General features: G+C 43.9%; 2 protein-coding genes across 2 annotated transcripts in view; both read right to left on the reverse strand.

Moving 5' to 3' along the window:
• Positions 1-6846: 6846 nt before the first annotated feature.
• On the reverse strand, positions 6847-44640 carry LOC143295077 (protein-tyrosine kinase 2-beta-like). Its single transcript, XM_076606636.1, has 10 exons — positions 44558-44640; positions 43531-43645; positions 31205-31802; positions 28199-28294; positions 27265-27374; positions 20533-20599; positions 16016-16293; positions 12851-12988; positions 10837-10952; positions 6847-8363 (listed from the first exon to the last, which is right to left on the reverse strand). The coding sequence occupies exons 1-10, from the start codon at positions 44638-44640 to the stop codon at positions 8297-8299; spliced, it is 1668 nt and encodes a 555-aa protein (XP_076462751.1). The 3' UTR covers positions 6847-8296.
• A 16582-nt stretch (positions 44641-61222) lies between these two features.
• The window catches only part of LOC143294861 (tyrosine-protein kinase SYK-like), a 45423-nt gene continuing 34556 nt past the window's right edge, over positions 61223-72089 (reverse strand). The window contains exons 13-15 of the mRNA XM_076606380.1: positions 69194-69334; positions 67390-67502; positions 61223-62591 (exon numbers count right to left, since the gene is read on the reverse strand). Coding sequence (XP_076462495.1) covers positions 62510-62591; positions 67390-67502; positions 69194-69334 — 336 coding nt within the window. The 3' untranslated portion in view covers positions 61223-62509. The remainder of the gene's footprint in view (positions 62592-67389; positions 67503-69193; positions 69335-72089) is intronic.

The following is a 72089-nucleotide window of genomic DNA, read 5'->3' on the forward strand; positions in this document are numbered from 1 at the left end:
ATTTGTAGAGCCAAAATAAGCATGATGAACCACAAGAATCATGCAAGTCAGTTGTCAGAAGTAGAATAATGGGAAAGAAAATTAACACAAAAAAAAATACGTTCTTCCCTGTTTACCAGTTGTACAACGAAAACGTAATGTTCCATTGATATAATATACCGTTTTGTAGACATCAAAAGAGGAACTTTAAGTACTCACTTTGATGTACCACTTAACATTGATGATATCGAAATGTTTCATTCTTTTTCATAAAGTTCGGGTAAAATAAAAATGTATTAATTAATCTATCGTTACAATGGTTATGGACTTTGTTATTGCTTCGTTAGCAATAGAAAAGAAAAAAATAATTTGCAGATTAACCTTTCGATAAGGTTTACACAAACGTGGCCAATGAGTTCAAAATGTAAATACTGTTTTTAAGGCCAGTTTGGGGCGAAACATGCTTTGGAGATAAGACTCCTCAAAGAGATTCGAGCTTGAGCTTCATTACGTACGCCTCATTTAGTACCGCGATGTTGGTATTCCATCTAAAAGTTGGCAAACTCCATTATTTGTACATGTTCGAGGGTCCATCTGGGTGTACTTGAGTGTGTGTGTTGTGTCGATTCCTGGTGCCAACGCGTTAATGTATGCGTGTGGTGTGTGCAAATGTATCTGTGGTGTGTAGTGGGTGTGTGTGTGGTGTTCTTTGTGTTTGTGTGTATGTGTGTGCTTGGTGTGTATGTGTGTGTGTATGTGTGTATGTGTGTGTGTGTGCTTATAGTGTATGTGTGTGTGTGTGTGCGTGTGCGTGCGTGTGTGTGTGTGTGCGCATGTGTGTGTGCATGTGTGTGTGTGCGCGCGCATGTGTGTGCGCGCGCGCGTGCGCATGTGTGTGTGTGTGTGCGCGCGCGCATGTGTGTGTGAGAGAGAGAGAGAGAGAGATAGTGTGTGTACGTGTGCCCACGCATGTGTGTACGCCGTGCTTACAAGAGCCCCGTGCATTACATCGTTAAAACACAGACAGTAAAAGACATCCCTGTTGTAACAGACTGGACAGGATACAGAAGGGATGAAGAGATACCATGACCGTTAAAAAACACACAGGATGATGACTAACATCATCACTATGTCTGCGTGGTGAAGCATAAAGAGACACGGGCGCAACAGCCGAGTGGTTAAAGCGTTGGACTTTCAATCTGAGGGTCGGGTTCGAATCACGGTAACGGCGCCTGGTGGGTAAAGGGTGGAGATTTTTCCCATCTCCCAGGTCAACATATTATGTGCAGACCTGCTAGTGCCCGAACACCCCTTCGTGTGTATACGCACGCAGAAGATCAAACACGCACGTTAAAGATATCTGTAACCCATGTCAGTGTTCGTTGGGTTATGTAGACACGAAAATACCCAGCATGCATGAACCACGACAGAATCATCGGCAAGTCGATGTTGGTCGTGTAACGGAAAGAAGAAGAAGAGAGAGAGAAAAAAAAACAACAACAAAAACACGTTCATCGCATCTGTTACAAAAACAGTCCGATGCTGACCACATCGGAACAACGTAATTGTCATTCAGATATATATCCGTGAATGTAGACAGCAAAAAAAAAACAAAAAAAAAGAAAAAAGAGGCAAGGCCTTCAAGACTCACTTGTGATACACTTAACAATATATATAATCGTTAAAATGTGTTCTGTATTTGTTATTATAAAGCTTCGGGTAAAAAGAAAAAGAATTAAAATAAATCTAATCGTTAAAATGTGTTATGCATTTGTTATTATAAAGCTTCGGGTTAAAAGAAAAAGAAAAAAGAAAAAAAAAGTCTTCACGGCAGATTCGAACCCCGCGTGTTCGGATGAGAAGAAACTGTCTTATCCATTACACTATCGTGGCTCCTTAACTGACGTTCAAAAATATAACATATAAACATGCTTTTTTAAAGGGCCAGTGCCAAGGCACCTTCGGCCAGTCAAGCACACTGGACCAAAGTTGGAGATAAGACTCGCTCAAAGAGCGGGAGCTCTGCAGCTGAGTGCCATTCATCCGGCACCACCTCCCCTGTAGTATACCTGGACGATGATGATGTACCCACCCCTTGCCGCATCTGCACGAAAATAATTGGCAAAAATGCCAGATCTATTAAATGTGACAGGTGTAGTGGATGGGTCCATCTCGGGTGTACTGAGGTGTCTCCCTCAGAGTACGACTTCCTGGAAACTGCCAAACCGACAAGTTTCAAATGGTTCTGCAGCCTCTGTGAGGTAGAGTGCAAAAATGTCACTCCTGGAGACAGAATAGCAGAGCAGGGGGCAAAGCTGGAGGCACTCTTTGAAATTGTCAAAACCCTCCAACAGCAAAACCAGGCAATCCTGAAGCTGCTGCAAAAGGAGGACAGAGTAGAAAATCAGATGTGGGTGCAGGTCAAAGAGTACCTCGATGAGCAGCACGAAAAGGAGGAGAGGAAGAACAACATTGTGTTGTTCAATGTAAAAGAGTGTGAGAGCAAGGCACAGGGAGACACAGCTGTGCATGATGCAAAGCAGATCGCAGAGATCCTTACACATGTAAGTCCAGAGTTTGACAGTAGCAAAGTGGCTACGAATGGCATCATCCGACTCGGCAGAAAAAGGGAACAAACTCAAAGTGATCCCAACCCCAGACCCAGACCCATCAAGGTCATTCTGACTAATACTGCATGCAAAACACACATCCTGAGAAATGCCAGGAAACTGAGAGAGCATGACTCCCACAAGTCTGTTGGCATTGCTGCTGACAAGACACAGAAAGACAAGAAGATAAAGTTAAGAGAGATGAGTTTAGACAGCGGAAAGACAATGGAGAGGATGTGGTCTGGCATAAAGGTGATGTGATGTCTCGTGCTGAAAGAGATGCTTTAATCAAGAGCGGAAGGGACGGGAACTTAGCGGGGAGGGAAGAAGCGGGAGGAGCAGTGGCAAGTAGCCCTGCCCAAATATGACTTCCCAGTGCCGAGGGAACAAACAATGTAAATACGTGTTTTGTACATAGACCTGCAAACAATTCTTCTTTTTCTCATAAGTTTTCTTCTCTGAAATGTTATTATGCAAACGCTGACATGCTGACAAACAAACTAAATGAACTGGGACTACTGTGTAACATACACAACTTTGATATTATTGCTTTAACTGAAGTATTACCAAAAAACTCCAAGGTTAAAATTGAAAATTTTGTACTTCCTGGTTATACAGGTTTTACAAACAACAATGGAAGAGGTGTCAGTCTGTTCGTGCGGGAAGGGTGGGAGGTGTCCAGGATTGCAGAAATTGAAAGGATCTTTTCTCCTTCGATTTTTTGTAAAATATCATTACCTAGTAGTAACGAGCACATCATTTTTGGAGTAGTGTACAGATCCCCCAACTCGGATTATGAGGATCATGCTAGTGTAATTAATCAAATAAACTATGTATTTAACAGTTTTAAAAACAAGGTTATTGTCTCTGGAGATTTTAATTACCCAGAAATTGACTGGCAAAATGTGGTAAGTTGTAATAATGAGGACCATCCAGCTACGAAATTTTTGGATTGTGTTCAACAAAATTACATTGTACAAATGGCTTCCGAGCCCACTCATTATAGAGGTTTACAAAAACCTAATGTGCTAGATCTGTTGTTTACTAACTCTTATGAAAACGTCTACACTTTGGATTACTGGCCCCCTCTAGGGAAGAGCCACCATTCTGCCCTCTACTTTGATGTTCAGATCAAGTGGGAACATCCATCTGGTCACTCTGTGAAATATCAACTAGATAAAGGAAATTACGAAGGCATGAAGCATTACGTAGGTGAGATAAACTGGGATGACCTTTTGACAAATGAGACATCTGTGGATGAAACCTGGGAACTTATTCATGATGTAATAATAAAGTCCATGAACAAATTTATTCCAAAAAAATCATTCAAACAAGAACCCTCCAATAAACAAAGACGTGACCCCATTCCCCAGTCACTTTTAGATAAAATTCATCAAAAGCGTAGAGCCTTTAAAAAATATAAGAAATATCCCACTAGTGAGAACTATAAAATGTATGCACGTGCTAGAAACCAGGTAAAATGGGAGTCAAGAAAAAACGTGAAAGCTAAGGAAATTAAATTAGCTAAAGAATCTAAGCATAATCCAAAAGGATTCTTCCGTTATGTTGCAAGTAAAACTCTGCCAAGAGAACAAACTGCTAATCTATTAAAGGAAGATGGTACCTTAACACAAAATGACTCAGAAAAAGCAGCTGTGCTAAACAGCTTTTTTGCTAGTGTTTTTACCGAGGAGAGTAACGTAAATGTTCCAGAGTTTTCATGCAAGAGAGAGGTTACTGAAATTTCCAACGTGGAGGTCACAGTTGAACAGATGGAAAAAGCTCTAAAGAGCCTAAACCCATCGAAGTCCCCAGGACCTGATGAGATACACCCACGAGCATTAATAGAGCTTGCTGAAGTTATTGCTCACCCACTTAAGATCTTGTTTGATAGAACACAAGATAAGGGTGAAATACCAAAAGCTTGGAAAGAAGCAGAAGTACGACCTATCTTTAAGAAAGGTAACAAGAATTCTGCGGGTAAGTATCGTCCAGTCAGTCTAACATCAGTTGTGTGTAAAGTTTTTGAGGGTTTTATTCGAGACGCTCTCTGCCAACATTTAACCAAACATGATCTGTTATCTAGAGAACAGTTTGGATTTACCAGAGGGCGCTTGTGTGTTACTCAACTACTTGTTACATTACAAGATTGGTTAGTAATGCTAGATGAGAAGGTACCAGTCGATGCAGTCTACCTTGATCTAAGGAAAGCTTTCGATACAGTTCCCCATCACAGACTCATGAATAAACTAGGAGGCTATGGGATAAAAGGCAAGCAACTGTTGTGGATCAGAGACTTTCTAAATGGAAGATCACAGTTTGTAAGTGTAAATAGTAGTAAATCATCAAAGGTTAAGGTAACTAGTGGTGTACCACAAGGTAGTGTTCTTGGCCCAACCTTGTTCATATACTTTATAAATGATATGCCTGGTGAGGTAGATTGTAAAGTAAAAATTTTTGCAGACGACACTAAGGCTTACTCTGCCATCCGAAATATAGAAGATAGAGATCACTTGCAAATGTGTATACATAATCTGGTTAAATGGACAAATACTTGGCTGTTGCAATTTAACAGCGAGAAATGCAAAGTTCTGCACCTTGGAAAGAATAATCCACAGTATCAGTACACGATACAGGAAAAGGGGGTAACTCGAACAATGGAAAGTACAACAGCGGAAAGAGATTTAGGGATCACGATGGATCCAGAACTAAGCTTTGAGGCACATATAAATAATATAGTGAAAAAGGGAAATCAAATTTCTGGTCTTCTTGTGAGAACTATAACTAATAAATCTCCCGAAATTATGATTCCATTGTTCAAAGCTCTGGTTAGACCCATTATTGAATATGGAAACTCAGTATGGTGCCCTTACCTTAAAAAGCACATAAATATGATTGAAGGAGTTCAACGCAGATTTACCAAGTATATAACTAGTAATACTAATAGTACTCGTGATCTTAGTTATGAGGAGCGCCTGGCTCTTTTTAATATGCCTAGCCTAGAGTTTAGAAGATTAAGAGGTGATTTCATTGAAGTATATAAGATCATGCACAATATTTATGATCCTTGCACCACCTCTTCCTTGTTTACTATGGCTAACTATGATAAAACTCGAGGGCACAACTTCAAAATAAACAAAACTAATTTCGTAACTAACCAGTTCCTCAAGTTCTTTACTAACCGTATCATAAATCTGTGGAATAACCTTTCCTATGACACCATCAATGCACCATCGGTAAACGCCTTCAAAAATCACATTGACAAAAAGTTTAAGGACCATGTATTTTCCACAGAGTTAAATCTTTATTGAGCTGTAGAGAAATATAGTATACACTATGCCAGATTTAAACAAGGGTCTGTTCACAACAAGTGATCCAAAAGCACATAAATGGACACTGATTATGAGGGCAAAAGGCTTTTAGCCTATAGCCAAACATTTCTGTGATTCTGTGAAATCGATTGCAGTATTCACAGTGAGAACGCTGTTTAAATCGTATTATTCTGGTGTATATTCGGCATTCAAAATATCTTTAAGGGCAATTAAAAATTCTTTTTAAGTCCGCGGTAAAGGAGACGTGGCTGTTGCTGCAATCACACTGCAACATTTAGCCGTTTTCTGTAGATCTAGACAGATGTACAACTTAGTTACACAAGGTTGACACGGTCGATTCATTTTTGACTCACTTGTGTAAACAAAGTGAGTCTATGTTTTAACCCGGTGTTCGGTTGTCTGTGTGTGTGTGTGTGTGTGTGTGTTTGTGTGTCTGTGTGTCCGTGGTAAACTTTAACACTGCCATTTTCTCTGCAACTACTTTGTCAGTTGACACCAAATTTGGCATAAAAATAGGAAAAATTCAGTTCTTTCAAGTCATCTTGTTTAAAACAATATTGCGCCTCTGGGATGGGCACACAAAAATAAAGAATGAAGCCTAATTATATGCAAACTGCATTTACTGTTATATTTATATTTTTTGTATTCTCTAAACTTGGCACTTTGATCTGATATTCGATCCAACAGCTAGAGCAGTCATTATTATCATTTTTTGTTCAAACAGGAACTTCTTTTGCTAAGCATGGAAGTTTTATTTATTTTGCAAACGTTTTGGTGCAGTTAGTAAAAAAGGGAAATTACTCTGTAATGCTAGGGGAGTTAATTTGCTTTAAACTGATCTTTCTCATCTTAAACATTACATTTTGAAACAAGAGAGGCAAGGCCTTCAAGACTCACTTGTGATGCTTTTTTTTTTTTAATCCAAGCTTTTTATGTATTGAGTATAATTTTAAAATGTAATGTTTAAGATGAGAAAGATCAGTTTAAAGCAAACTAAGTTACCCAGCAGAGTAATTTCCCTTGTTTTACTCTCAACACCAAAATGTTTGCAATAAATAAAACTTCCATGCTTAGCAAAAGAAGTTCCTGTTTGAACAAAAAATGATTTTAATGATAGATCTTTTGTTGGGTCGAATATCAGATCAAATTGCCAAAATTAGAAAATACAAAAAATATAAATATAACAGTAAATGCATTATACTCAATACATAAAAAGCTTGGATTTTTTTAAAAGTGTATCACAAGTGAGTTTTGAAGGCTTTGCCTTTCTTATCTCTTTTATGTTCATTCTAGTTTTATAGTTTTAAAATTGATACGAAAATTGAGTATTTTGTTAAACTAATAACATGTAGAGCCAAGAACAAGTACGTCTAAACATCATATGAAGTGAAAAGGACTATTTTGAGAAAAGTCAAGACTGGAAATTTTTGCGTTTCATCAGTTCAAGGGTATTAACTCTCATGGTTTATTATTTTTAACTGAATTCCGACTGATTCTATGGATATTTTTATGGCAGTTTGGGGCATAATCCAGTAAGTGATGAGGCGTTCACAAATCTTTCTCTGAATAAATATTTAACGGTCTCCTTCTCCAACTTTCCATCACATGTTATCGTGTATTGTCGACTGAATATAGGATTGAACGGGCAGGTCAACAACTTGAAACAAAATGGCGTCGTTCGAATATGAGCACGCGCTTTGAATATGTATAAATATGTGTACGCAATTGATTTTTGCCCATGACCTTCAGGGCTCAGCCAATAGATCTATAAAGTCCACTCGTGGTATTGATTTTAGTATTTTCCGAAAAAGACCACTTGGGCGAATGAACATAGTGAAAGCCCTGTACACTGAGAGTAAAACACACAAGCCTTTTATGTATTGAGTATAATTTCAAAATGTAATGTTTAAGATGAGAAAGATCAGTTTAAAGCAAATTAAGCCCCCTAGCATTAATTACAGATTAATTTCTCTTTTTTTACTATCTACACCAAAGACATGCAAAATAAATATAACTTCCATGCTTTGCAAAAGAAGTTCCTGTTTGAACAAATAATGATAAAAATGACTGCTCTTGTTATTGTGTCAGAATATCGGATCAAAGTGCCAAGTTTAGAGAATACAAAAATATAAATATAACAGTAAATTCAGTTTGCATATAATTTGGCTTCTTTTTAAATTTTCTTGTGCCCATCCCAGAGGTGAAATATTGTTTTAAACAAGATGACTGGAAAGAACTGAATTTTTCCAATTTTTATGCCAAATTTGGTGTCAACTGACACAAGTGAGTCAACAAAATTAGATGGTATCAGTGACCTGTCCATTGAACATGAATCTCATGGGTACACAAGCACTTTTGCTGCCCGTCAGCTGACCTTCAGTAACCTTGGCACAGTCCTTCCATTGTCCGCACCAGCTCTTTGAAAGTGGGGCGATCTTCGGGGCTGAAAAAACAAACACACACACACACACACACACACACACACACACAGAACAACAGTCAGGAAAGAGATTTGTCTTCTAACATAATATACCAGAAGAAACACACACACACACACACACACACACACACACACACACACACACACACACATTAACACACAGCATGTTAAGTCTGGTTCATTTTTCACGACACACCATAGGCAGTGAAAGAAAGAACTGTCAGGGAAGGGTTGTCAGTGGCAACCTGTGCTTGCATCCACACACACTTCAACCCTCCTCATGCTAGCTGACCCTGATATCAAACTAAACAACATGATTGCTGTGTTAATGTGTTGATGAAATGACCACCACCTGATAAACAACATGATTGCTGTGTTAATGTGTTGATGAATGACCACCACCTGATAAACAACATGATTGCTGTGTTAATGTGTTGATGAATGACCACCACCTGATAAACAACATGATTGCTCTGTTAATGTGTTGATGAATGACCACCACCTGATAAACATGATTGCTGTGTTAATGTGTTGATGAATGACCACCACCTGATAAACATGATTGCTCTGTTAATGTGTTGATGAATGACCACCACCTGATAAACATGATTGCTCTGTTAATGTGTTGATGAATGACCACCACCTGATAAACATGATTGCTGTGTTAATGTGTTGATGAATGACCACCACCTGATAAACATGACTGCTGTGTTAATGTGTTGATGAATGACCACCACCTGATAAACAACATGATTGCTCTGTTAATGTGTTGATGAATGACCACCACCTGATAAACAACATGATTGCTGTGTTAATGTGTTGATGAATGACCATCACCTGATAAACATGATTGCTGTGTTAATGTGTTGATGAATGACCACCACCTGATAAACAACATGATTGCTGTGTTAATGTGTTGATGAATGACCACCACCTGATAAACAACATGATTGCTGTGTTAATGTGTTGATGAATGACCACCACCTGATAAACATGATTGCTGTGTTAATGTGTTGATGAATGACCACCACCTGATAAACAACATGATTGCTGTGTTAATGTGTTGATGAATGACCACCACCTGATAAACAACATGATTGCTGTGTTAATGTGTTGATGAATGACCACCACCTGATAAACATGATTGCTGTGTTAATGTGTTGATGAATGACCACCACCTGATAAACAACATGATTGCTCTGTTAATGTGTTGATGAAATGACCACCACCTGATAAACAACATGATTGCTGTGTTAATGTGTTCATGAATGACCACCACCTGATAAACAACATGATTGCTGTGTTAATGTGTTGATGAATGACCATCACCTGATAAACATGATTGCTGTGTTAATGTGTTGATGAATGACCACCACCTGATAACAACATGATTGCTGTGTTAATGTGTTGATGAATGACCATCACCTGATAAACAACATGATTGCTCTGTTAATGTGTTGATGAATGACCACCACCTGATAAACAACATGATTGCTGTGTTAATGTGTTGATGAATGACCACCACCTGATAAACATGATTGCTGTGTTAATGTGTTGATGAATGACCACCACCTGATAAACATGATTGCTGTGTTAATGTGTTGATGAATGACCACCACCTGATAAACATGATTGCTGTGTTAATGTGTTGATGAATGACCACCACCTGATAAACATGATTGCTGTGTTAATGTGTTGATGAATGACCACCACCTGATAAACAACATGATTGCTGTGTTAATGTGTTGATGAATGACCACCACCTGATAAACAACATGTTTGCTGTGTTAATGTGTTGATGAATGACCACCACCTGATAAACATGATTGCTGTGTTAATGTGTTGATGAATGACCACCACCTGATAAACAACATGATTGCTCTGTTAATGTGTTGATGAAATGACCACCACCTGATAAACATGATTGCTGTGTTAATGTGTTGATGAATGACCACCACCTGATAAACATGATTGCTGTGTTAATGTGTTGATGAATGACCACCACCTGATAAACATGATTGCTCTGTTAATGTGTTGATGAATGACCACCACCTGATAAACAACATGATTGCTGTGTTAATGTGTTGATGAATGACCACCACCTGATAAACAACATGATTGCTGTGTTAATGTGTTGATGAATGACCACCACCTGATAAACATGATTGCTCTGTTAATGTGTTGATGAATGACGACCACCTGATAAACATGATTGCTGTGTTAATGTGTTGATGAATGACCACCACCTGATAAACTACTGTCCACATTTTGTACTTAAACACATACTAATACACATGCACTTAACACCCCCAACCCCTCCGTACTCCCTCCTCACACACACACACACACACACACACACACACACACACACACACACGAACACACACACACACACACACACACACACACACACACACACACACACACACACACACACACACACACACCTGACAAACCTGAATTGTGCACACTGTACCTTTTCTGCCAACACTGCAGCATAACGTCGTAGGTTCTGTCTGTGCAGCAGACAGGTTTGGCCAGGCGATGGCCTTTGTCCAAAGAGTCCACCATCTTGTCCGCTGTCAACTTGGTCTGTTCAAAGACCATCCGAATGTTGTATTTCTTACTAAAATATTCTCATGTTAAATTCACACACACACACACACACACACACACACACACACTGGTTTATGCGTTGTGAAGATGCTGGGCAGATTTATCAGCACTGTTATTATTACATGTATTGTGTCATAAATATAATATATAAAAAATTTATGCAGGCAAATATACCCCACCGGTAAATACTGGCTACAGTTTGTGGGAGGGGTAGGGTTGATCTGATGGAAAAACAAACTGTTCAGAAATCTGTATCAAAACCAGTCACACAAGGAAACGTTTGTCAGACCAAAAGACAGTTGCACTAATGTCAGTGAGATGTGTGTGTGTGTGTGTGTGTGTGTGTGTGTGTGTGTGTGTGTGTGTGTGTGTGTGTGTGTGACAATAATTCTTTATACAGTTTATTCAATCTGAGGGTCCCGGGTTCGAATCTCGGTAACGGCGCCTGGTGGGTAAAGCGTGGAGAATTTTCCGATCTCCCAGGTCAATATGTGTGCATACCTGCCTGTAATCCATGTCAGCGTTCGGTGAGTTATGAAATCAAGAACATACCTAGCATGCACCCCCCACCCCACCGAAAACGTAGTATGGCTGCCTACATGGCGGGGTAAAAACGGTCATGCACGTAAAAGCCCACTCGTGTAAATACGGAGTTGCAGCCGATGAACAGAGAAGAAGAAGAAGAAGTTTATTCAGTTTTTGCAGGTTTTCTGGCATATTATGAACAGGGGAAATGCTTGAAGTTAGCAAAAATGTAGGTGAATGAAAATTTGTTTCCTGAAAAAATCATGTGCACTTACAAAAAACTCACACAGACCCATGTGACAACGCTAAAGTATATTTCACAGTAGTTGTAATGTTTAGCTTCACTTTCCAAGTTTCAAAATTTCATCCATGTGATCACCTGTCGATAAAATGACTGTGTACCAAACAACCTCCAGTCAAACTGTCACTCCCACACCCACCTCTCACAACTTCCACCGAAATCTTCTACCCCAACAGTCCACCCACACACACCTTCCACAACATCCACTCACACCATAACCCCCACCCCCACCCCATACTCCACACCCACACCCCCACCCCATACCCACACCACCACCCCCACCCCATACCCCACACCCCATCCCCCCACCAACCCACACCCCACACCAACCCACACCCCACACCAACCCACATCCTACACCAACCCACACCCTACACCAACCCACACCCCACACGAACCCACACCCTACACCAACCCACACCCTACACCAACCCACACCCCACACCCCCCACCAACCCACACCCACACCCCCCACCAACCCACACCCTACACCAACCCACACCCCACACCAAACCACACCCTACACCAACCCACACCCCACACCAACCCACACCCCACACCAACCCACCAACCCACACCCCACACCAACCCACACCCCACACCCTACACCAACCCCCACCCCACACCAACCCACACCCACACCCCACACCAACCCACACCCCACCCCCCCACCCCACACCAACCCACACCCCACACCAACCCACACCCCCACCCCACACCAACCCACACCCTACACCAACCCACACCCCACACCAACCCACACCCCACACCAACCCACACCCCACACCAACCAACACCCCACACCCCACAGCAACCAACACCCCACACCCCACACCAACCCACACCCCACACCAACCAACGCCCCACACCCCACACCCCACACCAACCCACACCCTACACCAACCCACACCCCACACCCCACAGCAACCAACACCCCACACCCCACACCAACCCACACCCCTCCCCCACCCACCCCCACACACAGCCTCCACGCACACCCCCCACCCACACACCCCACCCACAACGTCCACACACACGCTCCACTCACCCAGGGAACGGCCCCATATGTCAGAGCTTCCCACAGGGTGACACCAAAACTCCACACGTCAGACTTGGAGTTGAACCTCCGGCCCTTGATGCTCTCTGGGGCAAGCCACTTGGCTGTTATCAACTGCTCTTCCCACACCTGTCACCCCCAACACACAGGTCAAATTGCACTGTCTTCATCCTTGTCAAAATATCACACACACACCCCTCCCTACCACACCTGTCACCCCCAACACACAGGTCAGATTGCACTGTCTTCATCCTTGTCAAAATATCACCCCCCCCCTCCCTACCACACCTGTCACCCCCAACACACAGGTCAGATTGCACTGTCTTCATCCTTGTCAAAATATCACACACACACCCCTCCCTACCACACCTGTCACCCCCCAACTGATAGAGATTGGCTACATCTAGGGGTGACCCAACTGATGGAGATTCTTACATCTAGGGGTGACCCAACTGATGGAGATTGGCTACATCTAGGGGTGACCCAACTGATGGAGATTGGCTACATCTAGGGGTGACCCAACTGACGGAGATTGGCTACATCTAGGGATGACCCAACTGACGGAGATTGGCTACATCTAGGGGTGACCCAACTGATGGAGATTGGCTACATCTAGGGATGACCCAACTGATAGAGATTGGCTACATCTAGGGGTGACCCAACTGATAGAGATTGGCTACATCTAGGGGTGACCCAACTGATAGAGATTGGCTACATCTAGGGGTGACCCAACTGATAGAGATTGGCTACATCTAGGGGTGACCCAACTGATGGAGATTGGCTACATCTAGGGGTGACCCAACTGATGGAGATTGGCTACATCTAGGGATGACCCAACTGATGGAGATTGGCTACATCTAGGGGTGACCCAACTGATGGAGATTGGCTACATCTAGGGGTGACCCAACTGATGGAGATTCTTACATCTAGGGGTGACCCAACTGATGGAGATTCTTACATCTAGGGGTGACCCAACTGATGGAGATTCTTACATCTAGGGGTGACCCAACTGATGGAGATTGGCTACATCTAGGGGTGACCCAACTGATGGAGATTAGACCCTACATCTAGACGTGACCCAACTAATGGAGAGGAGATGGCTACATCTAGGGATGACCCAACTGATGGAGATGGCTACATCTAGGGGTGACCCAACTGATGGAGATGGCTACATCTAGGGGTGACCCGAGTAAGGTTGGTAATAAAGACACAAAACGTATGGTCATTCAGGTATGTATTGTTTGTAATACACCATTCAGGCATTTGCAGTACATTGTACACCACTCAGGTATTCATAGTATATCCTACACAATTGTGGGTATCTGTATGTAGCTAAGTAAGCGCCTTGGTGCCACAAGACTGACAGCTGAGCACCACAGCCTGCACAGCAACTGGCCGCCACATTCTGCACAGGCGACACGTGTGCGCATACATGTGGTAAAGGGACAATGTCGGCACACCTCTTCAAAATTCAAACCAGGCCCATAAAGCTGGCACTAGGTGTTCCGTTCCATACAAACACATTACAGTCGTACAGAGCTGCAGGAATACTACGTCTTAATGAATTAAGAAAGCTAGCATCGGCAAAATATGTAATTAGAGCAAATGCTACAGAAAAGTCTGTCAAAACTGAGATTAATATACGGTCTGACAAACTTTTTTTTCGAAACGAGCGAAACAGAATAGAAATCTAGAAAGTATTTCTACATACGTGTCACAGATACTATTAATCAATCAAATGTTGATCCACAAAATGTTGCTCCGATTATGAGCACTTCACCAGTTCCATTATGGGAATTAACGGAAGCAGCTTTTGATATTCAATATTGTGACATTAAGAAAGATGAAAATCCCAATATACTAGATTCTTGAGTCAAATCACACTTGTCTGAAACATACCCCCACCACTTAAAAATATATACAGACGGTTCTGTTCTAGAAAATCAGTTTGCTGGTTCTGGATATGCAATTCCTGCTTTGAAAATTGAAAAGTCATATCATATTGGAAAGGGTTTCTCAATTTTTACAGCTGAATTAATTGCCGTCCTTATGGCATTAACATATCTAATTGATCTGCCCCTAAACTTGATTAATGTTTCATTTTGTGTCGATTCAAAATCAGTTCTGTAGTCTATCAAATCAGGTTGTACGAACATTAATTATAACATCATTTTTTTGATTCACTGTATTCAAATGAGAGGAACTAATATTGAAATGTGCTGGATTCCCTCACACTGTGGGCTTTTCTCTAATGAACGTGCAGATCATCTTGCAAAGCTTGGAGCTAAAAACGCTTTAAAAGCAATTGAACTTCCTCATCGTTTATTATCATCTGAAATGTGTAATATTGTTGAAAGAAATATGCAAAATTCCTTTATGTCTTTAGAAGTTAACACTTCTGCCATATTAAATGCTAAAAGAACTTGCAGGGCTGTTAAGAGCATGGCATTTAGGTTATTACTAAATGCCCCATACACAAAATATTGTGAAAATATTGAATGCATTTGCAAGGGACGTTTAATGGTAGAGCACGTTTTAACCCGCTGTTTAGTAATGAAACCTTTTTTGCCTCCAGAAATTGCGGAACACGTTTTACCAGATTCAAATGTTAACATTTTTTGGAAAAAAGTATATGCTTCGAACTGTTCTTTATTAAAGTTAGCTAGCTATGTGTTAAATAGTCCATTTGGTTGTTTATTGTAGGTCCCCACACGAACCTCATTTCAAATAATAATCTACAGAAGTAGTGCATACAATATTTGATTATTGATAATTTTTTTGTCCTAATCCCGCTTCCCCCGTCCCGCCTCTCACACACACCCTTCCAATATTATGTTTTTTTCATTCTCCAATCACTGACACTCACCCTCTCCATTTTAGATTTTATCTTTTCCACATTCTGTTCTCTCTCTCTCTCTCTCTCTCTCTCTCTCTCTCTCTCTCTTCCTTTCTTATTCCCCCCCTCCTCCCCCCCCCTCACCCAGGCGGGGAGGTTGACATTATACTTCGTGGCAAGCCTGCAGGCTTATTTCTGTCCCCTCTGCCTTTGGTGACAACACAAGCAGCACAAGATTCAGCGCTATATAAATACCATTATTATTATTATTATTATTATCATAACAAGGGATGGAGTGAGTGAGGAAGACGTGGACTCACAGGGTCGGTGACAGTGTCTCTCCCTGACAGGGAGTGAGCCAGAGTGAAGCTGGACAGTTTGGCCAGGTGTTCCCCGAACAGCAGCACGTTCCGGCAGCGCACAAAGCAATGCACCACCTGCTGTGCCTCCAGGTATTCAAGAGCCTGGCACACCTGGTACAGCAGTTCCATTATGGTCCTCACGGGGAACTGGCTGTGATTTCTCAGGAACATGTCCAGTGGACCCAGCTTAGCCAGTTCCATCACCACCATCAGGGGTCCTTTCTCTTCACATACCCCTGGCGACACGAAGACGGCGCAATAGCCAAATGGTTAAAGCGTTGGACTTGAAATCTGAGGGCCTTCTGCCTACATGGTGGAGTAAATAAACAAAACGGTCATACACATAAAATATTACCTGTCTGTCCGAGTGTGTATGTGTGTGTGCCTGAAATCTGATTGAATGACACAGAAAACGAAAGACGGAGCGCCCTGTGGCAGCCGTCAGTCAGCTCTACCCAGGTAGGCAGCCTGTTGTGTAAATGACTCCGTGTTTGTAAAGCGCTTAGAGCTTGGTCTCCGACCGAGGATTGGCGATATATAAGTATCCATGTCAATCAATCAATCAGTCAATTATGGGATACTGTTACATCATGGAGATACAGTGACATCATGAAATGTTCCCTTTCAGCTTTCACTGTGGATACCATGACGTGACGTGCTCCCCTTCAAATATCCTTGGGAATACAATGACATCATGGAGGACTACCCTTTCACATATCCCTGGGGAAATACCACATTATGGGCTACAGTGACATGATAAGTGTTCCCCGGGGATACAATGATATCACGAAGTGTTCTCCCTTCATCCTTGGGGATACAATGACTTCATGAAGTGCTCCACTTCGTATTTCCATGGGGATACGATGACATCATGAAGTATTTCCCCATCACTTATCCCTTGGGATATAGTGACATTAAGAAGTGTTCCCCTTCACATATCCCTGGGGATGCAATGATATCATGGAGTATTTCCCCACCAGATATCCATGGGGATATTCAATGACATCATTAAGTGTTTCATCTTCACATACCGCTGGGGATACAATGGCATTACGAAGTGCCCCCTTTCACATATCCCTGGGGATACAATGGCATCACGAAGTGCCCCTTTTCACATATCCCTGGGGATACAATGGCATCACGAAGTGCCCCTTTTCACATATCCCTGGGGATACAATGGCATCACGAAGTGCCCCTTTTCACATAACCCTGGGGATACAATGGCATCACGAAGTGCCCCTTTTCACATATCCCTGGGGATACAATGGCATCACGAAGTGCCCCTTTTCACATATCCCTGGGGATACAATGGCATCACGAAGTGCCCCTTTTCACATATCCCTGGGGATACAATGGCATCACGAAGTGCCCCTTTTCACATATCCCTGGGGATACAATGGCATCACGAAGTGCCCCTTTTCACGTAACCCTGGGGATACAATGGCATCACGAAGTGCCCCTTTTCACATATCCCTGGGGATACAATGGCATCACGAAGTGCCCCTTTTCACATATCCCTGGGGATACAATGGCATCACGAAGTGCCCCTTTTCACATATCCCTGGGGATACAATGGCATCACGAAGTGCCCCCTTTCACATATCCCTGGGGATATGACATTAACTCCTCCCCTCCAGAACCCTGGGGATACAGTTTATAATGAAGTCTCTCCCCCCTCTGACTCTCTCTCTCTCTCTCTCTCTCTCTCTCTCTCACACACACAATGCGCACATACACAGAAACTCAATATATTCAACCACAAACATGATGGGTTTTTTGACTCACTTGTGTAAACAAAGTGAGTCTATGTTTTAACCCGGTGTTCGGTTGTCTCTGTGTGTGTGTGTGTGTGTGTGTCTGTGGTAAACTTTAACATTGACATTTTCTCTGCAGCTACTTTGTCAGTTGACACCAAATTCGGCATAAAAATAGGAACAAGAAAGGCAAGGCCTTCAAGACTCACTTGTGATACACTTTTTAAAAAATCCAAGCTTTTTATGTATTGAGTATAATGCATTTACTGTTATATTTATATTTTTTGTATTCTCTAAACTTGCCACTTTGATCTGGTATTCTGACCCAACAGCTAGAGTAGTCATTATTATCATTTTTTGTTCAAACAGGAACTTCTTTTGCTGAGCATGGAAGTTTTATTTATTGCAAACGTTTTGGTGTAGTCATTTTGAAATTATAGTTAATACATAAAAAGCTTGGATTTTTTTTTAAAAAAGTGCATCACAAGTGAGTCTTGAAGGCCTTGCCTCTCTTGTTTCAAAATGTAATGTTTAAGATGAGAAAGATCAGTTTAAAGCAAATTAACTCCACTACCATTACAGAGTAATTTCCCTTTTTTACTAACTGCACCAAAACGTTTACAAAATAAATAAAACTTCCATGCTTAGCAAAAGAAGTTCCTGTTTGAACATAAAATGATAATAATGACTGCTGTAGCTGTTGGGTCAGAATATCAGATCAAAGTGCCAAGTTCAGAGAATACAAAAAATATAAATATAACAGTAAATGCAGTTTGCATATAATTAGGCTTCATTCTTTTTTTTTTTGTGTGCCCATCCCAGAAGCGCAATATTGTTTTAATCAAGATGACTTGAAAGAACTGAATTTTTCCTATGTTTATGCCAAATTTGGTGTCAACTGACAAAGTAGTTGCAGAGAAAATGTCAATGTTAAAGTTTACCACGGACACACAGACACACAGACACACACACACACACACACAGACAACTGAACACCGGGTTAAAACATAGACTCACTTTGTTTACACAAGTGAGTCAAAAATTCAGTTCTTTCCAGTCATTTTGTTTAAAACAATATTGCGCCTCTGGGATGGGCACGAAAAAATAAAGAATGAAGCCTAATTATATGCAAACTGCATTTACTGTTATATTTATATTTTTTTGTATCTCTAAACTTGGCACTTTGATCTGGTATTCTGACCCAACAGCTAGAGTAGTCATTATTATCATTTTTTGTTCAAACGGGAACTTCTTTTGCTAAGCATGGAAGTTTTATTTATTTTGCAAACGTTTTGGTGCAGATAGTAAAAAAGGGAAATTACTCTGTAATGCTAGTGGAGTTAAGTTGCTTTAAACTGATCTTTCTCATCTTAAACATTACATTTTGAAACAAGAGAGGCAAGGCTTTCAAGACTCACTTGTGATGCACTTTTTTTTTTAAAATCCAAGCTTTTTATGTATTGACTATAATTTCAAAATGTGATGTTTAAGATGAGAAAGATCAGTTTAAAGCAAACTAAGTTCCCTAGCAGAGTAATTTCCCTTGTTTTACTGTCCACACCAAAACGTTTGCAATAAATAAAACTTCCATGCTCAGCAAAAGAAGTTCCTGTTTGAACAAAAAATGATAATAATGACAGATCTTTTGTTGGGTCGAATATCAGATCAAAGTGCCAAGTTTAGAGAATACAAAAAATATAAATATAACAGTAAATGCATTATACTCAATACATAAAAAGCTTGGATTTTTTTAAAAAGTGTATCACAAGTGAGTCTTGAAGGCCTTGCCTTTCTTGTTCCTATTTTTATGCCAAATTTGGTGTCAACTGACAAAGTAGTTGCAGACAAAATGGCAATGTTAAAGTTTACCACAGACACACACACAGACAACCGAACACCGGGTTAAAACATAGACTCACTTTGTTTACACAAATGAGTCAAAAATTCAGTTCTTTCCAGTCATTTTGTTTAAAACAATATTGCGCCACTGGGATGGGCACAAAACAAAAAAAAGAATGAAGCCTAATTATATGCAAACTGCATTTACTGTTATATTTATATTTTTTGTATTCTCTAAACTTGGCACTTTGATCTGGTATTCTGACCCAACAGCTAGAGTAGTCATTGTTATCATTTTTTGTTCAAACGGGAACTTCTTTTGCTAAGCATGGAAGTTTTATTTATTTTGCAAACGTTTTGGTGCAGATAGTAAAAAAGGGAAATTACTCTGTAATGCTAGTGGAGTTAATTTGCTTTAAACTGATCTTTCTCATCTTAAACATTACATTTTGAAACAAGAGAGGCAAGGCCTTCAAGACTCACTTGTGATGCACTTTTTTTTTTTTTAATAAATCCAAGCTTTTTATGTATTGACTATAATTTCAAAATGTGATGTTTAAGATGAGAAAGATCAGTTTAAAGCAAACTAAGTTCCCTAGCAGAGTAATTTCCCTTGTTTTACTCTACACCAAAACGTTTGCAATAAATAAAACTTCCATGCTTAGCAAAGGAAGTTCCTGTTTGAACAAAAAAATGATAATAATGACAGATCTTTTGTTGGGTCGAATATCAGATCAAAGTGCCAAGTTTAGAGAATACAAAAAATATAAATATAACAGTAAATGCATTACACTCAATACATAAAAAGCTTGGATTTTAAAAAAAAAGTGTATCACAAGTGAGTCTTGAAGGCCTTGCCTTTCTTGTTTTATGTTAACTTACCAATTAAACGAACTATGTACGTGTGATCCAGTTTCGCCATCATTTTTGCCTCATGTATCAGCCTTTGCTGCACAGCAGAAAACAGATCCACTCAGGACTCCCTGGTCTTGCTCTGAATTCCAGGAGAAACATGAAATTCATTCATATAGTATGATGGAAATCCTTCCCAACTGATGAAGATGACATGATGGAAATCCTTATCAAATGATGAAAATGTCAGTGACTCCGGAGATGAGAACGCAGGCCAAAAGCAGACACAAGTGCGGCTGTACAATAGCAGATGACAAGCCTCTTCTTCTCTCTTTGTGGGGTTGACACTTCCTCATCAAATGCCCAAACTCCATAACAGACATCCAGTTGCCAGGCACTGCAGTAAGTGGCAAGGGTTTCCCACCCTGGCTAGGGATTGCTGCAGGCCCCAAGGTAAGCTTTCAGGCAGTCCGTGATGCCTGTCAGTGGTCTTCCAATGCTCTGTGTGCAGTCAACCAGCTTGGAAAAGATTACTATCTTTGGAAATCACGTGTCGTCTATTTGGATTACATGTCCAACCCATATGAGCCAGACAGTCATGACGAGTGCTTCAGTCCTAGTCATCTTTGTTCTGTGAAGTACTTGTGTTGGAAACTTCGTCCTCCCACAATATGCCCATGATCTTACTCAAGCATGGGAGGTGAAACTGATCCAGTGCTCTGATTTATTTCCTGTACAGCGTCTATCTCACAGCAGGAAGTTGATGACAGTGTCCCTGTAGACTTGATGCCTCGTTCACCCCACACTCCTATCCACAGCCCACCAAAGAGGGCATCTGCCATTGCTTGTCTGTTTGAGGCCTCTTCGTCCATGCTGCATGTTGAGGAAATTCTCCACTTTGTCAAGAGGTTTGCCCTCTACTTCGATTCCAGGCTCTGACAGGGCAAGGCCCGGTGCAGGCTGGAGCATTTGTTTTCTGCAGGCTGGTGGTCAGTCCAAAGGCCTTTGCTGGTGCTGAGAGGCAACTGGTAAGTTCATGCAGACCTGAGAGTACAGCCATCTGCAAACAAGAGGTCCCTCACTAGGTCCTCCGAGACGTTGGTTTCTGCCTGCAGACGTCTAAAGTGAAAGAAACGGCCACATCTGTAACAGACAATGACCCCGGCACTGGTCTGAAAGAGGGCAATTAACAACATAGTAACAGATATGAGGCACACATCCCAGTTTGATGCCACTGGAGACTGGGAATGAATCTGTCACATCACCATTTTCCACAATGCTAGCAAGCCATCATGCCATCATGGAATGCTCCAAACAATCTTCAGTTAGCAGTGAAGCTTGGACAGAATGTCCCACAGACACTCCCGCTGACCGTGTCAAATGCCTTTGTCAAGTCAACGAACAGGATGTAGTTCTGATTCTGCTCACCACTATTATAGTTATCAAACTGCAAAGATCATGTGAACTGTCCCCTTGTTGCACCTGAAGCAACACTGGCTCTCAGGAACCACACATCCCAACAGATGGTGTGTGATACGGTTCAGGATGATGACCATGATCTTTCCTGTGATGCACATCAGTGAAATGCCTCTGTGGTTGTCACACGATACACTGTCTCCTTTGCTCTTGCATAGCTGGATGATGTTGGGGTCCTTGAAGTCCTGTGCCACTGATGCTTCCTTCTCGGAAGATCTCTTTTTGTATTCCATCAGGACCTGCCACTTTCCCCACCTGGAGCTGCTTGGTGGCCTTCTGGGTTTCCTCCAGTGTTGATGGGTCATCAAGTGAAGCCAGGACTGGGTACTGTGGTATGTCCCGGATGGCGTGTTGGACGATCTGAATTCTGATGAGCAGCTGACTGAAGTCTCCATACTGGCATGTGGAAGCCTTATCACAGCACATATAATGATATTTATTTGTGTATCAAGGCATACAAAGTGGTGATATATGGTGCTGTAAGTTGGCTTTATTCATCCATGCCCGGACTCTGGGTGCCTGGAATGTTCGCACCCTCTTAGACAGAGACGACAGACCAGAAAGACGCACAGCGCTCATTGCTAGAATGCTTGATCACTACCAAGTGGACATAGTAGCCCTGAGCGAAACCAGGTTTGCTGGTGAAACTCAGCTGGAGGAAGCTGGAGGGGGCTACACCTTCTACTGCATTGGGAAGCCAGATGGCACCCCAAGAACCTCAGGCGTGGGCTTTGCCATACGAACCAAACTTGCACGACAGCTTGACAGCCTTCCACGTGGGATAAACGACAGGCTGATGACCCTGCGTCTGAAGCTTTCCAAGGATCGCTTCGCCACAGTCATCAGCTGCTATGCCCTGACGATGACCAACCCTGATGACATCAAAGAAGCTTTCTACGAGGAGCTCAGCCGCACCATTTCAGCGGTAGACAGAAAGGACAGGCTGATCATCCTTGGGGATTTCAATGCCCGCGTCGGCGTGGACTTCTCCTCGTGGCCAAAAGTCCTAGGACAGCACAGCACTGGCAAGTGCAACTCCAAAGGACTGCTTTTGTTCTCGCTCTGTGCGCAGCATGGACTGACCATAACCAACACCCTCTTCCAACAAGCGAACAAGTACAAGAACACATGGATGCACCCCCGCTCCAAACAATGGCACATGCTGGACTATGTAATTGTCCGGCAGAGGGACAGAGGTGATGTTTCCATTACACACTAAATGAGAGGAGCAGTCTGTTGGTCGGACCATCGCCTGGTACGCAGCAAGATGAACATCAGACTTGCACGCAAGCTCCAACCAGTCAGGCAGAAACCCCCTAGGAAGCTGAACATCTACCGCCTCCCTATCACCAAGGACGTGCTGCAGCAGCAAATCCTAGTAGCTCTCCAAGAAATTCCTGCATCGACTGATGTAGAAGAGGTATGGAGCACCTTTAGAGATGCTGTGTACACAGCAGCAGCTGACACACTCGGCTTTGTACAGAGCAGCCACAAAGACTGGTTTGACGAGAATGACTCTGGAATCTCCAAGCTCCTGAACACACTGCATATACGGCATCAGGATCACATTTCCGATAAAGACTGCCAGAGGAAGGACAACCAGTTCTTGCAAACCAAGCAGCTCGTACAGAAGAGGCTGCGTGAGATGAAGAACACCTGGTGGGATAGAAAGTCCGAAGAGCTTCAGTCCGCTGCTGATGCTCACGACATGAAGACCTTCCATGATGGTCTCCGAGCTGTGTATGGGCCGAGAGTCACAGGATCAACCCCTGTCCGAGCCTCGGACCAGACCACCCTCCTGACAGACAAGAAAGACATCCTTGCCCGCTGGGCAGAGCACTTCAAAACCCTCCTCAAGAGGGACTCGTCCATATCTGACGAGGCAATTGCAGCCCTCCCACAGCTACCAGTCAATGACTCGCTAGCTGCCCCTCCCACCAAGGTCGAGACCCAGAAGGCCCTGAAGCTGACAACGTCAGGAAAAGCACCAGGAGCGGATGGAATCCAGGCTGACATCTACAAGTATGGAGGCGAGGTGCTGACAGACAAGCTGACCGCCCTGTTCCAGTCTATCTGGGAGAGATGGGAGGTCCCCCAGGATTTCAAGGATGCTTCTATTGTCCACATTTACAAACGGAAGGGAGACAAAACATCCTACGATAACCACCGTGGAATCTCTCTCCTCTGCATCGCCGGCAAGATCTTCGTCCGCATCATACTGAACAGACTGGTTGACCATGTCTCCAACACAGTCATCCCTGAAGCACAGTGCGGCTTCCGCTCAGGCAGGGGAACATGTGACATGGTGTTTGCCGTACGCCAGATGCAAGAGAAGTGCCGTGAGCAGAACAAGGAGCTCCACATGGTCTTTGTAGACCTGACTAAGGCCTTTGACACGGTTGAACCGCCATGGTCTGTGGAAGATCCTCCTAAAGTTCGGCTGCCCAGAGAGCCTATTCCAGCTGATTGCATCTTTCCACGATGGCATGCAGGCGAGAGTACAGGAAAATACTGACATGTCGGATCCGTTCCCTGTGGTAAATGGAGTGAAGCAGGGTTGCGTCTTGGCACCCACACTGTTCTCCATTCTCTTCTCTGCCATGCTGATTGACGCCTTCCAAGACTGTGACCGGGGCATCTACATTCAGTTTCGCACAGATGGCAAACTTTTCAACTTGCGGCGACTCCATACAAGGTCCAGTGTGTCTGAGGCACTGATGAGAGAGTTCCTCTTCGCTGATGACTGCGTGCTTGCTGCACACATCCATGAGGACATGCAGTTCATTATGGACAGGTTCTCAACCTCCTGCAGGCGCTTTGGACTCACCATCAGCCTCAGCAAAACCGAGTCCATGTACCAACCAGCTAGCTCACAGAACGCCAGTGCCTCCCCTCCACCTGCAATCAAGATCAGTGACACAGAGATCAACTCAGTCGACAAGTTTTGCTACCTGAGCAACACCCTATGCAGCAACGGAGTCCTTGATGCAGAAGTGATGCTGCGCATCGCCAAGGCCAGCTCAGCCTTTGGCAGACTCAACAACAGGCTGTGGAACAACAAAGGCATCAGGCTCAGCACCAAGATGAAAACCTACACAGCTGTTGTGCTGACCACCTTGTTGTACTGCTGTGAAACATGGACGACGCATCGCCGTCACATTCAACAACTTGAGCAATTTCACCAGAGATGCCTATGAAAGATCCTTGGCATAAAGTGGCAAGACAGGGTTTCCAACCTCCAGGTCCAAGAGAGGAGCGGCCTTCCCAGCATCGAAAGCCTGCTGATCCAGTGCCAGCTACGCTGGACAGGACACGTTGTCCGCCTGACAGACAGCAGGATCCCGAAGATGCTTTTGTATGGCCAGCCGAAGGAAGGCCACCGTGAACTTGGAAGACCCTGCAAGTGTTTCAAGGACACCTTGAAGACAAACCTCAAAGCCTGTGACATAGACATCGCTTCCTGGGAAACTGATGCCCTTGACCGCTGTCGCTGGAGGATGCTGTGCTCTAGTGGCATAAAGACATTTGAAAACAAGAGAACGCTGGCCATTAAGGAGAAGCGTGAGCGAAGGAAGCAGGGTTCAACTTCTGGAGACGTTTTCCCTTGCAACACCTGTGGGAAGTGCTGCGCATCCAGAATCGGCCTCTTCTCCCATATGAGGACACACATCGACAGATAAGCCTGCCTGCCTATTCATCCGTCGGACCGACGGGAGACTCCATCACTTCCTTCACCACATACAAAACCGTTCTTGCCCGACTTGTCATCCGAAAGAAAAGACCTTAGCACATTACTCCCCTTGTGCAATTTCTCCATTAGCTCCCTGTCTCACACAGAATAAAGTACAAGTTCAACACTCTATGTTATATTAATGTATTCACAAATCTGCCTCTTTCAATCTCTGTGGCTGCCTTCACCTCCACACTCCATCTCGCTCTCTACAATCAGCTTCAGATCCACTCTGTTTCTGCATACCCAGATTCAAACACTCCACAGTTGGCCGCCGTTCTTTCTCTGTCTCTGGACCTTGCATTTGGAATAAGCCCCCCACTCGTGTACACAGGACTGAACGTGGGAGTTGCAGCCCACAAACGCAGAAGAAGTAGTGGTGTATAGAGGCGTGATAAGAACACATGTAATGATGGTACGATATTGGTGCACGGCGGCCTTCATACAACACACCTATATAATGACGATACATGTTTGTGTATGGAGGCCCTATTACAACACATATCATAATGATATACAGTGATGTTTGAAGACCTTATATCACAACACATAATATTGATGATATATAGTGGTGTATGGAGGTCTTATTACATCACATATAGTGATGATATGCAATTTGTGTAAGGAAGATTTATGTATGAAGGCTTTATCACAACACATAATCATAATGATATCAATTGGTGTTTGGAGGCCTTTTTACAATGCATATAATGATGATGTATAATATAGTGCTGTATGGAGACTTCATCAAAACTCTTCTAATCGTGATATCCAATCAAAAGGCGCCGTGATAAAGTAGGTATGGTGCTAGACTTCTGATTCTCTGATCAGCTTCTTCTGCGTTCATGGGCTGCAACTCCCACGTTCACTCGTATGTACACGAGTGGGCTTTTACGTGTAAGACCGTTTTTACCCCGCAATGCAGGCAGCCATGCCCCGTATTGGAGGGTGTGCATGCTGGGTATGTTATTGTTTCCATAACCCACTGAACACTAACATGGATTACAGGATCTTTAACGTGCGTATTTGATCTTCTGCTTGCGTATGCACATGAAGGGGGTTCATGCACAAGCAGGTCTGCACTTATGTTGACCTGGGAGATCGGAAAAATTCTCCACCCTTTACCCACCAGGCGACGTTATCGAGATTCAAACCCGGGACCCTCAGACTGAAAGTCCAACGCTTTAACCACTTGGCCATTGCGCCCGTCTCTGTGATCAGCAATGATCAGTGTTTAAGGCCTAGCGTTTCAGCACCGTGGATCCTTGGGGAAGGTACTTTACTCTGATTTTCATCGCTCCGCCCAGGTGTGAATGGATACCTGACTTCAGCTGGGGAAGGTCAAAATAGCGGAAGGAGAGGATTGGGCCCAGCCTTCCTATGCTGAACTCTAGACACAGTGGATATGAATTCATCCCCCCCCCCCCCCCCCCCCCCGCCCCCCCGGATGGCAGTATGAGGCTATGGGACCTATAACCTTTAAAATCATTATAAATACAGTATAAAAAACAACAACAAAAACACAATAATGAACTATAACGAAACCATGAGGTCACCTGGCTTCCGAGATCATGTTTACCAACATTCGGCATCTTGACCATCACAGGTATCACCTGGTCCTGCTCACGACAGGTACCCTGCACCCCAATCGCAAATATGCCAGAACCTGCCCAAAACACATGACCCAAAGTGACAAGGATGTACCCGACCCAACTTGCTAAAACGTGTACAAAGTACACGACCCAACTTACCTGTGCAACACAGGCAAAAGGACATGATCCCTGTTTACCAACGCATGTAAAAAAAAAAAGAAAAAGAGTAAATAAATAGTTTACCAACGCCTGTACATTAAAGTGCATGACCCAATTTACAAACACAAACTCAAGTAAATGACTCAACTTGCCAACGACTGTAAAAAAGAACATTACTCAATTTGACAACACCTATACAAAGTATATAGCCCAACTTACCGTCATGTGAACACCTGTACAAAGTACATTACCCAACTTGCCAACACTTGTACAAAACACATGTGAACACCTGTACAAAGTACATTACCCAACTTGCCAACACTTGTACAAAACACATGATCAAACTTGACAACACCTGTACAAAGTACATGGCCCAGCTTGACAACACCTGTACAAAGTACATGGCCCAGCTTGACAACACCTGTACAAAGTACATGGTCCAGCTTGACAACACCTGTACAAAGTACATGGTCCAGCTTGACAACACCTGTACAAAGTACATGGTCCAGCTTGACAACACCTGTACAAAGTACATGGTCCAGCTTGACAACACCTGTATAAAGTACATGGCCCAGCTTGACAACACCTACACAAGGTACAAAAAGGGCCACAAAGGCAAAAACAAATCTCTTCAATGACTGAATGCTGTACAGATGTCACTCTGCAATGGAACATCTTCTAATGACCAATAAGGGGACACCTGCTAATGTTGTTTGTTTCTGTTTTCTCTCGATCTTACCAAGTGATTTTTCCATTCTGATCTGGTCATGGTGTAATGTTCTGATGGTGGTGTCTTCTTTCCCAGCACTGGCGTCACTCTTTGGCTGGTCCCCCCCTGAAAACATGAATCATTTTGAACTGTCTGCAGCTCTGACCCTCTCTGTCATAGTGCTGAGCCCTGACAAAGCTTTATCATGTGACACAGCTTTAATATTTGTAATGTTTTATCCACTGGAATGCAGTTACCGCTACATTTTAATCTAGTGCACAACTTCCCTCCCTTTGGGCTTCCCTCAAAGACTGACAACAAGGAAAAAAAGTAAATAATATATATATATATATATATATATATATATATATATATATAGAGAGAGAGAGAGAGAGAGAGAGAGAGAGAGAGATACCACAGAGAGAGAGGAAGATGCATCAAATATATGTATCTTTAGACTGAGAAAAACAGACAGACAGACAGAGAGACAGACAGAGAGACAGACAGACAGAGATCTCTACAGTACAGTTTGTCTCATAAGTGGATAATTATCTTCTCTATTGCGAAACAAGGTCTCAACTGCTGTGTGAGTCCAGCTTCTGCATTCATCAGTCATCACATTCATTGGTGATCTTCTTCTTCTTCTGAGTTCACTCGTATGCACACGAGTGGGCTTTTACGTGTATGACCGTTTTTACCCCGCCATGTAGGCAGCCATACTCCGTTTTCGGGGGTGTGCATGCTGGGTATGTTCTTGTTTCCATAACCCACCGAACGCTGACATGGATTACAGGATCTTTAACGTGCGTATTTGATCTTCTGCTTGCATATACACACGAAGGGGGTTCAGGCACTAGCAGGTCTGCACATATGTTGACCTGGGAGATCGTAAAAATCTCCACCCTTTACCCACCAGGCGCCGTCACCGTGATTCGAACCCGGGACCCTCAGATTGACAGTCCAACGATTTAACCACTCGGCTATTGCGCCCGTCATTCATTGGTGATGATTATAACTAACTCCACCCCCACATTCCACCCACACCCCCACCAGTTCCCCCCCTTTTTTGACTCACTTGTGTAAACAAAGTGAGTCTATGTTTTAACCCGATGTTCGGTTGTCTGTGTGTGCGTGTGTGTGTCTGTGTGTGTGTCTGTGTGTCTGTGTGTCCGTGGTAAACTTTAACATTGACATTTTCTCTGCAAATACTTTGTCAGTTGACACCAAATTTGGCATAAAAATAGGAAAAATTCAGTTCTTTCCAGTCATCTTGTTTAAAACAATATTGCACCTCTGGGATGGGCACAAAAAAATTAAAAAAAGAAGCCAAATTATATGCAAACTGAATTTACTGTAACATTTATATTTTTCTGTATTCTCTAAACTTGGCACTTTGATCTGATATTCTGACACAATAACAAGAGCAGTCATTTTTATCATTTTTTGTTCAAACAGGAGCTTCTTTTGCTAAGCATGGAAGTTTTATTTATTTTGCAAACGTTTTGGTGCAGGTAGTAAAAAAGGGAAATTACTCTGTAATTAATGCTGGGGGACTTCATTTGCTTTAAACTGATCTTTCTCATCTTAAACATTACATTTTGAAATTATACTCAATACATAAAAAGCTTGTGTGTTTTACTCTCAGTGTACAGGGCTTTCACTATGTTCATTCGCCCAAGAAGTCTTTTTCGGAAAATACTAAAATCAATACCACGAGTGGACTTTATAGATCTACTGGCTGAGCCCTGAAGGTCATGGGCAAAAATCAATTGCGTACACATATTTATACACATTCAAAGCGCGTGCTCATATTCTTCGCGAACGCGAACGACGCCATTTTGTTTCAAGTTGTTGACCTGCCCGTTCAATCCTATATTCAATCAACAATACATGATAACATGATGGAAAGTTGGAGAAGGAGACCGTTAAATATTTATTCAAAGAAAGATTTGTGAACTCCTCATTACATACTGGATTATGCCCCACACTGCCATAAAAATATTCACAGAATCAGTCGGAATTCACAGTTAAAAATTGTAAACCATGCATTTCCAGTCTTGACTTTTCTCAAAATGAAGTCCTTTTCACTTCTTACGACGTTTAGAAGTACTTGTACTTGGCTCTACACGTTATTAGTTTAACAAAATACTAAATTTTCATATCATCTTCAAAAATATAAAACTAGAATGAACATAAAAGAGAAATTGAATCGACTGTGTCGTACTACATTCCCGGCGGGTGTAACTAAACTTGTACATCTATCTAGATCTAGTGAAAACGGCTAAATGTTGCAGTGTAATTGCGGCGATAGCCATTAAAAAGAATTTTTAATTGCCCTTAAAGATTTTTTGAATGCCCTAGATACACCAGAATAATATGATTTAAACAGCGTTCTCACTGCGAATACCGCAATTGATTTATCGCCCTTTCAAAAAGTATGTTCAAATGTTAAATTTTAGAACGTTAGTTAAGAAGCCACGATAGTTTAATGGATAAGGCAGTTTCTTCTCACCCGAACACGCGGGGTTCGAATCTGGTTAGGACTTTTTTTTCTTTTTTTTTTAAAAAGAAGCTTCATAATAACAAATACAGAACACATTTTAACGATTAGATTTTTTAAAAAGTGTATCACAAGTGAGTCTTGAAGGCCTTGCCTCTCTTGTTTTTTCTAAAATCACCCCCCCCCCCCCTCCCCACAACCCATACACCCTCTGTGTGGGGGGAGGGGCCGGGGGTAGGGGTGAAGGGTCGGTGGGGGTGCGTGAGTGGGTGCGTGCTCGCTCGCGTGTGTTTGTATATGTGTGCGTGTGTGTGCGTGCGTGTGTGTGTGTGTGTGTGTGTGTGTGTGTGTGTGTGTGTGTGTGAAAATGAGTGAATGTGTGTCTACAAAAAATAATGAGTGTAAATTTGTCTTACATGCCGTGTGACATCACTGTCTCATCTCTGTGCTTTGCGTGTACTGTCTTGAGGTTGAATCTCTTCATGTGCACATGCTGAGACGTACAACCACAACAAATCAAGTCAGCTGTTACTTACCCAGTCTGGTCTCCAGTTCAGCAATAGCCGAGCTGGTTTTGCTCAGTGACTCTTCCAGCGCCACCTTGATGTGATCCACGTTGATCTGTAGGGTGTTGACCTGTGACGTCAGGGAGTGGTGGTTGTGGCGGAGTTCAGCCAGCACAGGGCCCACGTGTTCTTCCTGTAGCTTGACCAGCTCAGCCTGCACGCTCTGCTGCTGTCTCCTGACCTCGTCCGTGTCACTGTGCAGCTGCCTCACAGTCACCTCAAGTCTGTGGATCTCAGTCTGCGTCGTGCTCTGGTCCGCTGCCAGTGTCCTGTGATCTTCCAGATACTGTGCCACTTGGTTCTTAACTTCACTGCAGTCCCTGTGGAGGTCAGCCACGTCAGACTGAAGGCGATGGAGGTCGGCGCCAACTTGTGCTGACCTGGTCTGCTCCGCTGTGGTTAGATCCTGTAACTGTGATGTCACTTCCTCTCTGATGGCCCACACTTGTTTCTCCGTGTCACGCTGCTGCCTCCCATTGTGAGTTCTGATGTTTTCCAAGTTGGCCTTCAGTGTGTCAACATTCTTGTTCAGGGTGTTTTGGTCTGTCACAAGTTTACTGTGATCGGCCTGAAAAGCATCAAGGTATAGCTTTAATTCTCTCAATGTCTGTTGAGAGTTACAACAGTTTCTTTTAAGTTTGTTGTGCTCTTCAAGAAGCTGGGTGTGATCCTGTTGAAGTTGTGAATGACATGTTTGAAGTTTGCTGTGATCCTTTCGGAGGACTGCCAAGTCAGAATGAAGACCCAAAATTTCAGCAGACAGCTCGCTGTTTTTCTCATGCAAAGTCACATGATCCTTGTTCTGCAGTGATGTTCTTTCTTCCAGTTGAGTCAATTTGAGAGTGAGGCCTTCCAGCTTTGTAGTCAGCTCAGTGACGGTTGAATTCGGTTTGGGTGGAAGGTCTGGTTTGGGGCGACTGGATCCTCTACTGTGAGGTATGTCCTCCATCTCTGTCACACTCCTTTGGGTCACAGCAGTTCTAAATACTTGTGACTGCTGTTCTGACTGAAGACTACTGATGTCCCAGCAGTTCTAAACACTTATGACTGCTGTTCTGACTGAAGACTACTGATGTCCCAGCAATTCTAAACACTTGTGACTGCTGTTCTGACTGAAGACTACTGGTGTCCCAGCAGTTCTAAACACTTGTGACTGCTGTTCTGACTGAAGACTACTGATGTCCCAGCAATTCTAAACACTTATGACTGCTGTTCTGACTGAAGACTACTGATGTCCCAGCAATTCTAAACACTTGTGACTGCTGTTATGACTGAAGGCTACTGATGTCCCAGCAATTCTAAACACTTGTGACTGCTGTTATGACTGAAGGCTACTGTGTCCCAGCAGGTTCTAAACACTTGTGACTGCTGTTATGACTGAAGGCTACTGATGTCCCAGCAATTCTAAACACTTGTGACTGCTGTTATGACTGAAGGCTACTGGTGTCCCAGCAATTCTAAACACTTATGACTGCTGTTCTGACTGAAGGCTACTGGTGTCCCAGCAGTTTTGGATGTGTGGACAGTAAGCTTGTGCCATTATGGACGTGTACGCAGTAATCCTGTGGACATGAGCAGTAATCCTGTGGACGTGTGGGCAGTAATCCTGTGGACCTATGGGCAGTAATCCTGTGGACCTATGGGCAGTAATCATGTGGACCTATGGGCAGTAATCATGTGGACGTGTGGGCAGTAATCCTGTGGACCTGTCGGCAGTAATCCTGAGAGAAACACTGAGAGAGAACTCGAACTCAAACTCGACCTTGAAAACTTTAATGACTCGGCCATTTTGCCTGTGTCAAGGGGTGGATCGGGGGGCGGGAGGTCGGGAGTACAGGGATAACTACATAGACACAGTGACACACGATCATCGCCGTGAAACAGGCATGTTTGATAACTACATAGACACAGTGACACACAATCATCGCCGTGAAACAGGCATGTTTGATAACTACATAGACACAGTGACACACAATCATCGCCGTGAAACAGGCATGTTTGATAACTACATAGACACAGTGACACACAATCATCGCCGTGAAACAGGCATGTTTGCTTGAACCCAAAAGTGGGATTAAACGATTCATCGTAGGTATACTTACTAAATCAGACAGACAGAGGCCGGGATGCACGAACATTGTACTTTTTAAAGTCGACTCTTGGATAAGTCCAACTTTTTTCTTTTTTTCTTTCTTTTTTTCTTTTTCTTTTTTTTCTTCTTTTTTTTTTTTTTTTTTTTTTTTTTGTGGTCGCCATGGGGTCGACTTACCCGGAGACAAATGTGTGTGAAAAGACATTAGTAAAAGAATAAATACACACACGCCTGTGTGCAAACACACACACAGACACACACACACACACACACACACACACAGACACAGACACAGACACAGACACACACACAGACACACACACACACACACACACACACACACACACACACACACACTGACACACACACACACACACACACACACACACACACACACACACACACACGCACACACACTGACACACACACACACACACACACACACACACACACACACACACACACACACACACACACACACACACACACACAACATTACTAATCTGGAAGTCAGTGAACGGAAACATGCCGGCAAGGGACGGAAATCAACGCTGCGGTCTGTTGCCTCTTCTGGGATGTCAAATGTATTCGCATGTACCTGCCCCCTCTTGGCAGTGCGAGAAAGGTCTCGCTGTGAGTTTTACTCTAATTCCAAGCAACTGGCCCTCAGTGACGTTTAATTCAAAATCGTCAAGTCCATGCTTATAGGGGAAGCAACCACCCCTATACAATGCTGTCGACAATGGCCTAGAGTGACTTCTCTTTCCAATTTTCCACGGTGGCTGAACATAATTTAATTAACCGCCGTTACACAATAATATGTCATTTGTCTTCATTTACTCGCCTCTAAAACGCTATTCTGAAACAACTACAACAACAACGGCAACAAATTATGATGCAGGATTTAAAATGAAAGGCACGAAAAAAGTTCATCAAGTTCGCGGCGAATTCAGTTCCAATACTTCCGTCTCTCTCTCTCTCTCTTTCTCGTGTGTGTGTGTGTGTGCACGCGTTCCAACGTTTGAATTGTGTCGTTGATTCATGGGAATGAATTGATCTGTAAGTATACCTACGATGAATCGTTTAATCCCACTTTTGGGTTCAAGCAAACATGCCTGTTTCACGGCGATGATTGTGTGTCACTGATTAAAAAACTCACATGGTCATACTGCCCGGGACATGCAGGTGTTAAGGGAAATGAGCGAGCTGACAGACTTGCTGGTAACGCAACACCAACGAGCAGCCTACATCTAGGAAAATCGGAAATCCTCAGAAAAGTCAAAGAATACCAAAAAGAACAGGTACAAGGCCATCACACCATCGATCGCCTCAAAGAAATAGAAGCAGAGAGAGGGAGCGGCCGCAAATCTAACATGAAAGGTAGAGCACGATGCTTTGCAAATCAAACAAATATCGGCATCATTTCCAAACCAACATTGCGCAAATTTCTTCAAAACGGAACAGAGTCTCTGTGGGCCTTTCCAAATACAATAGACCGAGCAACACACTAGACGCCACGTTCTTGGCATCAGAGATTTTTTCCCATCCCTCTTGCGGCCAGTCAGTGGCGGCTGTGTGTGTTTGTGTGTATGTGTGGGTCTGTGCTTTTGAGTGCGTTTGTGAATGCGCGAGAGTGAAATTGTACACAAGTGTCAGGAGAGATATGTGTACGTGTGTGTGTGTGTGTGTGTGTGTGTGTGTGAGGGGAGGTGGGAGTGCGGGGGGAGGTGGGGTAGAGGATGAGGTATGTGAGTGTATGCATACCTACACTGTGGGAGCAACAGGATATTGGAACGTGTATATATATGTATATATATATATATATATATATCTTTGTATGTACGTGTGTGGGGTTGGGGGTGGGAGATATGGGCGTATGTGTGTGTGCTTGTACAAGTAAGTGTTCATCTCTGTGAGTGTGTGTTTGTGTGTGTGTGTGTGTGTGCCGTGGAAGCTGCGATACGTAGACTAGAAATGAGTGTGTGGAGGAGGGGGTAGAGGAGGTGCAAGGTAATGTGTGTGTGTGTGTGTGTGTGTGTGTGTGTGTGTGTGTGTGTGTGTTGGAGCTCATGTACGTTTATATGTATTTGACTGTGCTTTCATATGTGCTTGTACAAGTAAGTGTTCATCTCTGTGAGTGTGTGTGTGTGTGTGTGTGTGTGTGTGTGTGTGTGTGTGTGTGTGCCGTGGAAGCTGCGATACTTAGATAGACTAGAAATGAGTGTGTGGAGGAGGGGGATAGAGGAGGTGCACGGTAATGCGTGTGTGTGTGTGTGTGTGTGTGTGTTGGAGCTCATGTACGTTTATATGTATTTGACTCTGCTTTCATATATGTGAAACTGCATGTCTGGTGCATTTCTGTTATGCATGTGTGTGTGTATGTGTGAATGTGTGTCTTCATATTTTACATTTATTTGCTTATTTATCACCATTGTTGTCTTATTTATTTATTTATTTATGTTTTATTATTATCATTTTATTAGTATTACTAATATTATTACTACTACCTTTTTCTATATTATAATTATTATTTATTTATTTATTTATGCAAGCTTATCTATTATTTATTCCCCCGTTTTTTTTTGTTTTTTTTTTTGTTTTTGTTTTTTTGTTTGTTTGTTTTTTTTGTTGTTGTTTTTTTTGTGTTCTCAAGGCCTGACTAAGCGCGTTGGGTTACGCTGCTGGTCAGGCATCTGCTTGGCAGATGTGGTGTAGCGTATATGGTTTTGTCCGAACGCAGTGACGCCTCCTTGGGCTACTGAAACTGAAAACTGAAACTGTGTCTATGTAGTAATCAAACATGCCTGTTTCACGGCGATGATTGTGTGTCACTGTGTCTATGTAGTTATCAAACATGCCTGTTTCACGGCGATGATTGTGTGTCACTGTGTCTATGTAGTTATCAAACATGCCTGTTTCACGGCGATGATCGTGTGTCACTGTGTCTATGTAGTTATCAAACATGCCTGTTTCACGGCGATGATTGTGTGTCACTGTGTCTATGTAGTTATCAAACATGCCTGTTTCACGGCGATGATCGTGTGTCACTGTGTCTATGTAGTTATCAAACATGCCTGTTTCACGGCGATGATCGTGTGTCACTGTGTCTATGTAGTTATCCCTGTACTCCCGACCTCCCGCCCCCCGATCCACCCCTTGACACAGGCAAAATGGCCGAGTCTAATAAGTTTTCGAGGTCGAGTTTGAGTTCGCTGAGTTCTCTCTCAGTGTCTGTGTCTCTCTGTCTGTGTCTCTCAGTCTGTCTGTCTGTCTGTCTGTCTGTCTCTCTCTCTCTCTCTCTCTCTCTCTCGAAAAAAAAAAAAAGACAGTTTGGACAGTTTTTCACCCGCAAGACATCTCTCTCTCTCTCTCTCTCTCTGAGCTGTTCTCATGGACTGAGCGGACGCCATTCTATGACGCTCCGCCAAATTAATTTATTCAATGTGCTAATTCAGCTTATTTCACCCTATCGAGTGTTCAATATCCTTTTTTTGTATCAATTGAAATATTCTGTGCACAGTGATATAAAAATTGTATGGTTGAATAGATAATCAAGGGATTTCGCGACATGATGTGAAGTGCACCTGTACCGGACACAGACAAAACATGGACAGCCGCTGTTGTGTGTGCCACGGGTCATGTTCTGTGGATATCCTTCCTTGACCTGTGAACAGTGCTGTGTTTGTTGTGTGTGTGTGTGTGTGTGTAGTGTATCTTTATTTCATCGCAATGGATTTTATTTTAGTGTGAAATTATGAACAACTCCGGCACAGTGAGTACTATGTATTGTCTTTGTCCCTGTGTCGTGTAATCATGTCTGCTTCTACTTCTCCTTGCAAAGACAAGAGTCTCAAAAAATTACAACCTACACTCGACATAATCCAAAAACGGTTTTCGTGCAGCAAAGATGAACTTACAGTGTGGAGAAACTGTCTTTTTTATCGTTATTCTGGATTACACGAGTCCGATATTTCAGTTCAGCTCAGTGACTATGATCACAATGACTCAGTATTGTCGTTTCCCTCGTTGCTTGTATCCGTGCCGTCTCCCTCCACTCTTACCAAGTCAGTGATTCGTATTTTTTATCAGTCATGTAAATCTGTGACTATTACCCTGTATTTTTCATCACAATCCGAAGGAACTTTACTGTGTCAAGGTTTAGACTGCCCACTCTGGGATTCAGATGAATGTGAAATTATAAAAAAAAGTGGTGTCAAATTTCATGCGAGATAAAAATATTGAAAAACTATCAAAACTCTTGATCCAAACTCCTGTGACATTCATCAGTGCGTTCCCTGGTTCACCTACTATACACCCACCCACCATTGACTTGTCTCCATGGACACCGACATCTCCTTGTGGTGATTCCTTCACCCCACCACCATCACATCTACTGACAGACCCTGAACCAGCTGAGCCGACCCAAGATGGTATCGTCGTCCTCCCGCCCACTCCACCTGTGGCGCACAGCAACCCTCACATGGGAAAAGAAACCAGAAGCCAAAAAAAGACATTAACGCCAGTGGGAAAAAGGACTAGATTACAAAAAAAGCGAACATTGTTTCATACAGTACATACACAGGCTGGCGGTTCACTTCCAGAACTGAAACAGAAGGTTTTCGATTTAGACCAGCAGCTTGATTCTTTATCTAGTGCACTATCTACATTACAAAATAACTTTTTCACAGCTGTTGAAGACATCAAGGTTATCACTAAAAACGAATTACGTATCAATATTTCTGAAAAATTCAACATGCTCATTTCCAAACTGGATGACATGCAGTCTCAGCTCTCAAAACTGGAAGCATCAAACAAACAGCTAACAAAAGACAACCAGTCCATCAAAACACAGCTAGGGTCAATAAACTCTGAAATTAAAAAATCTAAACCAGAAGAGAAGAAAAGTGTGACATCATCCACACAAACACCCTCTGAGATTCAGGACAAACCTACAAGTGTAGATGTAAGCACAGAAACAGACACAATTCCCTACCATCAAACCGCCCCAAGTCATGATACTGTAGCTAAGCCCTCTGTTTTACCAGGGAGCTGTCCACGGGCGGAATTCCAGACAGTGACACCATCCCCTAAACACTGTCCTCCTCATGAAAACAAACCGGACAGTACATCAGCTCCCTCTTCTGATTGCAATGATGAACCTGGAAACTCTTTCCATTACTCAGTTCCCACATCTAACCCTTTCTCTGTGCTCTCGAGTGCAGAGAATAGCATCCCAGCTGACGCGGTCCCTCCCGTTGATAGAATTACCATGGTAAATAGTAAACCAACAATTAAAGCTCTGTCAACAACTCCCCAAGAAACACTGAACAGCATGTCGATTCCAGACAAAGCATCTATACTTCTAATTGGTGACTGTCATTCGTTTCATCAACGCCAGACGGTTAGCGCCCCATCAGTCCTATTTATTCAAAATATGTGTTCCAGGAATGTGTGTTGAAGACCTCTGCAATTGGCTTAATGCATTACCTGTTGCTCCAAATCTGAAAGACGTGCTCATTCATGCTGGCATAAATTCCTGTTCATCAGGTCCTGTGTCAACCGACACATGGACTAAACTAATCCTGTTATGTCAAAATAAATTCCCAGAGGCACGCTTGAGCCTGAGTTCAATCCTTCCTGCCAGAGGCAAACATCACTTGAACAACATCATCCTTCCCTCCAACCGTAACCTTCAAATCACATGTGACCAACAAAAAGTCCTTTACATCAATAATTTTCCAACGTTCGCACCAAACACCAACCTTTACAGCAGCGTAAAACACCCTAATGCCAGAGGAACTGCTCTTCTGGCTGTAACTTTTAAAAATCTGTGGCGGACAGGTCTCCGTCAAGAAGGCCGTTTTCCTGAAAACATTCACAGGACTAACAAAGAGTGGAACGACAGTAATGTTCCACTGCGTAATGATCATTCCTCTGCTTATCATTCACAGGCAGAATTGAAGCGAACACATCAACCTGACGTAACTGGTGATACACATGATCAGGTTTCAGAGCAACCATTTCCACCCATACAATCCAGTTATCATTTCCCTCCTCTTGCTCCCAGCTTAAATAGTAGGCGAACACCAATCTTACATTCCATTCAGTACCCCCCCTACCCAGCCTCACCGTACAATTCTGTCCCTGTCGCACGTCAACCACACTACACAGATCAAAATGGCGTCTCATATAATAACTTTCCTAGGCAAAATACAGACAGACTAACAAACACACAGTCTCCAAACCAAATCCATCCATATGCAGAACAATTGTTACACATGGCATCCCGCTTGTTGTCACAACAGCGCACATTTCCATCATATCATGCTTCTTGACTTCTTGTTACGTGAACCCCTCGTCCCCCTCCTGCCGACTCCTTCCCCCAAGTGTCCCCATACCATTCTAAATAGATATGACTATGTTTAATCTTTCGCCAGTTACAGAGTCAATCATGGATGATGTTTTCCTTTCAGTATTTGTCGCTTTCTTTAATTTTGTTGTTGTTGGTGGTGGTGATGGTTTATTTGTTGTTGTTGCAAGTATCGAAATATCGGGGAGGGTGGGGGAGGGTTGGGGTTAACTTGCACATGCGCATGAAGTATGAGTTGTTTGTTTTTCTTTGTAATTATAAACCCCTGTGGTTGCTCACACATGTGCCGGATCAACTGATAAGTTGCCTTGCCCATTGATATTAGTGCCACTGATACGATTGAGGAGTCCTGATTTTTCTCTCTATATATAATAGCTTTCATTTGTCATTATATATTATTAGCCTGTTATCATAAGGTGAAATTGTTATCTACCCCATAATTTGCTCATTTAATTGGTTCCGCTTGATTGATTGTTTCATTTCTTATAGTGTTTGATCTTCAGAATTTACTCTTTTTTTTTCTTTTTTCTTTTTTTTTTTTTTTTTCTTTTTTTTTTCTCAATTTGATTGCTATCTACTTGACATTATTATTTTTGTTACTTTTCCCATATAATCTAGATTGTCCTGTGTCTTGTTTACTGAATTTTTCATTACTTATATTGTCAGCTTAAGATAATCATGAATGCTAACACACCCCAGACGTGCGATGCATGGCCATTGGGAGAAGGTTTGAGAGTAGGCTTTCTTAATATCAATCATATAATTAATAAGTTATCTGATGTTTCTGATATATTGAATAATTTTGGAAAAAACTTTCACATTTTTGGATTTGGTGAATCAAGATTATCAGAACATATGTCAGACTCTGACCTAACCATGCCTGGATATAATGTCGTTCGTAAGGATTCTTTCAATCCAAAGGAAACAGGTTTACTTATTTATGTACATGAACATATTAGATTCAAAAGAATTCAATCACTCGAAAACCACCATGTTGAATCAGTATGGATCCAGGTACACTTTAAAAAATCGGAACCGTTCCTTATAGGCTTTATCTATAGGAATCCTGCAGAGCACGCTGACTGGATGGATAAGTTCACGCTAATGATGGAAGACGCTTCTCTGCTCTCAAATGAAATTATTTTATTGGGTGACTTTAATATAGATTTACTGAAATGTAATTTGAACTGGAAACAAACATACGAATCCTTTCATCTCAATCAGTTAATCGACAAACCAACACGAATCACTCGCACTTCACAAACACTCATCGACCACATATACACAACTTCCACAAAGACTATTTCTGAAATATGCTCTCCAACCTTTGGCTGTAGCGACCACTTTCCAGTTTGTATCACATGGTCTAAAAAAGGTATCAAGATACCAAAAAACTGTCATAAAGTTATCACATACAGAAGTTATTCAAAATTTGACCCTGATTCATTCTTGATGGACCTGATGAACTCTCCTATGTCTCTCGTTTATCAGTTTACTGATCCAGATGAAGCGTTTGAAATATGGTATCATAATTTCCTCAACATTTACAACAAACACGCCCCATTCAAAACTAAACGTGTAAAAACCAGTCTGAAAAAGCCTTGGATAACGGGAGACATAGAAGACGCCATCGATTTCAGAGATTTTCTTTTATCAACTGGAACCCGAGAAGATTTTCAAAAGCAAAGAAATGCGTACAAGAGGTCTTGATGGCATAGACGGAAAAATATTAAACCTCTCAGCTCCTATAATAGCAGAATCCCTCACATACATATATAATTTAAGTATTACAAAAAATAAGATTCCCAAAACGCTCAAAACTGCTAAAGTTATTCCTATATATAAGAATGGTGATCGATCTGAACCATCAAACTACAGACCAATTTCTATTTTGCCAATATTATCAAAACCCCTGGAAAATCATATAAATAAACATATTCTTAAGCATTTTAATAATTTTGACTTGTTCCATCCAAACCAGTCTGGATTTAGAGCTAATCACTCATGTCATTCTGCACTAACAAATTTAGTAGATCAATGGCTTACTAACATTAATAATAACGAAATTACTGGAGCCCTTGTTGTCGACTTTATGAAGGCTTTTGATGTGATTGATCATTCTCTCCTCCTGAAAAAACTAAAGATTTATGGTTTGTCTTTGAATACATTAGAACTTATCTCATCTTTTCTCTCTGAAAGAAAACAACTTGTGTCCACAAATGGTTCAAAATCAATGTTATTACCAATTAACTATGGTGTACCTCAAGGTTCTGTTTTGGGACCTATCTTATTTTCTGCATATATTAACGACCTACCCTTATCTATCAAGACACCATGTGAAATGTTTGCTGATGACACCACCATTCATACTAGTCATACTAACCTATGTATCGTATCTCTTTCTCTTCAGGAAAGTATTGACCGATTGATTGAATGGTCCGAACTAAACCACATGTGTCTCCATCCTAAAAAAACAAAATTCCTAATAATCACAACAAGACAAAAACGTCAAAATATATCCATAAACTGTTCGCCTATTTTCATCAAAGGTGACAAGATTGAAGAAGTTGACCACCATAAAATCCTTGGCATCACTATCGATAATAATTTGTCATGGTCACATCATATTTCTCTGTTATGCAAACAGGTATCAAAAAATATCTATCAACTGTCTAGAATCAAACACTTTTTGGATCTTCACTGCCGAAAACTATTTGTCAGTACTTATATAGAATCACACATTAACTATGCTTCGACAGTGTGGGATTCGGCGAGTGACAGTATTATAAAACCTCTATTGAGTCTGCATAGAAGAGCTGTAAAATTGATTCTTTTAAAATCTTCATCATTGACTGTATCTGATTATAAAGCTCTCGATATCCTCCCACTGAAAACAAAACTTCTATTTAACAAAGGTCTATTTATGTTCAAAATCATGTCTGGATTTGCTCCCCCCTCGCTGAAGAATAAATTTGTAATCAACACTCATCGTCATCTTCATAAAGTTATGGTACCACTTCCAAGGATCGATCTTTTTAAATCTAGTCTGTCTTATTCAGGGGGCTGTTTATGGAATGAATTATTATCCTGCCTCAATGTAAACACTGTAAAAAGCATCCCTAACTTTAAAAACATATATCGTGCACATTTATTGAAAAACATGTGATTATGTGACACATATCAATTATAAACAAAAAATCATGCATAGATTGTCAATATATATACGCCTCTCTCCTCCCCTGTCAGTCTCTATGTCTCTCCACTGTCACTGTCACTATATCTGTCTGTTGTCAGCCTCCCCTGCCTTCTTTACTCTTCCTCTTGTCCATTCTTCCTTCCGCTCTCCACCACGCCCCTACCCTATTGTCCTCGTTGTTATTCATCTATCGCGATATTGTATTGTACATACGTTCTATGTTATGTTTGCACATGCTTATGCAATTTTGACGTTGATGTTGTGAATTGACTCTCGCTTTTTTTTTTTTTTTTTTTTTTTTTTTTTTTACTTTGTTGCTTTTTTTCCAATTATTATTCATGCCCAGAGGGCTGGATGTAAAAAAGTACTTTGTGCTTACTCCTTTACCCTCGTAAAATAAAATTTCGTTCGTTCGTTCGTTCGTTCGTTCTCCATTGATCTAAAAGTACATTTTTTAGATCAGTGCTCTGTGTGTATGTGTCAGTGTGGATAGACTGGAAAATATATAATCAGTAGCCTGGGGGTCGCGTCGAGTGCAGTTTGATAAATCCAGTGATATTTCTTACATCATCACAAACCACAACTATGACAAACGAATTAATTAACACAACTGATGAAAACATTGACCTAAAACTCACCTCGACTACTGTTTCATCATCGGACAGCAACAGGTCTAGCCATAGAAACAACCCAGATATATTTCTGTTAATGGCCCAGTCCGTGTTCTCGCAAATGGCGACAAGGAAGTGATAACTGTGATCACTGAGAACTTGACAGCAGAGTAGTGTATGTGGTTTGGTGGAAACGACGAAACTCCGTCGATGGTTGGCACATGATGTGCGGGCTGGGACAGGACGTGCGGCCAAGTTGGGACAGGGTAGGCGTGTTGGGACAATACTGATGTGCGGGTTGGGACAGGATAGGCGTGTTGGGACAATATGTGCGGGTTGGGACAGGATAGGCGTGTTGGGACAATATGTGCGGGTTGGGACAGGACAGGCGTGTTGGGACTATATGTGCGGGTTGGGGCAGGATAGGCGGGTTTGGACAGGATGTGCGGCCAAGTCGGGACAGGATAGGCATGTTGGGACAATACTGATGTGCGGGTTAGGACACGATAGGCGTGTTGGGACAGTACGTGCGGGTTGGGACGGGATAGGCGTGTTGGGACAATATGTGCGGGTTGGGACAGGACAGGCGTGTTGGGACAGGATAGCTGCGTTGGGACAGGATAGTTGCGTTGGGACAGTACGTGCGTGTTGGGACAGGATAAGCGGGTTGGGACAGGATGGGCGTGTTGGAACAATATGTGCGGGTTGGGACAGGATAGCTGCGTTGGGACAGGATGGGCGTGTTGGGACAGGATGGGCGTGTTGGGACAGGATAGCTGGGTTGGGACAGGATGGGCGTGTTGGGACAGGATGGGCGTGTTGGGACAGGATAGGTGGGTTGGGACAGGATGGGCGTGTTGGGACAGGATGGGCGTGTTGGGACAGGATAGGTGGGTTAGGAGAGGATAGGCGGGTTGGGACAGGATGGGCAAATAATATGAATCAACTTTAGTAATTTCGTCTTCAATTGTGTGTGTGCACTTTTTTTTTTCTTTTCTTTTTTTCTCTCGTCTTTTCTATTCATTTAATGTCGATATTAAATGGATTGCAGTACGTGGCTGGGGGTCGACATGGATCACAGTACAATTTCTGATCAGTGTTGACCAGCGACCGGGGTTCGGGGCTCCGTTTCCACATGGTGTTTGTGTCCTTCGGAAAGCAGAGTTTACTTCGCGGCAAGGTAATACGTTAAACTTCGTCTGTAGGTGGCAGCGTCTTGTGCCCACACACAGAGAGAGAGAGAGAGAGAGAGAGAGAGAGAGAGAGAGAGTGTGTGTGTGTGTGTGTGCGTGCGTGTGTGTGAGCGCGTGTGTGTGCGTGTGTGTATGCGTGCGCGCATGTGTGTGTGTGTGTGTGTGTGTGTGTGTGTATGGAGTGGAGTGATGACCTAGAGGTAACGCGTCCGCCTAGGAAGCCAGAGAATCTGAGCGCGCTGGTTCGAATCACGGCTCAGCTGCCGATATTTTCTTCCCTCCACTAGACCTTGAGTGGTGGTCTGGACGCTAGTCATTCGGATGAGACGATAAACCGAGGTCCCGTGTGCAGCATGCACTTAGCGCACGTAAAAGAACCCACGGCAGCAAAAGGGTTGTTCCTGGCAAAATTCTGTAGAAAAATCCACTTCGATAGGAAAAACAAATAAACTGCACTCAGGAAAAAAGAAAAATGTGGCGCTGTAGTGTAGCGACGCGCTCTCCCTGGGGAGAGCAGCCCGAATTTCACACAGAGAAACCTGTTGTGATAAAAGGAAATACAAATATAAATACAAATGTGTGTGTGTGTGTGTGTGTGTGTGTGTGTGTGTGTGTGTGTGTGCGTGCGTGCGTGCGTGTGTGTGTGTGTGTGTGTGTGTGTGTGTTCATGTGTGTGTGTGTGTGTGTGTGTGTGTGTGTGTGTGTTCATGTGTGTGTGTGTGTGTGTGTGTTCGTGTGTGTTCATGTGTGTGTGTGTGTGTGTGTGTGTGTGTGTGTGTGTTCGTGTATGTGTGTGTGTGTTCATGTGTGTGTGTGTGTGTGTGTGTGTGTGTGTGTGTGTTCATGTGTGTGTGTGTGTGTGTGTGTGCATGTCAGTGGCGTAGTCAGGGTCCGATGACCCCGACTATACTACTTGTGTCAATGTCTGTTTTCCCTGTCAGCATGAGGTTAAGTGTAAAAAGCATGGCGTACACACACACACACACACACACACACACACACACACACACACACATTCTCTTGTGTGTCCTGAACACAAACTGTCCAGGGACGTTTTGGTTTTTCCCTGGTTCTCAGCCTTGCCTTGACCTGCGCGTTTCAAAGCTAAATAGAACGTTCATTTCAATCTCTGACCTTAGAGTTCCAGTTCATGTTTAGTCCGTCACAGGTGTGTTGATCTGTTTTTGTTTCTGTGGGTTTTTTGTTTTTTAATCCGTAACTAGATAAGCAAAAGGTAGGTTATACTATTCATCATGTGTGTGTGTGTGTGTGTGTGTGTGTGTACACCATGCTATATGCATATAATCATAGTGATAAGAAACTCTAGGGAAAGCTGGACAGTACAAGGTCTTCAGCAGGTTCGAACCCGCGCCTCCTGAATGGTCGCCACTTCAGGACTGAGTCACCTTTTCTGGCAGATGTTTTAACCACTAAGCTATCGTAGGCCTAGTTTGAGTAAGGAAATGTAATCCTTACGAAGTTTACTTTCGTTCCTCCTCCACCAGATCCAGCTGGAATTCTTTTCTGCTGCTTCTGCCATTGCCTTGATAGCCCGTGTCCTCTCTCTGCCAGAAATCGACAGCTGTTTCATCAGGCTGTAGGCAGATGCGCTCACAAACCCTCTTGCACCAATCTCTATGGCGAGGACTTTGGCTTGGAAGCCAGATTCTCTCAGGCTGCTGACTAGATTAGCATACTTCTCGGTCTTGTAGATGTGGGCTTCCTCCATTCTGCTTTCGTATGGCACAGTGAGCTCAATCAGAATCGCTTGTTTCGTTGCCTTGGAGTGGGTTACTAAGTCAGGTCTCATGCCGCTCTTGCTGATGATTTCCGGATGTTCCTTCCCCTCTAGTAGGTCAACTGTGCATTCCCAATCTTCGGCACCATCAAGCAGCCCACGTTTCCATGCTTTGGATGTTACAGCTGTTCCTGGCCAGACTTTATTGCCTTCTGCAGAGCGGAACTCTACTGGAACTTCTGGTGGGGTTGGTGCTCCTTGGACAGTGATCACCACGTGTGCAATTTCTTTCAGCACTTCGTTGTGCATCCGTGTGTACCGTCCTTGGCCCAACGCCGCTTTGCATGAGCTGAGGACATGGTCCACCGTTTGTTTGCCACGGCAGTGTGGGCATGCAGGGTCATCTGCATTACCCCATTTCACCAAGTCGAGGGAAGGAGGTCGTACACAGATCTTAGAATGAAGTTGATCCTCAGAGGGGCCATGTTCCACATGTCGTTCCAGCTGAGGCTCCTTTGGAGTGCATTTTCCCATGTTGTCCACTGTCCCTGCTGGACTTGCTGGACTGCCTTCTGGACTATTTTATCATCCTCTTCCTTTTTTATCTCCTGTATGATCATGTCTCTTTTCGCTTTCCCCTTTGCCTTGGAGCACCATTTAATCTTTGTCAATCCCAGGCCCTGTCTGTTGGTTTGGGGGTGTCCTATTATTTCCTTCGTCTTAAGGCTTTCTTTCGCTGCACTGACTGCCTCCCTGACTTTCCATTTTCTGCCAGTCTTCAGCTTGGGTTGGTTGGATCTCACAACACTGTCTCCCGAGTCTTCGAGCATGCTGAGAAGTCTTGCCTTCCCTACCTTGTATTCTTCGACAAGGAATTTCAGAGGTAGCCTCAGCTTTGCTTGGCGACAGTAGAGTGCCACGCCAGTGAGACCAGGTTGGACACCAAGCCATTTGCGTGTGTACTTGTTGATCTTTGCCTCAATCGACTCGACTGTGCAACAGTTGATATTATATATCAGGAGAGGCCACAGGAGCTTTGGCATCAGCATAGACTGTAGGCACCACACTTTGTATTTGCCAGGAAGGCCCCACTGGTCTATGATATGCAGGCCTTCTTCTGCTGTCTGCTTGGTTTCCTTTCCTCTGTCTGTATCGTTCAGGGACTCATCATACCATCTTCCAAGGCTCTTGACAAATATATATATATATATATATATATCATAGAGAGAGAGAGAGAGAGAGAGAGATACACACACATCTCTCTCTCTCTCTCTCTCTCTCTCTCTATATATATATATATATATATATATAATCATTACTATTTAAATGAGCTACTGTGCAAATTCATGTGAATTAGAAGGGGCCATGGCCTATACTGATTACACTTTTGGAGTTCGAGTTCTGTATAACAAGGGAAAACTTCGCGACGGGCTGCTCGCTCGGGGTCCCAGTGGTCAGTGTCCAGCCCGACTATGGCACTGGCTGTCCGGACTCCGAGCTTCCCTTGAGCCTACATTGAGGAGTTCGTCGCATTTTGTAATGCGAGAAAAAAAGGAACAGACTTACATAAGGTAACCATCATTGTGTAAGCCATTGCACAACAGTTTTATATTGTTACACTTTGATTTTTATTTATGATTTTTTATTTTGATTTTTTATTTTGATTTTTATTTGATTTTATATTGTTACACTTTGATTTTTTTTTTTTTTCAGTTTCTGCACCATGAGTGCAATGGCTTACACATGGGTGACTGCTTGATTGTTGCATGGGTTCAGCAAGTGAGAAAAGGGGACAGAACTGAAGAAGAAAAATAGATGTTCAGGAATACATTGCTATGTATATGATTGTAACAGAAACACAGATGGACTGCAGAAAAAGGACATTTGTGAACATATAATGTAAGTAGATGCACAAGCAATATCAACCAAACGAAACGTGCGTAAGACAACGAATGAAAGGAAAAGCACTCAACAGACCGTAGAGTTGAGTTTAACGACCTATCGGCAATAAGCCCTTAAGGTCAAGTTGTTCTGGACAGATGTCCCGTAGTAGTCGTTCGGTGGTTCAAGATGTTCAATGGCTCAGCAGACCGTCAGTCGGTGTGGATATAACAACAGCATCATGAATCAGCTTGGGTTCCACACACGTCGCAGTTTCCTGCAGGAGAATCCTGACGTAATGTCTGAAGGGTGTGTCGCGGTGTGACCTTGATGGCCTGCAGCACTACGTCGTCAAGCACAGCTGGTGGTTGTGGCACGTGTTGACCCCGGCGGTGCGGTCATCCCGGCCTCGTGTTGAATGTTAGTGATCCACCTTGTGACCGTGGCTAGTTTCGCGGGTTTGTGTGTGGGAAAGGGGAAACAATGACTAGTGAGCCGTGTCGTTGAGCCGCTGTCCGGCGAACGTATTCCGACACACAGGTGACGAGGCACAATGACTAGTGAACCGTGTCGTTGAGCCGCTGTCCGACGAACGTATTCCGACACACTGGGGACGAGGCACAATAACTAGTGAACCGTGTCGTTGAGCCGCTGTCCGGCGAACGTATTCCGACACACAGGTGACGAGGCACAATGACCAGTGAACCGTGTCGTTGAGCCGCTGTCCGACGAACGTATTCCGACACACTGGGGACGAGGCACAAGTTCTTGGTCTCACCACGGATGTGTAAAAGTATGTGCGTGGTTCTCGCACACTTTGAGCTTGACCGGTGGAGATCTGTGAGATGGGCCTGCACGTTTTCCAAGCTGTTCTGTCACACTGTTTAGTCCCCCCCCAACTCCCCACGCCCCCCCTCCCTGCCCCCTCGCCCATCCTCGTCCTCCTCCCCCCCCCCCACCCCCCCCAACACACACAATCTGCCAGCAAGTCCACCCCCTCTCACCTCCCCTCACCCCCCCCCCCCCCACACACACACACACTGGTAAGTAGTGTCGTAGAAGGCGAGGGCTGTGCCAGTCAGGTGTATTCCCGGGGACCGCTACGGTAGCCGGATTGGCCTAGCTGGGGATGCGAACACACCAGTGGACTGCGCACTATCTCCCATATCAGTTAATAGTACATCCCTCCGTAGCCCAGCTGAATTGCGCCCAATAGCAACCTCCCAGAACACGACAGTTCCATCGACATACTGATGTTGGTCGTCAAGTGGAAGAAGAAGAAGACAGCAGTGACGCACTGGAGTCACGCGGTCTTAGGTGGGGACGGTGGTGCAGGTCTGAAGGCTTCCCCCATCCACGTCCCGTCGTTGTCTCAGTGATGGCCCGGACAACGCTAGTGATGCCACCATCAAGCAGAGGTGCCAGAAGGCTGGATCATGTCGATGGCAGCCCTACCCTGCTGGTCGGCGACAGTGTCCAGGCACAGCTGACGACGATCCCTGCAGATGGTGGAGCTCTCTGCAGCCAGCACGTGTGCCATTGTACATGCCACGGGTGTTGCAGCAATTAGCAGAAAGTTGGATGTTCTGACAGATGTTCAGCCAGTAGCCGTTGGCGCAGCGTCTGGCAACCGTTTGGTGTCGTTTCTGGCCTTCTTGAGTGCGGCAAGTGTCTTCTTAGAAAGCTATCCTTTGTGGTCATGAGCGCCGCTCTTTTGGTCTCTATTGCTGGTTCCAGAACAGCAATGCTGGCCTCGAACCAATCTGGATTCTGCCTCTCTCTTTTGCCGAAGGTATCCGTTGCTGAGTTGTAGATGGCGACACGGATGTGGTTCCACCTCTCCTCAGCATTGCCGGCAGGGTAGTCTTTGAGGGCATCCTCGATGGAGTTGGCCAAGCGGTCGCACAGGTCTGGGATTGCTGTTCTGGCAGTGTTGATGCGAGGCCGGCCCCTCGATCTGCTTGGAACGGTGAATCCGTTTTGGTTGGAAGCACACTTTGCAGCCAGCCAGGAAGTGGTCGGTGTCGCCGTCAGCACTGTGAAAACTAAGTGTGATGAGTACGCAGTTCAGCGAGGGCGTTCGAATGATGATGAGGTCCAGCTGGTGCCAGAGGCGGGACCTGGGGTGTCGCCAGGAAGTTCGGTGGTGTGGTTTGGTGGAGAAGAACGTGTTTGTTATGCAGAGGTTGTGGTAGGAGCAAAGCTCTAGGAGCCTCTGCCTGTTCTCATTCAGTTTGCCAATACCGAAGTGGCCGATGCAGCTGGGCCATGAGTCATGGTCAGAACCCACTCGGGCAATGAAGTCGCCGAGAAGGTACAATGACTGATCAGGGATGATCTGTCTGAAATAATATAATACGTGTATGTGATCCAGTGACCATGCGCAGGCGTGTTTGCTTGCGGTCACGTTTGTGTGCATGCATACGTTAGTGTGTGCGTGCGTGTCAATGTACACGTGTGCGTGTGTTGCAGAGTAACGCACAGTACTGCACTTGTACCATAACAGCCTAAAAGCACACTGCAAACCAAGTGACCTTGCCCTTACACCACCAAGAAGTTATCATGTTCAGAGGTCAAAGTTGAAGGTCACACAAGTGATAGCCATTTGACTGAGTCATCACTGTGAATCCACTTCAGAGTATGTCCCCTACTTGCCGATAACAGAAGATAGTGCTCCTTTACTTGTTTTGACACTTGGCCTTCCCCCAACACACGACGCAGCGGTAGTTGTGTAACTCACAAACAGTATGTGTGTGTGTGTGTGTGTGTGTGTGTGTGTGTGTGTGTGTAAATAATTGTGCAAGTAACTGAACCTTTTTAAAATGCTGGCACAATCATCAACAGGCTCTGCAAAGTTCTTGTAAAGAGTGTGCGAGTTTGTGTCTGTGCGCATGTTTGTGTATTGTATGTGTGTGTGAAAAAAACAAAGCCTGGGTATATATCACAATTCTGAGCTATTGATGTACTGAGACAGTGCTCAGGTCCATGAACATTGCTACAGACAGGTGTTCACACACACACACACACACACACACCATCAAGAACTCCACCCAACCCCTCAACTTTTAGCCACAGACAAAAGTTGAGCTTAAAAAGAATAAAAGAAAAAGTTCATTCAGGCTCATTTAGAGCACAAATATAAGCAACACATTTGTTGTGTATAAAAAGACTGTCAACAAGTTTAATAAGGAAGATGGAGGCATGCATAGATCAGTTTTACAATCAAATAAATGGACAACCGCCTGCTTTGTATGTCAGGAGGTCCCACGCTAAGATATATACACCACCACTTGGAGATGTGGTTTTTCTTGTCCACACTGAAGTACATGTCACGCTGCTGAAGAATTCCTACCCTTGGTCTGTCCACTCATGGTCCTTTCAGTCCTTGGCCTGTCCTGTCATTGTTCTTTATTTCAGTCCCAGGTCTGTCCTGTCATTGTTCTTTATTTCAGTCCCAGGTCTGTCCTGTCATTGTCCTTTATTTCTGTCCCTGGTCTGTCCTGTCATTGTCCTTTATTTCTGTCCCAGGTCTGTCCTGTCATTGTCCTTTATTTCAGTCCCTGGTCTGTCCTGTTCTTTATTTCAGTCCTTGGCCTGTCCTGTCATTGTTCTTTATTTCAGTCCCAGGTCTGTCCTGTCATTGTCCTTTATTTCAGTCCCAGGTCTGTCCTGTCATTGTCCTTTATTTCTGTCCCTGGTCTGTCCTGTCATTGTCCTTTATTTCAGTCCCTGGTCTGTCCTGTCATTGTCCTTTATTTCTGTCCCAGGTCTGTCCTGTCATTGTCCTTTATTTCTGTCCCTGGTCTGTCCTGTCATTGTCCTTTATTTCTGTCCCAGGTCTGTCCTGTCCTTTATTTCAGTCCCTGGTCTGTCCTGTCATTGTCCTTTATTTCTGTCCCAGGTCTGTCCTGTCCTTTATTTCTGTCCCTGGTCTGTCCTGTCATTGTCCTTTATTTCTGTCCCTGGTCTGTCCTGTCATTGTCCTTTATTTCTGTCCCAGGTCTGTCCTGTCATTGTCCTTTATTTCAGTCCCTGGTCTGTCCTGTCATTGTCCTTTATTTCAGTCCCTGGTCTGTCCTGTCATTGTCCTTTATTTCAGTCCCAGGTCTGTCCTGTCATTGTCCTTTATTTCAGTCCCAGGTCTGTCCTGTCATTGTCCTTTATTTCAGTCCCTGGTCTGTCCTGACATTGTCCTTTATTTCTGTCCCAGGTCTGTCCTGTTCTTTATTTCAGTCCCTGGTCTGTCCTGTCATTGTCCTTTATTTCAGTCCCTGGTCTGTCCTGTCATTGTCCTTTATTTCAGTCCCAGGTCTGTCCTGTCATTGTCCTTTATTTCAGTCCCAGGTCTGTCCTGTCATTGTCCTTTATTTCTGTCCCTGGTCTGTCCTGTCATTGTCCTTTATTTCTGTCCCTGGTCTGTCCTGTCATTGTCCTTTATTTCTGTCCCTGGTCTGTCCTGTTCTTTATTTCAGTCCCTGGTCTGTCCTGTCATTGTCCTTTATTTCTGTCCCTGGTCTGTCCTGTTCTTTATTTCAGTCCCAGGTCTGTCCTGTCATTGTCCTTTATTTCAGTCCCTGGTCTGTCCTGTCATTGTCCTTTATTTCAGTCCCAGGTCTGTCCTGTCATTGTCCTTTATTTCTGTCCCTGGTCTGTCCTGTTCTTTATTTCAGTCCCTGGTCTGTCCTGTTCTTTATTTCAGTCCCTGGTCTGTCCTGTCATTGTCCTTTATTTCAGTCCCTGGTCTGTCCTGTCATTGTCCTTTATTTCTGTCCCTGGTCTGTCCTGTCCTTTATTTCAGTCCCTGGTCTGTCCTGTCATTGTCCTTTATTTCTGTCCCAGGCCTGTCCTGTCATTGTCCTTTATTTCAGTCCCTGGTCTGTTCTTTATTTCAGTCCCTGTCATGGTCCAGTCATGGTCCTTTAATTCAGTCCTTGGCCTGTCCAGACATGGTCCTTTCAGTCCCTGGTCCTCAAATTCAGTCCCTGGTCTGACCAGTCATGGCTAATTTTCTTCTTGTTTGTAGCACTGCTGTCTGTTTAAAGTGACTTTTTGATCATTTGTGAGACTGTCATATTGTGTCTGTCAGTCTGTCTAACAGCAGTGGTCTCCGCCAGCAGTCTGTCTGACAGCAGTGGTCTCCGCCAGCAGTCTGTCTGACAGCAGTGGTCTCCGCCAGCAGTCTGTCTGACAGCAGTGGTCTCTGCCAGCAGTCTGTCTAACAGCAGTGGTCTCCGCCAGCAGTCTGTCTAACAGCAGTGGTCTCCGCCAGCAGTCTGTCTAACAGCAGTGGTCTCCGCCAGCAGTCTGTCTGACAGCAGTGGTCTCCGCCAGCAGTCTGTCTGACAGCAGTGGTCTCTGCCAGCAGTCTGTCTGACTGCAGTGGTCTCTGCCAGCAGTCTGTCTGACTGCAGTGGTCTCTGCCAGCAGTCTGTCTGACAGCAGTGGTCTCCGCCAGCAGTCTGTCTAACAGCAGTGGTCTCTGCCAGCAGTCTGACAGCAGTGGTCTCCGCCAGCAGTCTGTCTAACAGCAGTGGTCTCTGCCAGCAGTCTGTCTGACTGCAGTGGTCTCCGCCAGCACTCTTGCCATTCCAGGTACAATACATGTACTGTCAGTATTCCTTGTAATTCATCGTGTTCTCCACCATATTCTAGCCATCAGTCACTGAGCATGATTTCATTGTATTGTCAGCTCTGTTTTGTGTAAAATATGATCCCTTCGAAAAAAAAAAAAAAAAAAAAAAAAACGAAAATGAAAAATAAAATGAAGTCAAACTGAAACAGAACATATCTGATTTATCGGAAGACAGGTATTGCAAACCAAAGCAGACCAAAGAACACACATGATTTAGGCAGCAAACAAGATTTTTTAAAAACTGAAAGAAAAAGTCTAAATAAAATCAAAACATATTTCAAAAACTTCCTTCTACATAAACACTTCTGCTGGTAACGATCAGAATGCAAAGTATCACAAAGCAAAATCTTCAACATTTTTGCAGATCACAAATGTGTACACACTTGCACAATAGTTTGGGGTTTTTTTTTTTTTGGGGGGGGGGTTGTTTCTTAAAGTCACACATCAATTAAATGAATCCATTCATTCTGTAGTCATTCTGAAAGGAGCTTGAAGACCGAATAACATATGGAAAGGCTCCCCATAAAATGTAAAAAGTCAAAAAGATGGTCCCATTTACAGAAAGATGGCAAACATTACCAACCGACCGACAGCCTTTTATGGGAGACGGCTCGTGTCTCTCTCTCTTACAAATACTTCTCACATCAACCTTCCTTTCCTCACTTCAACTTGCCTCTCTTTCTTTCTCATCAACAGTTTACAATCTGAATGTCTGGTGCTTTACTTCCGTAATCAAGCAAGCATGAGGTGTGGCAATTGTAACTAATCAGCCGAAACAAAACAAAAACACCCCAACAATCTATACAACAAAGAAGATAGTCCTAGTCTCAGAAAATGAGAAAAAATGGCTGTACCTAAAGGAGGATGCTACAACCCCTCCATTTAACGAACATGTCAAAAACTGCCCCAAACAAAAATCACCCCAATCACTCGCATTCTCCAGGCCTGCTAAGCACACTGGTGTGACAAGACGAGAAATACAATACTAACTAAACCCCTCCTCACCGTCCTTCTGAACACCCACCCTGGTCTCCAACATCACAGACAAGGCACAACAGCAATGTGTAGTTGCTGGGGTTTTTTCTCTCAACTGGTCTTCTGAACAAAATAAGTCATATACCCCTGTAACTACACACACACACACAAAGTATGCTACAACTATGGAGTTTAAGAATGGGTCCTAACGGTTGATGACAAAGATATTTTCTGAGGGAATAGCCCTCCACCTGCCACGGATACACACCCACTGTCCTCTTTATACCCCACTATGTGTCGCACTACCACTGCAGGACAATCCTACACCATGGCACCTGTTGTGCAAGCTGCAATTAACTGCAGGACAATCCTACAACAGGGCACCTGTTGTGCAAGCTGCAATTAACTGCAGGACAATCCTACAACATGGCACCTGTTGTGCAAGCTGCAATTAACTGCAGGACAATCCTACAACAGGGCACCTGTTGTGCAAGCTGCAATTAACTGCAGGACAATCCTACAACAGGGCACCTGTTGTGCAAGCTGCAATTAACTGCAGGACAATCCTACAACAGGGCACCTGTTGTGCAAGCTGCAATTAACTGCAGGACAATCCTACAACAGGGCACCTGTTGTGCAAGCTGCAATTAACTGCAGGACAATCCTACAACAGGGCACCTGTTGTGCAAGCTGCAATTAACTGCAGGACAATCCTACAACAGGGCACCTGTTGTGCAAGCTGCAATTAACTGTCAACACACCAAGTGACGTACTTCTCTTCTTTTTCCTGCACTCCACATGACAGTCTGCAGTCAACACAGTGATTGCTACAACCGACAGCAGACAGTGACTGATGTGTAGCAACACAAAGTCTGCAGTCAACACAGTGATTGCTACAACCGACAGCAGACAGTGACTGATGTGTAGCAACACAAAGTCTGCAGTCAACACAGTGATTGCTACAACCGACAGCAGACAGTGACTGATGTGTAGCAACACAAAGTCTGCAGTCAACACAGTGATTGCTACAACAGACAGCAGTGACTGATGTGTAGCAACACAAAGTCTGCAGTCAACACAGTGATTGCTACAACAGACAGCAGACAGTGACTGATGTGTAGCAACACAAAGTCTGCAGTCAACACAGTGATTGCTACAACAGACAGCAGACAGTGACTGATGTGTAGCAACACAAAGTCTGCAGTCAACACAGTGATTGCTACAACAGACAGCAGACAGTGACTGATGTGTAGCAACACAAAGTCTGCAGTCAACACAGTGATTGCTACAACAGACAGCAGACAGTGCAGTCACGGACAGTCCTTCAGACAGCAGTGACTGATGTGTGGCAACACAAACAGCTGTCTTGCACCTCCACCAGCACAACACCACCACCAACAAACAATTTAACAGAAACAATCACTACTGCACTGATCTCAGCAGCAGTTTGGCGCTGCGAGTTGCCCAGAACTTCTCACATTATTTTAGTTATCTGTACATATTTGAAGTATCATCAACAAAACGTTAAATGTTAGAATTAAAAGTATCATCAACAAAATACATCTTGATTTCAAGTTGAGATTAAAAATAGAGTCAAACAAGATACATCTTGACTTCAAGTCAAGAATAAAAATAGAGTCAACACCGATGACAACATACGCTCGGTAGTTCTTGTTTTTCAACTGAAAAAGTTTTTACAGTCACTGATGAAATAACTATTTTTCGCAAAGTATCATTCGTATAAAAATCAAATGCTGGCAATATCTCCAAAAGTGATTAAAGATAATACAAACAATTTTAGCTGACTGAAAACTCTTATGTGCATTTATGATGTGGTCATTAAGGAGCTGAAGTAAAAACATGCATACACTGATACAGTGTGTATATATATATATATATATATAGAGAGAGAGAGAGAGAGAGAGAGAGAGAGAGAGAGAGAGAGAATTAAAAAAAGGAAAAAAAGAAAAGAAAAAAAAAGAACACACAAGAAAATCAACTTTTCCGTTCAGCAACAAAGTTGGACAAACTCCTCAGAAACAACAGCTGCACCGTCCCATACATATAGACAGACAGACAGATTTGACAGATAGATGTGTATATGTATAATCATGTCTGAAATAAGGGTGTGGTGTCTGCATCAATACCATTCCACATGCTGATTGTCACACATGCACACCCCTCCATTCACACGCCACTATACCAATTCAAGGTTGAAGTGCTCATGTGTGGTCGCCAATGCGTAATTCATCAGCATACATCATGCAAGCTGTTGTGTATTCTTCAGTGGATATACTTTACTTTAAAATTCCGACTATTGATATTCAGTACCAGGTATAAAACATACCTTCCAACAGCATTGATCAGGACAACTTTCAGTGCAGGTATGGGCACACATACGCTGAAGTATAAACAGTTACACGCATGAATGCACACTTACAAACCTGGATATATTATAACATCCAACAAAATGAAGTCCTTTGTGTAAATCTATATCAGTCTGACTTTATATTCATTTATAGTATCAACACTACCAGAAAAGTGTAAAGGGACGTAAGCTGCATAAAGCCTGTAAAGACCAGCACTGGGATGGTGATATATCATACTTCAGGCCAGGACAACACCAGCACATTATACTTGGGACAAAACCATCATTTTGTTGTTGACCATTATGGACAAGATGGTGTCAGGAAGCCTCACTGATAACATTTCTGCCAATTCCAAATGTTTTCTTCTTCTTCCTTACCTGTTTTGATACAACTCAGCATTGAAATGAGAAACTTCCTTCCAGTGAACTGTATATTTGAAATTAAGGGACAAGCAAAAGCAGAGTGATACAGTCATTTCAGCTTTGTCTACTACATAAGTGTCAAGAAATGTTTTAAAAACGTGACAAATCCAAAGTTGTATAAAAAATACTCTGCAGCTGACATACACAACAATATGATTTGTCAAAGTATGGGTTGAGCAATCTGCCACAAAATCTTCATTTACATGAATGCATTTAATATGAAAAAAATCCTGTCATCATACATTGAATTGATGTTAATTTGAGAATACGTATGTAGTAATAATAATAATCATCACCACTATCATCAACATCATTATCATCATGATCATCATCATCACAGAGGTTGTTTGCCCCACCTCCCCTAAAATCAAAATCTTCACAAGTTAGAAATCTTATTCACAAGTCAGGAAACAAAATGGACAAATTGTTAAAACTCAACAAATCCCTATCTGGAGAATGTGAAGCTATGTCAGACATGTTAGAAACACAGGGAAGCAGTGTGGTGACCTGTTTCGTTGTATGATTCACTGGAAACCAAACTGTTAGACAATGGGCTGAAAACAGACACAAAGTAGGACACATGTAAACAGTGGCCTTTGAAACAGCACAAACAACACACATACACACATAATCAAGTTGAAAAGACTGCAGAGGATGTATGTTTTCCTTTTCTTCTTCACAGCGGCTTTCTGACTGTTACTGTCTAACTCACTCAGTAATCTGTGGACATCACAGTGTGAACACTGTTACTGTCTAACTCACTCAGTAATCTGTGGACATCACAGTGTGAACACTGACAGAGAGATGATACTGTCTAACTCACTCAGTAATCTGTGGACATCACAGTGTGAACACTGACAGAGAGATGATACTGTCTAACTCACTCAGTAATCTGTGGACATCACAGTGTGAACACTGTTACTGTCTAACTCACTCAGTAATCTGTGGACATCACAGTGTGAACACTGTTACTGTCTAACTCACTCAGTAATCTGTGGACATCACAGTGTGAACACTGATACTGTCTAACTCACTCAGTAATCTGTGGACATCACAGTGTGAACACTGACAGAGAGATGATACTGTCTAACTCACTCAGTAATCTGTGGACATCACAGTGTGAACACTGACAGAGATGATACTGTCTAACTCACTCAGTAATCTGTGGACATCACAGTGTGAACACTGTTACTGTCTAACTCACTCAGTAATCTGTGGACATCACAGTGTGAACACTGACAGAGAGATGATACTGTCTAACTCACTCAGTAATCTGTGGACATCACAGTGTGAACACTGTTACTGTCTAACTCACTCAGTAATCTGTGGACATCACAGTGTGAACACTGACAGAGATGAAGTGACCACACAGATGGAAACAACTGGTTCCATGTTGCATAGTTTGGAGGACACCTTGATGTATATATATATATATATATATATATATATATATATATATATATATATATATATGCCTTAGAAAGCTGACTGGATGCCAGGTGTACTGGGCTCAGGTCATGACATATCAACAATCTTAGGACAGCAGTGATAACAAGTCATACACAATTAAAGAAGGAAAAAAATTACCATAATTATACAAATCACCATGAACATGTCACAACAGCCCATGTATAAATCTGATCCCGAGGAAAAAGTTCTGTTCTTAAATTACATATCATCCATATACTTTGATATTATTAAAGAAATTTATGAAATGAATAATCTATAGACCTTAATATTATCAAAGATATTTCTGACATATGTTATCAGTCTAAGAACAGGATGAAGACTGAATGATGTGACTGCAATGAAAGGGGCGTGCTACATGGCACACAGGAAAAGGTGTCATCACCAATCAAATAACTGTGTATTACTGTGTATTAATACTATGTTATGACAGACATCTCTGTGTAAAATCCAGGCTGCTCTCCCCAGGTGTGTGTGTGTGTGTGTGTGTGTGTGTGTGTGTGTGTGTGTGTGTGTATCTGTGCCTATGTGTTTGCATATGTGTGTGATTGTGTTCACATACATCAGTAGCATCAGCAGCTATGTTACCCTAAGCTGAACTTGGACCACATGACAGGCCACATAACCTATGACACATATGACATTCAGGAGTTTTTCACTGACCACAAACAATTGACCTCAGTCTGGGACTTTATGGAAGACATGTCCTTCCTCTCAAAAAACTGAAGGAAAACTTTCATGGAGCATCAGCACAGCGTCAGCTTGTAACAGTCACAGGAACTCCATGTAAGCAGTATCACGTTGACATCACACATCAAGTTAGGTGGACCCTAACATAAATTACTGTGTGCTGGTGTGGACATTAACACTGCACCATCATTACTCTGGCAGTAGGACACGAGGATGAGAAGGATAAGAAGGAAAATTTGGTGTCAACTGACAAAGTATTTGCAGAGAAAATGTCAATGTTAAAGTTTACCATGGACACACTGACACATGGACACACACACACACACACAGACAACCGAACACCGGGTTAAAACATAGACTCACTTTGTTTACACAAGTGAGTCAAAAACAGAGAGAGAGAGAAAGAGGCTGATGCATGAAAAGTTGACTTTCTCACTCATCCACACAGGTTTTCTGAGTCTTCATCCATTCCCACTTTGTCAATCTACAATGGACAGACTTTCTCTGTCCTGATCTTTGTCAATCTACAATGGACAGACTTTCTCCGTCCTGATCTTTGTCAATCTACAATGGACAGACTTTCTCAGTCCTGATCTTTGTCAATCTACAATGGACAGACTTTCTCCGTCCTGATCTTTGTCAATCTACATTGGACAGACTTTCTCCGTCCTGATCTTTGTCAATCTACAATGGACAGACTTTCTCCGTCCTGATCTTTGTCAATCTACAATGGACAGACTTTCTCCGTCCTGATCTTTGTCAATCTACAATGGACAGACTTTCTCCGTCCTGATCTTTGTCAATCTACAATGGACAGACTTTCTCCGTCCTGATCTTTGTCAATCTACAATGGACAGACTTTCTCCGTCCTGATCTTTGTCAATCTACAATGGACAGACTTTCTCCGTCCTGATCTTTGTCAATCTACAATGGACAGACTTTCTCCGTCCTGATCTTTGTCAATCTACAATGGACAAACTTTCTCTGTCCTGATCTTTGTCAATCTACAATGGACAGACTTTCTCTGTCCTGATCTTTGTCAATCTACAATGGACAGACTTTCTCTGTCCTGATCTTTGTCAATCTACAATGGACAGACTTTCTCTGTCCTGATCTTTGTCAATCTACAATGGACAGACTTTCTCCGTCCTGATCTTTGTCAATCTACAATGGACAAACTTTCTCCGTCCTGATCTTTGTCAATCTACAATGGACAGACTTTCTCCGTCCTGATCTTTGTCAATCTACAATGGACAGACTTTCTCTGTCCTGATCTTTGTCAATCTACAATGGACAGACTTTCTCCGTCCTGATCTTTGTCAATCTACAATGGACAGACTTTCTCCGTCCTGATCTTTGTCAATCTACAATGGACAGACTTTCTCCGTCCTGATCTTTGTCAATCTACAATGGACAGACTTTCTCCGTCCTGATCTTTGTCAATCTACAATGGACAGACTTTCTCTGTCCTGATCTTTGTCAATCTACAATGGACAGACTTTCTCCGTCCTGATCTTTGTCAATCTACAATGGACAGACTTTCTCCGTCCTGATCTTTGTCAATCTACAATGGACAGACTTTCTCCGTCCTGATCTTTGTCAATCTACAATGGACAGACTTTCTCTGTCCTGATCTTTGTCAATCTACAATGGACAGACTTTCTCTGTCCTGATCTTTGTCAATCTACAATGGACAGACTTTCTCCGTCCTGATCTTTGTCAATCTACAATGGACAGACTTTCTCAGTCCTGATCCCTACAGTTCCAGTGGAAGAAATCAAAGGAAAACTATTAAAAAAAAAAGAAAGAAACAAAAAGCAAAGGAAGACAACAGAGGTGTGTGGTCATGGCCTGGTCAGAGGTCCAGCGATTAAGGAATGCCTCTCTGTGCTTTCACACACGTGTGTCCCACCCTTCACCCCCCTTGCATAGAAAAACCAACTGTCCCCTGGCTGGGGCAGAGTGCTCCTCCTGTCAGGGTCCTATCGACGGCCAGGTGTCCATGGAGGGGGCGGTGTGTGCGCATGGATTAGCATGGCACCAGTCGCACAGAGTGCAGTCTGTGCACTTGTCAAGTGCACCAAGTTCACTTGTGGCACTTGTTCAACAGTAAACGGAGCACGTACTCCAGTGTCCATGGTATTCACAAATGAATGCATCCTGCACACTTCTGCTCAACTTTGTGGCTGTTGTGAAACTGTTCATGTTGAAATGCACTGGCGCCAACACAGTCCTTTATCTGAAGCCCAAGTGATAGTGTGTGTGCACTGATCAATGTGTCACAGTACAGTGCAGCCAGGGGAGACCAGTCAAACTCTCAGTGCCACACATACAAACTGAAACAGCTGCTGTGACATCAAGGTTCCTCATGGTCCAGAGTTCAAACACAGCAGAACCACAATGCAATTGTATCTGTCACCAGCACACACTGCTGGATCTGGAATGCAAGCACATGGCTATCCCTTGGTGGTAGTGCATCAGTACCTGTATATCCATTGTGGTGGTGCGTCAGTATCTATGTAACTAAAGTGGGTTTGCATCAGTACCCACATATTCATTGTGGTGGTGCGTCAGTACCTATACATCCACAGAAGTGGTGCATCAGCACCTATATATCCACAGTATTGGTGCTTTAGCACTTATATATCTGCTTCTCGGTGACTACGGTACTGCTCCTCCATAATGGGAACCAGCTCTTTGAAGGTTGGCCGAACCTCACGACTGAAAATGAAACAGCACAGCTGTTAGATAGTGGACACACATAACACACATCCTACTTTTAAATATACACACTGCATGAGTACATGGTACACTGCGCCTCCTGTGGTAAAGCAGCCAGTCTCCATGGCAAGAGTTCCCTGGTGAAGGGATTGACCCAAGGCCCCACAGAGAGGTCACAGCAAAGAGATTTCATTTTCCTGGGTCCCAGTCAACATCAACATTTCACAAGACTGACTCTCTTCTACCTGTATCCAAATCACCGAACATGGTGTGAGAAATGGCTGTCCATATATCAATACACAATTTCTGCTGTCACCTGGAACTCTGGTCTAATAGGATCCCAATCCTATAGATATTATCCCCCATACACTGCCTCAACCCATCCCTAATACCTCCCGTACCCTGCCTCAATCTGTCCCATCACACCCTGCCTCAACCTACTGCCCAGTACCCCCGTACCCTGCCTCAATCCATCCCTAATACCTCCAATACCCTGCCTCAACCCATCCCTAATACCTCCAATACCCTGCCTCAACCCATCCCTATTACCTCCAATACCCTGCCTCAACCCATCCCTAATACCTCCAATACCCTGCCTCAATCTCTCGCACAATACCTCAATACCATGCATTAACCCATCCCCCCCTTGCCCTGCAACATTCTATCCCCCCACCCCCATACCCTGCCTTAGCCCATCCAACCATTCCCTCCACAACCTATCCTCTCCCATACCCCAACATCCCCCCCATACCCTGCCCCAACATTCCCCCCATACCCCAACATCCCCCCCATACCCTGCCTCAACATCCCCCCCCCCATACTCTGCCCCAACATTCCCCCCATACCCTGCCTCAGCCTATCCCCCCCATACCCTGCCTCAGCATTCCCCCATACTCTGCCCCAACATTCCCCCCATACCCTGCCTCAACATCCCCCATACCCTGCCCCAACATTCCCCCCATACCCTGCCTCAGCCTATCCCCCCATACCCTGCCTCAACATCCCCCATACCCTGCCTCTGCCTATCCCCCCATACCCTGCCCCAACATCCCCCATACCCTGCCTCTGCCTATCCCCCCATACCCTGCCCCAACATCCCCCATACCCTGCCTCTGCCTATCCCCCCATACCCTGCCCCAACATCCCCCATACCCTGCCTCTGCCTATCCCCCCATACCCTGCCCCAACATCCCCCATACCCTGCCCCAACATTCCCCCATACCCTGCCTCAACATCCCCCCCATACCCTGTCTCAGCCTATACCCCAGTACCCTGCCTCAACCTGTCTTCCACCCTCTTACCCTGCCCAATCAATCTATCCCCTATACTCTGCCTCAGCCTATACCCCACACCCATACCCTGCTTCAACCTTCCAAACAATACCCTGTCTCACCCTATGTCCCTATACCTCCATACCTTTTCTCATTCTATCCACCCACACTACAACACACACAGTACACCTCCCACACGACAACACACACAGTACACCCCCCACACTACACCACACACAGTACACCCCCCACACTACACCACACACAGTACAACTTCCCACACTACACCACACACACAGTACACCCCCCCACACTACACCACACACAGTACACCACACACACAGTACACCCCCCACACTACACCACACACACAGTACACCACACACACAGTACACCCCCCACACTACACCACACACAGTACACCCCCCACACTACAACACACACAGTACACGCCCCACACCACACCACACACAGTACAACTTCCCACACTACACCACACACACAGTACACCCCCCACACTACACCACACACAGTACACCACACACACAGTACACCACACACACACAGTACACCCCCCACACTACACCACACACACAGTACACCACACACACAGTACACCACACACACAGTACACCTCCCACACTACACCACACACACTACACCACACACAGTACACCCCCCACACTACACCACACACACTACACCACACACAGTACACCCCCCACACTACACCACACACAGTACACCCCCCACACTACACCACACACAGTACACCCCCCACACTACAACACACACAGTACACCCCACACTACACCACACACACAGTACACCCCCCACACTACACCCCCCACAGTACACCCCCCACACCACACCACACACACAGTACACCCCCCACACCACACCACACACACAGTACACCCCCCACACCACACCACACACACAGTACACCCCCCACACTACACCACACACACAGAACACCCCCACACACACCACACACAGTACACCCCCACACCACACCACACACAGTACACCACACACAGTACACCCCCCACACCACACCACACACAGTACACCCACAACACAGTACACCCCCCACACCACACCACACACCAGTACACCACACACAGTACACCCCCCACACCACACCCACAACAGTACACCACACACAGTACACCCCCCACACTACAACCACACACAGTACACCCCCCACACTACAACACACACAGTACACCCCACACTACACCAGCACACAATACACCCCACACTACACCACACACAATACACCCCACACTACACCACACACAGTACACCCCCCACCACTACACCACACACACAGTACACCCCCCACACTAACACCACACACACAGTACACCCCCCACACCACACCACACAACAGTACACCCTCCACACCACACCACACACACAGTACACCCCCCCACACTACACCACACACAGTACACCCCCCACACCACACCACACACACAGTACACCCCCCACACCACACCACACACACAGAACACCCCCCACACTACACCACACACAATACACCCCCCACACTACACCACACACACAGTACACCCCCCACACTACACCACACACAGTACACCCCCCACACTACACCACACACAGTACACCCCCCACACTACACCACACACACAGTACACCCCCACACTACAACACACACACAGTACACCCCCCACACTACACCACACACACAGTACACCCCCCACACCACACCACACACACAGTACACCCCCCACACTACACCACACACACAGAACACCCCCCACACTACACCACACACACAGTACACCCCCCACACCACACCACACACACAGTACACCCCCCACACTACACCACACACAGTACACCCCCCACACTACACCACACACACAGTACACCCCCCACACCACACCACACACACAGTACACCCCCCACACTACACCACACACACAGTACACCCCCCACACCACACCACACACACAGTACACCCCCCACACTACACCACACACAGTACACCCCCCACACCACACCACACACACAGTACACCCCCCACACCACACCACACACACAGTACACCCCCCACAATACACCACACACACAGTACACGCCACACACTACACCACACACACAGTACACCCCCCACACTACACCACACACACAGTACACCCCCCACACTACACCACACACACAGTACACCCCCACACTACACCACACACAGTACACCCCCCACACTACACCACACACACAGTACACCCCCCACACTACACCACACACACAGTACACCCCCCACACTACACCACACACAGTACACCCCCCACACTACACCACACACACAGTACACCCCCCACACCACACCACACACACAGAACACCCCCCACACTACACCACACACACAGTACACCCCCCACACTACACCACACACACAGTACACCCCCCACACCACACCACACACACAATACACCCCCCACACCACACCACACACACAGAACACCCCCCACACTACACCACACACACAGAACACCCCAACACCCCCCTCCAACCCCCCACAATACACCCCCACACCACACCACACACACAGAACACCCCCACACTACACCACACACACAGAACACCCCCCACACTACACCACACACACAGTACACCCCACCCCCCCAACCTACACCATACACAGTACATCCCCCACACTACACCACACACACAGTACACCCCCCACACTACACCACACACAGTACACCCCCCACACTACACCCCCCACACTACACCACCACACAGTACACCCCACACACTCCACCACACACACAGTACACCCCCACACTACACCACACACAGTACACCCCCCACACTACACCACACACACAGTACACCCCCCACACTACACCACACCCAGTACACCCCCCCACACTACACCACACACAGTACACCCCCCCCCCAACCTACACCATACACAGTACACCCCCCACACTACAACACACACTACACCACACACACAGTACACCCCCACACTACACCACACACACAGTACACCCCCCACACTACACCACACACACAGTACACCCCCCACACTACACACACACAGTACACCCCCCCACTACACCACACAGTACACCCCCACCTACACACACAGTACACCCCCACACCACACCACACACAGTACACCCCCCCACACTACAACACACACACAGTACACCCCCCACACCACACCACACACACAGTACACCCCCCACACTACACCACACACACAGTACACCCCCCACACTACACCACACACACAGTACACCCCCCACACCACACCACACACACAGTACACCCCCCACACTACACCACACACACAGTACACCCCCCACACTACACCACACACACAGTACACCCCCCACACTACACCACAGATACAGCACACCCCAACACCCCCCTCCGACCCACCACAATACAGCACACACTATACAACCCCACACACACACACACATACACACTCACACAAACACACACACACTACAGCCTACACACACAGAACTCAAGACGCCCACCTCTCCTGCCAGCAACGCAGCATGACCTGGTAGACGTCATCCGTACAGCTGATGGGTTTGGCCAGACGATTGCCAGCAGCAAGAAACTCCACAATCTCCTGGCTCTTCATTTTCTGCACACACACACACACACACACACACCACACCAAATGATTTGTCACACACCTCTTCACATACACAGGATGCAATGTTGTATGGTATGGTATTTGTTTTTTTTTTGGTTTTTTTAAAAATAATTTTCTTTTTATATTTATCAAAACAGATTTCTGTGTGTGAAATCCGGGCCACTCTCCCCAGGGAGAGTGCATCACTACAGTACAGCACCACCCTTTTTTTTGTATTTTTCCCTGCGTGCACTGTTTTTAATTTGTTTTTCCTATCGATGTAGATTTTTCTACAGAATTGTGCCAGGAACAACCCTTTTGTTGCCGTGGGTTCTTTTATGTGTGCTAAGTGCATGCTGCACACAGGACCTCGGTTTATTGTCTCATCCAAATGACTAGCATCCGGACCACCACTCAAGGTCTAGTGGAGGGGGAGAAAATATTGGTGGCTGAGCCGTGATTCGAACCAGCGCACTCAGATTCTCTTGCTTCCTAGGCGGACGCATTACCTCTAGGCCATCACCATGGTATTGTACTGTGTTGTATCGTATTGTATTGTATTGTAATGTATGGCATTATATTGTATTGTATGGCATTATATTGTATTGTATTGTATTGTATTTATAGTATTACTCTTTTATTTTCTGCCTGCAAGTGTATCTGTTTTCCTATCAAAGTGTTTTTTTCAGCAAAATTTTTTCGCTGCTGTGGGTTCTTTTAGTTTCACATGCACGAAATGCAAGCTACACACAGGACATCAGTTATCATCTCATCGTAATGACTGGCATCCACACCAACGGTCAAGGTCCAGTGGAGGTGAGAAAATACTGCCCAGTGCAGGACTCAGATCATCTCACTTCATGGGCGTACATGCTTCCACAAGGCCTCCATGGGTCAACAGCGGAGACAAGATGTTAGAAATGGATTCTGGTCACACTGTGTGTAACCCTGCAAGTCATGAAGGCTGTACCAACAAGGCCTCCATGGGTCAACAGCGGAAACAAGATGTTAGAAATGGATTCTGGTCACACTGTTTGTAACCCTGCAAGTCATGAAGGCTGTACCAAAGCTCACATCACATGATCCTTCTTCACTGCCACCACTCAATCTGTGATTTGTTCATGGGAACAAAATAAACCAGACTTCAAGGACGTGGACAAAAATGTTGTCATTGACACTTTCTCATATATCTGTAACAAGAAAAAACAAAGAATTCCCTGGATGAAGAGACACCATCATGTAGGAATGCCTTTTAGTGGCAATAAGTTCTGTGCTGTTGAAAATGTTACCACCCCCCCTGCCCCCCTCACCCCACCCCCTTTGTTTATACCCCTAGCTGGCTGAAAAATCTTGCAAAAAACGTGAGTTTGAACCAATTTATTCCTAGTCATCAGTCTGCAACAACCACTTCAGTACAGCAGTTGGTTTCTATTTCTATATATGTGTGTGTATGCATGCATACATGTGTGTGCATGCCTGCCTGCATGCATGTGTGTGTGCATGCGTGTGTGTGTGTATGTGTGTGCGCAAGTGTGTGTGGATGTATGAACACAATAATTCATGCACACATGCGTGCCTACAGATGTTTTTGTGTTTGTTAGGAAGCATGAGCGTTATTTGCTAGTTTTGACCGTTTGCTTGAGTTCATGTTAAAGATGACACACTATGCCGTTCTCAGGCCAGCACAACCAGCCACTCACATAGTAGGGCTTGGCACCATATGAAGCAGCTTCCCACAGGGTGACGCCAAAGCTCCACACATCAGACTTGGAGTCAAACTTCCAGAAGTTGATGCTCTCCAAGGCGTACCACTTGACTGGCCACTTGCCGGATGTTCTTGCCTGTCACAGTACACATGTAGACATATATCAGACATGTCACAGCACACATGTAGACATATATCAGACATGTCACAGTACACATGTAGACATATATCAGACATGTCACAGTACACATGTAGACATATATCAGACATGTCACAGTACACATGTAGACATATATCAGACATGTCACAGTACACATGTAGACATATATCAGACATGTCACAGTACACATGTAGACATATATCAGACATGTCACAGTACACACGTATACATATATCAGACATGTCACAGTACACATGTAGACATATATCAGACATGTCACAGTACACATGTAGACATATATCAGACATGTCACAGTACACATGTAGACATATATCAGACATGTCACAGTACACACGTATACATATATCAGACATGTCACAGTACACATGTAGACATATATCAGACATGTCACAGTACACATGTAGACATATATCAGACATGTCACAGTACACATGTAGACATATATCAGACATGTCACAGTACACATGTAGACATATATCAGACATGTCACAGTACACATGTAGACATATATCAGACATGTCACAGTACACACGTATACATATATCAGACATGTCACAGTACACATGTAGACATATATCAGACATGTCACAGTACACATGTAGACATATATCAGACATGTCACAGCACACACGTATACATATATCAGACATGTCACAGTACACATGTAGACATATATCAGACATGTCACAGTACACATGTAGACATATATCAGACATGTCACAGTACACATGTAGACATATATCAGACATGTCACAGTACACATGTAGACATATATCAGACATGTCACAGTACACATGTAGACATATATCAGACATGTCACAGTACACACGTATACATATATCAGACATGTCACAGTACACATGTAGACATATATCAGACATGTCACAGTACACATGTATACATATATCAGACATGTCACAGCACACACGTATACATATATCAGACATGTCACAGTACACATGTAGACATATATCAGACATGTCACAGTACACATGTAGACATATATCAGACATGTCACAGTACACATGTAGACATATATCAGACATGTCACAGTACACATGTAGACATATATCAGACATGTCACAGCACACATGTAGACATATATCAGACATGTCACAGCACACACGTATACATATATCAGACATGTCACAGTACACATGTAGACATATATCGGACATGTCACAGTACACATGTAGACATATATCAGACATGTCACAGCACACACATATACATATATCAGACATGAACACATACATGTATATATCAGACACACACATAAGTATATCACTAGCCTGTCACAATACACAATATGTGTATTATACCACTAGCCTCTTACAGTGCATACTTGTACTGTATCCCCCTTCTTTCTTCAATGGCGTGAACTTCAACAAAGGAAACATGCCTTTGTGGCAATGCCAGAGAAGACACAATTCTGAACAGTGATTCCTGCTTGTTTGAACACTGCTTTCTGTATTGATAGCTGGCCTCTGTTGTTTGAACACTGCTTTCTGTACTGATAGCTGGCCTCTGTTGTTTGAACACTGCTTTCTGTATTGATAGCTGGCCTGTTGTTTCAACACTGCTTTCTGTATTGATAGCTGGCCTCTGTTGTTTGAATACAGCTTTCTGTATTGATAGCTGGCCTCTGTTGTTTGAACACTGCATTCTGTATTGATAGCTGGCCTCTGTTGTTTCAACACTGCTTTCTGTATTGATAGCTGGCCTCTTTTGTTTGAATACTGCTTTCTGTATTGATAGCTGGCCTCTGTTGTTTGAATACTGCTTTCTGTACTGATAGCTGGCCTCTGTTGTTTGAACACTGCTTTCTGTATTGACAGCTGGCCTCTGTTGTTTGAACACTGCTTTCTGTATTGATAGCTGGCCTCTGTTGTTTGAACACTGCTTTCTGTATTGATAGCTGGCCTCTGTTGTTTGAATACAGCTTTCTGTATTGATAGCTGGCCTCTGTTGTTTGAACACTGCTTTCTGTATTGATAGCTGGCCTTTGTTGTTTGAACACTGCTTTCTGTATTGATAGCTGGCCTCTGTTGTTTGAACACTGCTTTCTGTATTGATAGCTGGCCTCTGTTGTTTGAACACTATGTTCTGTTCTGTACTGATAGCTGGCCTCTGTTGTTTGAACACTGCTTTCTGTTCTGTACTGACAGCTGGCATCTGTTGTTTGAACATTGCTTTCTGTTCTGTACTGACAGTTGGCGTCTGTTGTTAAAACACAGCTTTCTGTTCTGTACTGACAGCTGGCATCTGTTGTTAAAACACAGCTTTCTGTTCTGTGTTGACGGCTGCACTCTGTTGTTTGAACACTGCTTTCTGTTCTGTACTGACAGTTGGCGTCTGTTGTTAAAACACAGCTTTCTGTTCTGTACTGACAGCTGGCATCTGTTGTTAAAACACAGCTTTCTGTTCTGTGTTGACAGCTGCACTCTGTTGTTTGAATGCTGCTTTCTGTTCTGTACTGAGAGCTGGCATCTGTTGTTAAAACACAGCTTTCTGTTCCGTACTGACAGCTGGCATCTGTTGTTAAAACACAGCTTTCTGTTCTGTGTTGACGGCTGCACTCTGTTGTTTGAACACTGCTTTCTGTTCTGTACTGACAGCTGGCATCTGTTGTTAAAACACAGCTTTCTGTTCTGTGTTGACGGCTGCACTCTGTTGTTTGAACACTGCTTTCTGTTCTGTGTTGACGGCT

This window comes from Babylonia areolata, chromosome 20 (assembly GCF_041734735.1).
Source record: "Babylonia areolata isolate BAREFJ2019XMU chromosome 20, ASM4173473v1, whole genome shotgun sequence".
NCBI classification, from domain to species: domain Eukaryota; kingdom Metazoa; phylum Mollusca; class Gastropoda; order Neogastropoda; family Buccinidae; genus Babylonia; species Babylonia areolata.

What these genes read in the sequence shown, in the direction of transcription:
- LOC143295077 (XM_076606636.1), bottom strand. Translation starts at nt 44,640, where the DNA reads ATGTGGAAACGGAGCCCCGAACCCCGGTCGCTGGTCAACACTGATCAG. An exon ending in CCATGTCGACCCCCAGCCAC is followed by an intron (nt 43,646 to 44,557) that starts GTACTGCAATCC and finishes CAGTGATCACAG; the next exon opens with TTATCACTTCCTTGTCGCCA. An exon ending in AACATGATCTCGGAAGCCAG is followed by an intron (nt 20,600 to 27,264) that starts GTGACCTCATGG and finishes TCTGCTGTGCAG; the next exon opens with CAAAGGCTGATACATGAGGC.